Consider the following 72,089-nt stretch of genomic DNA (forward strand, 5'->3'; position numbering starts at 1 on the left):
TTGAGCCTATCTTTTCACCAGTATGCTTTTCACCAGATTTTCTCAAACCTACTAGAGACTTTCTGCAGTGCTCAGGACTCCCAGAAGTAGCTCTGGTAGCTCTGGCTACATTCTGCTATAACAAATCAGTCCTGTGCTAGATCAAGTAAGTGATAAACACTACAGTGATTTAATTTGTGACTGTGTCCCCTCTAAGACTCAAAAATACAATCAGATCTAGAATTGCTTAGCATAACACTTGTTACTTAATATATAAACTCAAGTAAAATGAACCCTTCACAAAATATCAGAGTATGACATTTTTATGCAGAATTGTGACCATCGAGTTAGTCTATTCATTGTTGACCTTGAAAATTGCATTTGTATTTGAGTTGTCTTGTTTCAGAAGTGTCAACAATTTGTCAATTACTTTGAATTTAATTTTATAATATTTAACTCATAGCTAAACAACATACAACTGAGTACTCTTTGATATTTAAAACTCTCTAGAGTTTTGCTTGGAAGAAGCAGTCTAAACTTTGCAGAGAGAATGTTAATTCAAATGTCAACAAATTTTCATTTCATCGTCCAAAACTGCTATGACATTTTCAAAACAATACCACTGTAAACCTGCCTAGGACATGTAAACAAAATAGGCACTTTCTTTGATGAGCCTAATTTAAGCCTAAGATTGTATGAATAACTTTTATTGACTAACCTAGGTATATACTCACACACACACATATATATTCACTAAACTAGTTATACCCATACATTGTCGGGTGTGATTATAATCTGATATGTACAGATTTCTATTTCAGGAAGATTATATTCAGAGGAAGTATAGAGAAGTAATTTGAGGCAATGAGTCAAAAGGTAGGGAAAAAAGTGATAGGTGTTTGACTGTTGGTGGTTAACGTATGTTTATATTTTCACTAACTTGATATTTGGTATTATTTTAAAGATTTAGAACTAACTCATATTCATTCATTCAGAGATACATTGTGAGCAAGTTTGGTTAATCCAAAATTTCAAATGGAAAAATCATGACTTAAAAAGCACATTTCATTAATTCAAGACCTTAGTAATAGTAATATCAATAATGCCTATTAAGCATAAAGGGCATATTCTCTTTCAGATACTAAGCTAGGGATGCAAAAGAAATTAATCTGTATTAAGGCAGCTATGGTGGCCTTCTGAAAATAAGTAATTTCATTTTCTAAACCTCTGGCTTTCCAGTTAATTGTGCCAGAGATCAATACTGCCCACTAGAAAAAGCATTCTTACCACTTTAGAGAAGAACAAACTGAGACACACGTAAGAGAACAAACTGAGACACATATAAGCCATCTGCTACACAGGCCCATAAATTCCTAAAGCCAGTCAGTGACAAGCCAAACCAAACTGATCTTGACTGAACTCAGAGCTGATGCTGCCTTCCAAGCACATTCACACTTGTGGTGACTTTCAAGATCTTATTTCTCAGACTGTGATCAATGGAGTGAGAGGTAGAGTCTTCAAAGTTTCTCCAAGATGAAAGCTATTGTTATTTCTTGTGATATTCTTTTTTTTCTCATTGTTTTTTTTTAATTTTTTTTATTTTCAGCATAACAGTATTCATTATTTTTGCACCACACCCAGTGCTCCATGCAATCCGTGCCCTCTATAATACCCTCCACCTGGTACCCCGACCTCCCACCCCCCGCCCCTTCAAAACCCTCAGATTGTTTTTCAGAGTCCATAGTCTCTCATGGTTCACCTCCCCTTCCAATTTCCCTCAACTCCCTTCTTGTGATATTCTTATTTAGAATGAAATATCTCGCTGTATTGCTATTTTTTCAATCACCTTGAATAATTTACTTAGTGTAGCAATTTCTACTTGAGACTGAGCTTGACACAGGAATCAAGATACTAAGCGTACTCTCATTTCTGTATTAAAGAGTAAAGAAGAAATTAGGAGACAGCACTATAAGTAGGGAAGCAATTTTTCCTAGGGGCACTGTCAGCAGTGACAGTGATAAATTCTGTCCTTTCCCCATTGAAATTTGGACAGTATATAATTACAAGGAGACCAAGGATAAAGGGCATAAGGGGGCTTATTCCTGGACTCATGTAAAATACCCATGTGTGACCTCCACCAAGCCACTGGGAGGAATCAGAGGAAAGAACAAAGACATTGCAATCATTCCAGTCCTGACTGAATCTGTGTATTTTACAAATTCAACTTCATTTGTATGCGCACCATTTCATTCCTACATCGTGAAAAAAGAGTTAATACTACGGAGTTATCTGGCCCAGCTTAGGAGTACACCGTAAACTTTCATTAGTCCCACTCATAGATCCTTTTTTTTTTTTTTTAAAGATTTAATTCATTTATTTGACTGACAGAGATTACAAGCAGGCAGAGAGGCAGGCAGAGAGAGAGAGGAGGAAGCAGACTCCCCACTGAGCAGAAAGCCTGATGTGGGGCTCGATCCCAGGACCCTGGGACCATGACCAGAGCCAAAGGCAGAGGCTTTAACCTACTGAGCCACCCAGGTGCCTCTCATAGATCCTTTTTAAAAATGATCAGAAAAAATGACGCCATCACAAGAGTGAAAAGACAATCCACAAAATGGGAGATAAATCTTACAAATCACATAGCTGACAATGATGGATTTTCATCTAGCATACACAAATATAATACCTAAAGAACTTGTACAACTCAGTAAGCTTTATCTTATTGATTAAATCTCAGTTTTTTAAAAAAATGGGCAGGGACACCTGGGTGGCTCAGTTGGTTAAGCAGCTGCCTTCGGCTCAGGTCATGATCCCAGCGTCCTGGGATCGAGTCCCACATCGGGCTCCTTGCTCCGCAGGGAGCCTGCTTCTCCCTCCGACTCTTCCTTCCACTCTGTCTACCTGTGCTCGCTCTCACTCACTCTCTCTCTGACAAATAAATAAATAAAATCTTTAAAAAAAAAAAATGGGCAAAGAATCTGAACAGACATTTCTCCAGAGAAGGAATGCAAATGGCCAGTAACCATATGAAAAAATGCTCAACATCATTAGTCATCAAGTAAATGCAAATGAAAACCACAATGATATCCTCATTCATACTCTCTAAGATGGTTATAAAAAGGACAGTAACAAGTGTTAGTGAGACTCATGGAGAAACTGGAAGTGTCATACATTGATTTGGAAATTAAATTGGTACAGTCACTCTGGAAAGTGGTCTGGCAGTTGCTCGGTTAAACATGAAATTATCTCTGAGCGAGCAGTTCCACTCTTGGGAATATACCCAAGGTAAATAAAAATATATGTTTGTATTGAGGGTTGGTGGAGGGAGGTGGGTAGGGGATGGGCGAAATGGGTGATGAGTATTAAAGAGGGCACTTGTGATGAGCACTGGGTGTTGTATATAAATGATGAATCACTGAATTCAACTCCAGGAACTAATATTAAACTAATGTTAACTAACTAAAATTAAAAATACAAACATATGTTTGTGAAAAAGCTTTTCCACAAATGTTACGGTAACATTATTCCTAACAGTCAAAAATTGGAAACTATACAAATGCCCATTAACTGATGAATAATTTTTAAAAATGTAGTGTATTCATCCAATGAGATATTATCCAGCAAGAAAAAGGAATGAAGTATGATACATACTGTAACATGGATGATCCTTGCACACATTATTAGGTGAAAGAAACAAGTCACAAGGATTGCATATTATATGATTTATTTCCTATGAAATATCTAGAATAGACAAATCCATAGAAACTGTGTATCTCAATAAAGCTGTTAAAAATTGATCTCAGCTACTTTAGTTCTATACTTTCTGTGTCCTAGGTAAAACAAAGTCTATCTACTTCCTATGTGAGGCAATTGATCAAGGATAAGTATACAAACCAAAGGTAAACAGGTATGGAATGGCCACAGCTGCAAGGGGAGATGCGTCCCGGTTAGCAGTAACAGTAAAGTCAACAATAAGGTAGCATCACACACGTGTGATATTCCCTGAAGATGGGACTCCGCAGTCATAATGAAAGCTATCACTTACTATGCATTTACCAAATGCCAGGTATTTTTCTAAGCACACTGAGTATACTACAGTATACTACCACATTTATCCTTTCAACAATCCCATAAAGTAATACTATTTTCTCCATTTTACAAATACGGAAAACAAGCCTCAAAGAGAGTGTAGGTAACTTCCAAAAATCACATAATTCAACATGGTAGACCAAGGATTCAAACACAGACATATCTAACATCTAAATCTTTGCTCCTTTTTTCTACGATGTTCTCACTGAAGACTGTCAGTTCTCAGACTTTATGAGGAAAACTCTGTTTTCTCCTGTGTACTCTATTTAGAGGTGGCATACTAAGTACATTGCAGTTTTGACAGACCTCTGTCTGGATCCTGGATCCCACAGCATATTCTGGCAACTATTTCATGCTCTCTGATTACTTACTCTTCACAATGTCAGAGAGTTGTATATATTCTCCTTTCTCACTTTTTCACCCCTTTATATTTCCCTAAGAAATTTATAATCTGCCTTACATCCTCAATGCTTCACTGTAATTATCCTTTTTAATATAATTAATCACCTAAGTATTTTTATTTATTATTTTCTGTCCTTATTATTTAATAAAACAGTATTCAAATTATTTGAAAAACAATCCTCCTATCAAGTTATTTTATAGATATGGAAAAAATAATTTTAAAGTTTACATAGAGAGGCAAAAGATCCAGAATTGCCAACACAATATTGAAAAAAGAACAAAGAACAAAATTGGAGGATTAACACTACTTGACTCCAAGACTTTGTATAAAGCTATTGTTTTCAACAGTGTTATACTGGCAAAGGAACAAAAAAATAGATTTATAGTACAGAACAGAGAACTCAGAAATAGGCCCACATAAATATAGTCGACTGATCTTAGAAAAAGTAGTAAGGGCAGTACAATGGAGAAAAGATAGTATTTTCATCAAATGATACTGGAACACTGGACATCTACATGCAAAAAAAAAAAGAAAGAAAAGAAAAAGAAAAAGAATATAGACTCAGACATTGCACCCTTCACAAAAATTAACTCAAAATGGACCACAGACCTAACTGCAAAATACAAAACTAAAACTACAAAACTTCTAAAATATAGGGAGAAAAACCTAGATGTCCTTGGGTATGACAATGATTTTTTTAGATACAATACCAAATGCATGTTCTTTGAAAGAAATAATTGATAAGCTGAATTTCAGAGTCCAGAGTGTTAACCATGATAAGCTGAATTTCATTACAATTAAAATTTCTTCTCTGTGAAAGGTAATGTCAGGAGAATTAGAAGACAAGCAACAGAATAGGAGAAAATATTTGCAAAAGTCACATCTGATAAAGGACTATTATCCAAAACGTACAAGGAACTCTTACAACTCAGCAATAAGAAGACAAACACCCTGATTTATAATGAGCCAAAGACCTTAAGAAACACCTGACCAAAGAAGATAAACATATGGCAATCACGCATATGAAAAGATGTTCTGTAATATATGTAACTTAAAACAATGAGATACCACTACACACCTATGAGAATGGCCCAAATCCAGAACACTGACCCCACCAAATGCTGGCAAAGGTGTAGAGCAAAAGAAACTCATTCAATACTGGCAGGTATACAAAATGGTACAGCCACTGTGAAACACTGTTTCTTATAAAACTAAACCTACTGTTATCATATGAACCAGCAATCCCAGACCTTGGTATTTAACCAAAGGAGTTGAGAACGTGTGTTTACCCAACAATCTGGTTGCAGTGTCTACAGCAGCTTTATTCAGGATTGCCTAAATTCAGAAGGAAACAAGATGTTCTTCAGTAGGTGAGTGGATAAATGGACTATGGTACATCCAGACAATTCAGTATTATTTGGTACTAAAAAGAAATGGGCTATCGGGCCATAAGAAGATACAGAGGAAACTTATTACTAAGTGAAAGTAGCCTATCTAAAAAGGCTACATATTATATGATTCCAACTACATGATGTTCCAAAAAAGGCAAAAAACAACAAAAAACAAACAAACAAACAAAAACAAACCCACAAAAAACTACGGGGACAATAAAAAAAAATTAGTGGTTGCTGGCCCAGGAAGACAGATGACTAGGCAGAGCACAGATGATTTTTATTACCGTGAAGACACTCTGTATAATGTCATAATGATGGATACATGATATTACATATTTGCTCAACCCATAGGATGATCGTTACCAAGAGTGAATATACTTTGGCTGGCTCTACCTCACATACCTGACCCTCAAACATGAGCATTTCTTTGGGATTATATCCTCATTTCATCGTGTGGAATGAACTCCCTCGACAGTTATCCAGCGGTTTGAATTATAGCCCAATGTTAACATACCCCTAAATGATATTGCTAGCCCAAAGTTCTCTTCTGAAAAGTTCCCACCTATAAAACAAACTATTCCTATAAATATATCCTTGGACATCATGCTGGATCTTCAAATGAAAGAAAAACTTCATTGTTTTCCTACCTGAAGTGTGCCTTTTATAATGTTCTTTATTTAGGAAATGGCACCAGGATATATCTACCTGCTCAAGCCAGAGCCTTGGAAGTACAAAGTAAAGATATGTCACATATCAGCCCCTTGCACAAAAACTCAAGTAAATACATTTCTCATATCAACCCTTTGCACAAAACTAATGGCTTCCTAAATCATCCACAATAAAAGTCACAAAAACAAGGCTGTCACCTCTTTCTATTCATTGCTGTATTCCAAGCAACCAGAAAAATGCCGGTTATATAGCTGACTCTCAACAGATGTCTATTGAATTAAGAAAGGAATTTAATCGATCCATTTCAAGTCATTCCCGCAGGTACCACACTATTTCAAGAAACCGTTCTCTTTCTTCTGGAATTCTGGAATAAATCATTAGTCTCATTGTAATTCCAATCACGAACTTTACCCTTCTCTAATCTTTTCTTCAAATTTTAGAAGAACTGATGGTTTTAAAGTGCAAACATGAATATTTATTCATTTTTACTGTTCTTAAATTAAAATTTGAATTGTTAGAATAGCCCACAAACACCCTGCATGATTGGTCTTTGCGGTTAATTCATGCTGTACTACCCTTGCTACATGAACAAGCTATTTTATATATTTTTAAAATACCAAAATGGGCATTTTTTCTCTTTCTACAGTGAATGCTTTTCCTCTCCTCCTTTCTGCAAGACTAGTTTAAACACATCCACTGGAATTTATATTAACTTCAACTTTGTAAGACAAGCCTTCTCGTGTCTTATAAACAAACTGAAATTCCCTTTATTTTATTCTGTAATGACATCCTGAGATTCAAATTCAGTAAGATTTAGGCCATGAGTATCAGTATATCTATTTAGTATAATAGGTTTATTATCAGTAGACTTACTGAAAGTAATCTAGTGACAGAGTAATTGTTATCACTACATTACTTTCAATAAAACAGAAATGCATAGAGCTAGTATATTGTGTTTTCCTAGTGATCAGTATGGTTTCTGGAAATACAGGAAACACCTGATAACCATTCAGTGAGTATGTACCATCTGGAAGAGCCCAGTTTTTATAACTAGATAGACCTAGTCTGAATCCCAACAATGTTCCCAACAAGTGAACAAATGAATCCCAGCAAGTGAACAATGTTCACTTAAAATCTGTGTGAGAAATTTGCTTGACTTAACCTCAATTTTCTCATCTATAATAAGCAAATAATATTTAACTTAAATGCTAAGGATAGTATTTCAGGTAATGTGTGAAAAAGTACCTCCTACAGTGTAAACAACTGGTATGAAGAGTAACAAGATTTCTGGTTTTGCGGTTGATAAAAACCTAGCCCTACCTCCTGCTACATAACTATATAACTTTTGGTCATTTGCCAAATGCCTCCCAAATCCCAATTTCTACATTTATGAATAAGCATAGAATTATCTACCTCAAAGACTTGTCATAAAAATTAATTTTGATAATAAATGTAAAGTGTAATTGAGTAGACCAGATGCTCAATAAATACTATCCTCTATTAACAGGAATAGAAATAGAAGTAGAAATGGAAATAAGTTTTGTGTGGGGGGATATGTAAAACCAAGTGCATTCCTCCCAAATCCAGAAAAATGACCAATTTTAGTTAACTGTAAAAGATATGTATATCTCTGTATATATTTTACATATATATGCATGTATAGACTTAAGAGATTTAAATATTTAAAAAATAAAAGTAACTCTGCTAAGTACTTAAAAAATGAATCAAATTCACCACATGTGATTTAAAAGTACTGCCTCTACAATCTATTAAAATCCCACCCTTCCCAACTGGGAATTTATACCACCATTTTCATCACTTGTATCCTACTTAAATAGATAATCCAAAATTGTGCCCAATAAAACTTTTATTTGTAGTATAAATTGGCTTCAACTGTGCAGACCTCGTCGATTGACTGGCATTTTCCTTAGAGATGCAAACTACTCAACAAAACTCTTAAGTCTAAGAGAATTCCCTTGCACATGATTATTTATACTGAAAAACCACACACATAGTACAAAGGAGATAAATGCACTTGCAATCGAAATATACATCTTTAAATAACACCTTAAAACTTCATTTATAAAGGCTACAGCATATAAATTGAATGTTTATTGTGGGATGGTGTTTTTTTTTCCCTGAGTTTCTGCTATGCTAGAACCTTGTAGTGTTTTTATAAAATATTTTAAGAGCGGTCCATGACTGATTACCATACCCCTGCTTAAAAAGAGAAAATGGCCAGTGAGACCTAAATATAAATCAAAATCCTATTAATGTATAAAAAACTCATGTAAAGAATGCATCCAGACTACCAATAGGATTTTATTAACAAATATGAAATAAGCTACTATGGATGCTAAGGAAATTCTAAATTTAATGACTTAATAAAGATAGGGCAAGTCAGTGTGAGATGCAGAATATAATTTCTGACTAAATGAAGTTCTTTTGTTTGTTTTGATATACAAAAGACCTACCTGCAAAGTTGATAATGTTAGCTGGGGCAGCTCAAGTAGAAGATAGGTTTCTCTACAGGGCACTTTATTGCTCAACAGTTGCTCTCCAAGGTTCTGAGTAAAACTATACTTGAAATAACATAATCCCCATAGATCCATATAAAAGAGATTCCTGCAGTTGTTACAGAGTTTCTTGAGAATTGTGTTTCTGTTCCATTTGATTCTCAGAGAGATTCTGAACATTTGGAGAGCTTGGATGTTTATAAATATGACAAGGAGATTGACAGACTGATGCATTGTATAAACTATGGACAAGTATGATTCTAATACCAATTAATTTCTTCAGCCGCATATCTTGTCACTCACTTCAAGATGTAGGAGGAACTGTTAGAAGTATTTTTTTTTAATAGCAGGTATAGTACTTCACAGTCAAATGTTAACAGTGCCCATGTTCACCACATCATAGTCTTTTGTTCAGTTTTCACTCATTCATTCTTTCATGAAACAAAGAGTCAGGGACTTTTCACTATGTGCCCAAAGCTGTGCAGAGCCTCAAGGACACAGAGGGCGATTTCTAACAAGGAGTTCATAATCACAGTAAGAGAGAAAGAGAAAATAATCTTATGATGGCAGTTTTCACAGGGTGACTTAAAAGCACTAAAAAAGCAGATAAAAATCAAATTGAGTACTCGTAGAGGAGATGGTGACATTTTAACTGTTTTGCAATATTAAATGTCCAACAAAGGAAGGAGAGGAGGACACAGAACAGCATGGTGTGGGTAGACTGTTCCCACATTCTCTTTGTTACCTTCTCTATGGACTTAGTCTTTTAAATCATTCCAGGTAAATATATTTCTCCATGCTTATGTGTCTTCTCACCATCATTTACCTTTCCTGGAATGATGTCCCCCTCACCCCTTCCCAAAAACATATTTTACTGTTCCTCATTATTTCTGGCTTAGAATATTTTAATTTCCACAGGGATATCATTCCTTACTTCACATACTACATCAAGCTTTCCTATTATAGACAGTATGTAATTCTTCTTTACATCATTTATTACATTTGTAATTATTTGCCTTATTTATCTATAATCTTTCTTACTGTATTGAAAATTCCTTGAAGAAACAGAAGATGACTATTTTATTCTCTGCTATATCCCCAGCTCCCAGAAAAATCCCTTGATTCATAATAGGTCCTCATTTAACGATTGCTAAATGAGAAAAAAAAATGAACATTTGTGAGTAAAGGAATTACTGATATAGGCAACATATGCTTAAGGAGATAGAGTATAAATTCTGCCTTCGAGAAATACAAAGTTCATACTATGAATATCTGAGAAGTATCTTGAAAGCTAATTTTATTCATTAAATCTATTAATTAAAAATTTACAAAATATCCAGCATTTATCTTTTGGCATGATCCTTTTGGCAGAAGTATGTAGGATAGAAAGGAAGCAAGCAAGGAAAACTAGAAACCAGGGGCACTTGTTGATACGGACAAAAGAAAGTGTCCATGGCAATCAAAAGTAGAGAATGAATGATTTTGAATAGACTCTAAGGGAGAAGAGAGAAAGGAGGGGAATTAATTTGGGGGCTTCTGTACTGAGGTAGCTATTGGTTCAAATCACAAAAGGAAGAAGACAAGAGGCATACTGGCAGGAAAGATGATAAATTCAGCTTTATTCACTCTGAGTAGAAAGTATCAAGGAACAACTTAGCAGAGATATCTGTGTAAAGCTAGAGTTTGGAAAGTATGTGTATATAATGAGTAGTTAAGGTGAAGGACTGGGATGAATAGTCTAAGGAAGAGGTAAACAGAGAAAACTGTGCCAAAACAGAGCCCTTAAGTACCTCATTTTTAAAAAATATTTTATTTATTTATTAGAGACATACACACACACACACACACACACACACACACAGTGACAGAGAGCACAAGCAGGGAGGAGAGGGAAAACAGGTTCACATAGAACAGGGAGCCCTACATAGGCTCAGTCCCAGGACCCAGAGATCATGACCTGAGCCAAAGACAGACACAGATGCATAATCGACGGAGCCACACTGGTGCCCCTGTGTGCCTCATATTTTAAGAACTGAGCTCAGTATTTGTAATTCATTAAAGCAACAAGTTGTCTATAGATATAGATGTTTAAATATGTCAAAAAAACAAAGGAAGGATAAAATTTTAATAAAGAAAGAAAAGACAAAAGTGTTAGGCACCAGGAGTAATCAAAATTAGGTGATACCAAAACATTAGCATCTTTCAGATGATTCTAGAGTTCTCCTCACTTCTCCTAATTCCTCCTATTGTTCATTCATTCATAAAACATACATTTATTGGGATTGGGCGCCTATTATGAAGAAAACTTTTCTGTGGGTGATAAGAATATATCAATTAAAAAAAAGAAAGTCCTTACCCTCATGGAACTTATTTTCTGGTCAATAGTTGGCCTCATGGTGGGCCATATGTCAACAGGATAAGTGTTCCCACAGCACTTAATGTCTGTTTTCATCTTAACCATTTACCCATGATGTACAACGACAGTAGAGAGCTCTTAAAGACATCTATCACTATTATCGAAAATGGTCTCTCATGCTAGGACTGTGCTGTAAAATGAGTCTGATCTCCTTCTGTCTCTCTTCAGTTATTCTCAAGATGGTTGTGCTGACTGCAACCCCTTGCTTACTAGTATGACAAAAATACTGAGACCAAGCTGTGAAACTTGATGGGACCAACTGCTAAAACCTGATGGTCCTTGTTATCAACCAGTGCCCTATGGACACTGTTCTTCAACCTGCTTTATTTTAGCTAACTATGCAATTATTCGACACATTTGATAGCAATGTCCAAATGATATCTCATCTGCCCTAACCATATAAGAAAAAAAAGAAGAGAAAGGCTTTAAAAGCTACTCCTCAGATTTGCTGGCCAAGCAAACATAGGAAGTTATTACCCAGAAAACGAGATGCTGTAGAAATTTTTTTCATATTTCTACATAATTAGAGTTTTCTAAGAAAACTGGGATCTGGGCTAAAAAACAAGCCTGGATGTTGTTATGACCAAGAGATTGTGAGAATGCTAGATTTACTTTCCATGAGATATATGCTTATCTTTGAAGGGAGATAAGACCTGGAACCATGAAGACATTCTCTGCATTATGAAGTTGGGAGACACTAGTCTAATTTCCCTCCAGAGAAACTTATTTACATTCCCCAGAGAGAAGAGGCAATTCTCCATTATGTCACCAAGGAGCCTTAGCAGTAGAGGGGGGACAGCTGCTTCTCTTTTCTTTCTAATTGCTTGAGTTCATTTTGGGGGCTCCTCAGATGCAATAGACCCCACTATGTGTAGGATCACATCTGGTTCCCATTGCACCACACTAGGGATAAGAATTTGGGCAAAAGGAAGTTGGCACAATTATTATTTGCTCTAATTAAACAGTAACGTTTTCTGTTCCAGAATTCTCATACTGGCACAGGAGAAAATACACATTTCGGGGGGGGGGGTGTGACATTAAAACACATTTAAATTTAGTGGTCTCTTAAATATCACATATTGAGGTAAAAACATCAACCATTTTAAAAAACAAATATATGCTTTTTTCCAAAAATCTCAAGCACAGAAAATATTTTTAGAAGGCTAGGAATAAATTACGGATTAGAAATGATCATATTTTGATAATGGAATAAATCACATCTCTTTATGTTATCTTTAACTATGCTCCAACTCTTCTACCTGATACTTGGACAAAATTTTTTACTGAGTAGTTTTAGCTTGAACTTTTGAGGAGAAGCAGAAAGAATTTCTTTGGAGAGAATCTGTGTCACGGCAGTGGCACAGATTCTTTCTGAAAGATAGGATTTAGTCTTAAGAATAAGTAGATTTTATTTAGGTCTCCATAATCCTATTTCATTCTGCTGATCGAAGAAAAGTTAAATGAAACGGTTTTATTTTCTTATTTCATTTTATGTAAAGCACTATGTGTTTATAAAATATCAAGGTCAAATTGTTACTTTGAAAACTAAAGACTAAGGATCAGCTGACAAATTTTAAATAAGATGGCTAATGGTATTTTATGGCATTCTCAAAATACAGTTTCTCACTTTGTGATAAAAGGGCAAGGCATATCTTTGATCAAGATGCAGAGGCCTCCAGAAGACAAAATTCTTGCTTTGTCTCAGTACATAAATCCTTCAGAATTCTTATGGGGAAGAAATCTGGTCACATGATGGCTGTGCTCTGTGTCACATCAATTGTGAGCCATTCTACACAGTTCTTATACAACCAGAATGTAACCAGTACAGAACCATAAAATGTTTCTAAAATAAAACTTTAAAATAAAACTGCAAATTCCCTTCATTTGGACATTTATTTCTATTTCAAATTTGAGCATAAGCAAAACAATGTTTGTAGTTTCCATAACACAGTAATCGCCCCCAAATTTAGTCTTAGGTGAAGTGAAAGCATTATTGGAGTTAGGATAAAACAAAGAACTGGTTTTTTGTTTTAAAGTGAGATTCAGGGTATTACTATCCTAAAAGCTGATCAATAATATTTCCATGAACTCTTAAATAACTAGGACCTTGTGTGTGTGTGTGTGTGTGTGTGTGTGTGTGTGTGTAAGCTGAGTGCATAAGTATGCATGTAGAAGATGACAGATTGGGTGGGAGGGGGAGCAGATACGTGGCTGATTACCCAAGAAACTACTCATAGCTCAACTTTACAGAATTGGGTCTGGATTTCTTTGAGAAGCTGGTCTAATTCTGGAAGAAATACTCCCCAAATATTCATATAATCAATGTCTGTACATCCGTAACATGTCTGTACATGCCTTACTATCCAGTATACACTGATGACTTATAGTAAATATTTTGCCTTAACAAAAAAACCACTTAGTTCCTTTGTGATAGTTCACATAACAGAGCATAAACTATAGTGTAGCTAATTTGGTGCTGTGGGCCACTCTTCGGTCCATGTTACCCATGGAACAAGAAAACAAGACAATAAAAATAGTTCTGGTTCAGAATCTATGTTATATTATTAACTTATAATAATATAACCACTAAGAGAAAAATGTATGTTTTTATGTAGTGTAACTTCTCTGCCAAGAGCTCATTAAATAAGAAATATGTAATTGTGAAAACTAGAAAATAGCTAAAAGGAATGCAGCAAGAAAGAGGAAATGCAAATCTTCAATCCAATCCCTGGAAGGCAAATCAGCATTCTATTGAGTGTGATTTGCTAGATTGAGGTCTGGAATGCTCTGTCTTCTTCGGGGCCATGACTGACACTGATGTATTTTCAGGGCAGGAGGTAGGTCAGATAACTGAAAACCTCTGCTCCCTGGGCAGTCTTCAGAGCCACAGTGCCAGGCTGTGCTAGGCATTTGCACTGACAGCTCTCCTTAGACTTGCTGTTAAGGCTCCATGGATTAATTTTCATGGAGTTCTGACCTAAGCATCCAGAGATCAAGTGGGATATTTTTAAGATATGTTAGTTTGATTTTCAATATTTTGTTAAATGGGTCTTAAATTTTAATATAAAGCCTATACCGAGAACTGAGATAAAAGTTTTAGCAGAACTACAGTCATACTGTTACTATGTCAGAGTAAACCAAGCCACTATGAATTTTATTTAAGCTTCAAGAAATATTCATATATCTGTTTCCAGGCCAACTAAGTCTGTGATGCAAGGTCTAAAATAGTGATGTCTGCATTAGGTCCCATCTAAGAATCCAACCTATAAAAGTACTTAGCATCAGTTAACACAGAAACACAGATAAAAATAGCTATTTATTTTAAAATAAATACATATGCAGACAAGAGTTTATATCCATAATATATCATTAGGTGAACAATCAAAGTGCAAAATCGCATCTACTGTATGATACTGCCTTTGTAAAATTAAATACTCATACACACAAACAGAGGCTTAGATGGATATATATGACATTACTAGTTGATACCTCTAAAGAAATGATATATTCTTCAATTGGTACTACATTTTAGTTAATATGATGGAAAGAAGTATAAAGTCATATTCAAATGTATTGCTTAAATTTTAGTCGTTAGGTGCTCTTATCAATACATGATCTTTATTTATTTTTGTACAGATACCATACTCTATGTATTAACTAATTAAAAAGATAAAATCCACATTCATCTAAGGACCCAGGGTAGCATTTTTCTAGGACCCCCCCCAAAAAAGTGCTACATTTTGATAGTTTATTTTAACTCTAAGATTACCACTAACTAGTTATTTGAGTGACTCACAAAGAGTGACCAAAGATTACTTACATAATCGTGCAACAGTAGAAAAACTAGGTCTCTTTTCACTCTAGACTCAACAATTCCAAATGTTTAACCTAATATATTCAAATATATGCAAATATATGCAAACAGTAGGAAATATCTTGTAGTGTGGACAATAAGTAGAAACAATAAAAATAATCTCAGATAAACATTGTTCCTCTTTCAGCTGGTAACACACAAATTTAAAAGAATGAGTATCTTGCCAATTGCAACAACATGGATGGACCTAGAGGGTATAATACTAAATGAGATGAGACAGTCAGAGAAAGACAAACACCACGTGGTCTTACTCATATGTGGAATTAGGAACAGAGCAAACAGAAAACAAACAAACAAAACCAGAATCAAACAAAAAACTAGACTCTTAAGTACAGAAAACAAATGGGTGGTTGCCAGATGGGAGGTGGGTGAGGGAATGGATTAAACAGATAATGGGGGTTAAGAGTACACTTATCATCATGAGCACTGAGAAATGTATAGAATTGTTGAATCATTATATTGTACACCTGAAACTAATAGAACACTGTATGTTAATTATACTTGAATTTAAAAAAAAAGGTACAAACTTCAAGTTATAAATAAGCCCCAAGGATGAAAAGTATAATGTAGGGAATATATTCAATAATGCTGTAATAACTTTGTTATTACACTATATCTATATCTATAGTGGTAAAAATTTCATAATGTATAATGTATATATAATTGTCAAATCACTATGTTGTACACCTGAAAATATTATAATACTGTATGGTAGCTTTACTTCAATTAAATAGAGGGAAAAAAAAGCCTTAAGTAAATAAATAAAATATGTACACTATAATTTTTTAATGTACTTTTTTTTCAAGTATTTATTTAAATTCCAGTTACTTACATATAGTGTAATATTAGTTTTAGGAGTAGAATTTGGTGATTTATCATTTACATATAATAGAACATACTTTCCTATACCTAGAACTAAGAACTCAGTCAGTCCAACCAAGTAAAACATATTTTCACATAAGTACACAGAAAAATTTTTTTTCCTTTCTTATCTTTCTAGTAAATATGGAAAACAAAAGCAATAGGTTGTGGAAAGAAATGTTCCAAGGAATTTGCCTAGTGCAAGACTATCTTTAATTTAATAAGTCAAATGTATATTTTGACAAAACACTGCTGAAGGAATCATTTTAAAGAGAAGAAACAAAAATAATTTAATTTCCATTCCCAATGCCTGATTTGACAAGACTATTAGCTAATTTCATTTGCTAAAATATATGCTTGCCTGATAGTGCTAAAATGATGTTGAAGTTTTCATCCTTTTTGGTTGGTGTTTAATTTTATACTCCTATATTATCTGCAGCATGCACATACTTTCAGGGCTGCTTTGCTTTTAGTGCTGAGCTCCATTAACTATAAAGGATGACATAAAATCCATTGTGCCCAACATTTTTGATACAGCTTTAGACCAATGTGAAATTCAAAGAATACAGTCTATGCTTCCTCATCTATAATTAACCTCATACTTATTCTATCTGTGTTTTGATTCATAGTACGGCTTTATCTCTGTGATATACAAAACACTAAAGCATCCGCTGCCCACAGAGCAGGTCCTGAACTGTGGTCCTTTTAGGAGAGCCTTTGAAAAAGGCCCTGAAGCCCTGGTCAAGACTAAAAAAAAAAAAAAAAAAAAAAAGTTTAATTGATGTGTTCAGGTCATTTCCCAGAGAGACATATATACATCCAAAAGACAACAAAGGGAGACTACAGCACTGATTTAAGTGTATGATGTCTGGGGTTGTGTTTCCATTTCAGAGGCCATGAAATAGTTTAGTGAAAGACAAATACTTCTTTTGTGAGGTATAGTGATGTTCAATTCTTTATTATTACTATTAAGATCTGAGTTGTGTTTTTGCTTCTTCTAGCTATTATAACCCGACAGTAGAGACTGTATAAACCAAGGTATAAAATTCAAGGGCTATGTACTTTGCCTTAGAGAAGTGTTCAATTTCCTTGATACCACTAGTAAACTAAATAAAAACATTAGGCCATTTTCAAGTAAATGAATACAAGAAACAATCACAGGGTGTAATCTACTATTGTTGGGGATACACTTCAAACAGAAGACTTAAAAGGAACAAACTAGAAGTAGCTCAATTCATTTACACTTAGTCCTCTGGGACAAAAATGGACCCATTTGCAACCATGCAAAGCAATGGTGTATATGCTGATGGGAAAAAGCACACAGATGCCAAATGGGTGCATTAACCCCCCTTGGCATAGTTAATGCAGACATGCCCTTAGGGATCCTTATAAGACCCATCTGTTCAGTCAAGCATTTGCTTAATTGTGTCAAATGTCTGGCAAACGCAGTGTCAGTTAATAGATAATAGATATGTAAATGCTGCTTGTGTTCTTGTACATATGCCCAGGGGCTTTACAATAAACACATCACATTTTTAAAAATAATTCTCTGTTGGGGAAAAAAAAATGATAATCTTGCTGGCAGCAGCAGTCCTACCCACAACAGTCCAAACTATTATAGTATTCAATAGTTTATAACATGATAATATTGTCATTAAGGGATTTCAGCTACCACTCCATTTTCTGATAATCTTAATTACCATACTTGTTACTTACTTACGGTTTTATGAAGAGAGATGGCACACTCAGGTTCTCTCAACTTACACTTTCCCCAAACAGGTACTAAACTACATGACTCAGTGAGAACAGCACTGCTTCTGGAGTTAGCTTGACCTGAGCACCGGTCCTAAGAGACACGGACAGATACAAGAACTTCAGAACCACCGCCTGGGTGGTTCAGTGGGTTAAGCCGCTGCCTTGAGACACGGACAGATACAAGAACTTCAGAACCACCGCCTGGGTGGTTCAGTGGGTTAAGCCGCTGCCTTCGGCTCAGGTCATGATCTCAGGGTCCTGGGATCGAGTCCCGCATCGGGCTCTCTGCTCAGCAGGGAGCCTGCTTCCTCCTCTCTCTCTGCCTGCCTCTCTGCCTACTTGTGATCTCTCTCTGTCAAATAAATAAATAAAATCTTTAAAAAAAAAAAAAAAGAACTTCAGAAATCTACTTAACCTATTGGGGCCTCAGTTCCTTCTTGTGGAACTGGAAGATAATTCATTTGGTTCCCACAGGGTTGCAGAGAATTTGAAATACAGAAGCACGAAACACATAAGAGACCCTCATTAAATACCCACTCCCCATCCCCATCACATACTCCATCACTCTGTAAGACTTTGGGTTACACTTTCAGAGGAATCAGACTACCTCTCGTTTCAAATTGTCAATGACACCACTAAATGACAAGTGTTGAGAATTAAGTTCTTAATATCCCCTTTCCCCTTTATGATGAAAAACTATTATCAATGACACATTTGACAACGCTGAGGGAAATGGCTGCCAAAATGTTTTAGTAAAAGTTAGATTGACAGTTCAGAAACAGAGCAGTCCTCTCCAGGCTTTATGACAGGAAATCCTTACATCATCTTCTCCACCTTCAAAAGACTCTTGAAAAATCTCTTTCTCTTGTATTTTAGATATAGATAGAAAAATCTTAAGCCCATAAAGAGCATAAAACACTTAAAGTGAGTTCTAACTCTCTGGGTATTGTGAGAAAATGAATCAATTTTGATACTTGACAGCCTATCTACCAGGAATAATTTTTTTTTGCCATTTTTTTATTTCCTTCACAATGACCATATTACTTCTGTTCTCTTTATTTGTGGAACACAAGTGTTGCTTAAGAAGAGCAAATTTGCATGTAAACCTAATTCCATCTGAGGGGGGAAAAAAGAGAGACATTCTAATTTTTTCCCTTTTAAGTTTCAATAGTATTTGATTATATATGCCAAGCTAAAATGGCACAGCCTATGTTTAGCAGCAGAATTAGATACTAAGGGCCCCAAGACTTATCATGTGGTAGAAGAAATCTGGACATGGGAGAGGGAAGGTTCAGGAAACAGATTCCTAATGAGGCTGGACATCTCCCTAGGCATAAGCTACCTATTACTCCAGATCTGCTTTATAAATGACAGTTGTGTTTGTGAAGGTAAACAAATAACTCTGATATTTAGATTCTAAATAGCATGGCTTGGTAGAAGGCAATAATTCTTCAGTAACACTAAAGAGGAGATCACTGTTTTTTTCTCTTCTGCACCGTGAGAAACCACTGTTAAACCAGGAATGTGATCACCCCATATATGGACAGGGCTGACAAGAAACTGGCTGATTGATTTCTGTTTTCAACAGAAATCCTCAGTTTCTGAGCACCAGCAGATACAACATGAAGACTGGCAGCACAGAGCTGGGAATGTTTTCAAGACGGCAACCTGCCAATTATGTGTAACTCCAAGTCTGAGCATGGCCAGCACTGCGCGGTAGCCCACAGAGAGCGAGGAGACCTTAATTCAGGTGGGGATACAGGTGTAGGACTTGCCTAAATCAGAGACCCAGCAGTGAGATAGGGGTCAGCTATTTGGTACTCTCACAGGATGGTATTAATAGCTACAGGGGGAAAATCTGAATATATTGTTTGGGTCAAAATATGCTTCTTCCAGATCTGAAGTGGCATATGTAGTGTATGCACTTATCGCAGGTCCCTGGCATCTGGCAGTGATTATGAATCTCCCTCTCTGAAGAGGGCTTCGTGCCATAATGCTGATGAAAAATAATTGATACCAACATTGTAAGCTCTTTAAAGAGTAAGATTGTCCCAGAAAGACTAACCCTAAGAATAAGAGAAAGATGATTTTCTAATTCTAAGATGGGGTTTGGAGGTCAGATTAATTTTATTATTCCAAAAGATTATTGAACACACACATCTTTTGGGGGAGGGACTTTAAAAACAAAGGGTAAGGGGCACCTGGGTGTGTCAGTGGGTTAAAAGCCTCTGCCTTGACTCAGGTCATGATCTCAGGGTCCTGGGATCAAGCCCTAAGTTGGACTCTGCCCAGCGGGGAGCCTGCTTTCTCCTCTCTCTCTTGCCTGCCTCTCTGCCTACTTGTGATCTCTGTCAAATAAATAAATAAAATCTTAAAAAAAAAAAAAGGGTAACATGGTAAAATGAAGAGAAACAATAATACACCCAAGCAATAGAGAGCTTTCAGCTAAATCCAATCCGGCTCTCCTTTACTCTACATGAAATGATATCACATCTTGTTATGTAATTCCAAACTCTCCCCAGGTATATTTCATCTGCTAATTCCCCTCCAAAAAATACAACATACTTTCGTGTTACATATTTTTTCCTCAGTGGGCTAATTGTGTGAATTGTTGTTATTTAGCATGCTACAAATAAATTTTTAAAATATTATTGAATTTTGGTTAAATCACACACCCAGTTATAAATGATGAGTAGCGGCTTGTATTCATTATTAAATACTGCATATAAAACTACACTGCCTATTGGGCAGTGTTGGAAATCTGGGAAGCTGTTCTACCCATGACACTTGAGATGTACTCCCATCACCCAGGATTATGTCTAACAGTTTAACTGGGGCTCAAGTGTCCAAGATAACCTCATTTTATTTGGGTCACATGAGAAGCTGTTTTGATAACACTCTTACGATTTTTTGGATGCTACTGCTCCAGCTGACAGTGTTTACTTGACACCACCTCACATCTTTTGTAAGTATTAACAGAAGGTCTTATAAACACACCTTTAGTTCATTTGTAGTCCTCGGTTTCATTTTACTTTGATGATATTTTGCTGGCTGGGAGACTAGAAATGAGATTTTATTTTCCAGCACAGGAAGCACTGGTCCGTATTTCACCAACTCTGTTTGGAATGTATAGTTCTATTTTTATACCATCTCTTTCTTCCTATATCTGATCATAGGATCATAGGATACAAAAAGAAACCAGCTGGCATTTCAAGATTCTCCCCGGAAGTCTCCTTAGGCAGATCCAACAGTTCATACTAGTTTCAATCTTCCAAATTACCAGGCAACATTTTGGCTAACTTTTCTGCACTAAATAAAAAACACTGCCTATTCTCTAGCCTCAGATGGTTTTCTCAGGATCTTCTGAGTCTCCAGTAGCAGCTTCTTTGCCACACTTTTAGATTCTTCTTTCAACCAAGTCCCAAAGTCAGTATCACATATTTTAGGTTTAAAAAAAAAAAATTATCACAGTAACATACCACTTTCATTTACCAATTTCTAAAGTACACACACACAAAAAAAGTCCCAAAACTTTGTGCCTCAAAGTAACAATACTGCATTTTTCTCAAGATTTGAGTAGATGTTTCTTCTGCCGCCTTGCCTGGATCACTGATGTGGCTCCAGGCAGCAGCTGTCTGGATGCCTTGATGGAGACCCATGGGCTCATAATGACCTCACTCACGAGTTTGAGCCCTCATCGGGTACGGTTGGAATGGCTATGACAGCTGAGCCTTTCTCTTGTTATGGTCTCTTATTGCAGGCATCTTCACAGTGAAAACAGTTTTTGCTTCTATTTAGCAACTACTCTGAGTTTGGAGTAAAGCATCTCATAGTTGGTCTGAAACCACAATTTGTCAAAGGAGTCAGGAGTCAGAAAAAAGGATCACATGACCAAGTAGAGAGTAAGAATGAGATGTGGCCAGGCTACCTATATGTGTCCCATGTTATGTCTAAGTACCACAGACTTCAGAGACTAATGGCCCCTGCTTCACTTCTGCTTTCCAAGTCACAAGCAAGTTTTCGTTTGGCCAACTCTAACCTAAAAATATTCTGGGAAGGGACCTCTGGGAAACACAAATCCCAGCCTACCCAGGGTGAAATCACACAAACCACCATAGTGCTCTCTTCTAAAGCCACTTGGGTTTTCTAAGCCTCACTTCCCTCACCTACAAAATTAGGATATTCATATTGTAATAATAGGGATCCCATCAGGAAACAGGTGAGACACTTGAAGGTACAGGATTTAATGGAGGCACTAGTTATTAAAGTGGGTTGGGATTAGGGATTTGAAATTGGTTATGAAGTAGACTGTTGGTCTAGGTGTGTGATTCTTGTGTAGGGTACAAATAGAGCTATGAAGAATCTAGAGACCGACAAGAGTGACACACTATTTCCAGCCTGGGCCTGAAGAAGCAAAAAAGGTAATGGTGTTAGAGAAGAATAAAAGTAGTTTGGGGTCATGGAAGAGGGGCTGGCCAGCAGGGCTTTTAAATGTAGAATGCATCAGTATTCCCATATCTGCAGGAAATCAACAAAAAGAAAGACTCCCATTGTCCACTACCAGTCTTCATTGTATGAACCCAAGAAGAAGACAATGTGCAGGAATCTTGGTGATATAGTTCTTACAGGGTCTGCTGCCTGAAGAAGAGCAAAGGGTAAAGAAAGGCGAGGAATGAAAGTGGGCAAGCAAATGGAGTAAATGGGCACAATCCATCCTTTTCAATAGAGTTCAGTAGTAGAACATTCAGTAGATATATAGTAGTCCTAGATTCTTGGTCTTAAGAAACCATAAAAGGGATTGGAGGTAAGAGAGTTAAAACCTTAGTACCAGGGTGCTTGCGTGGCTCAGTGGGTTAATCCACTGCCTTCAGCTCAGGTCATGATCTCAGGGTCCTGGGATCGAGCCCCACATCAGGTTCTCTGCTCAGCGGGGAGCCTGCTTCCCCCTCTCTCTCTCTCTGCCTGCCTCTCTGTCTACTTGTGATCTCTCTCTGTCAAATAAATAAATAAAATATTAAAAACAAGAAACAAAAAACCTTAGTACCATATATATTGGTAGATTTGAAGAGAGGTTTTTGTGCAAAACCAAACTAATCTGAAAGTTCTCTCAAATAATGATCAAAGCCCAAAGGACAACAAATAAAGATACAAAAAAATAGGGATAAAACTATCTATCGATCTATCTATCATCTACCTATCTATCCATCCATTGTCCTTCCATCTGCCTACCTACCTATCTAACCATCTATCTTCTGTGGAAGGGAGAGTACAGAAATACCCTCACCTTTCTTTCACTCTAAGAAGAGTGAAAAAATAGAAATAAACGTCTCCCTGAGAAATTTTATAAAGAAACCCCCATTCAAGAGGTTATAGCTAGAATTCATCTTAGTCATGTGAAATCTTGAGGAAAATATTCTGTAGATTGGTCTTGGGTTGGTGTTGGTCTCTTGAAGCCAAACAAAAGCAAACCCATATTCTTCCTGAATGAACTTATTTAAATTCAAAACTTAAAGAATTCCCCAAAATTAAAGTCTGAGAAGTATGAATTGACAACCTTACATTGATTTTAAGTAGTCAGATAGGGCTGTCATGTGCGAAGTACCACAAAAAGAAGAGAAGTAGATGAGAACTCTATAAAATCAACATTGTTGATGACAGATATTGGAATTACCAGATAGAGGATAGAAAATAAGTATAACACACTTATTAGATTTTAAAATAATACAATAAACTGAAAAAGTTCAAATAAAAAGCTTCTATTTAAATTAAACAGGCCAATTTATTTAAAAAATAACTATATAAATGAAAAAATTGTCATTAAAAATACTGATTCAAGTAATTGTTTAATCAGAAAGCAGGCATAGCTAAGGAGAGTACTGGTGGGCTGGGAAATAAATATAACAAAGAATGGGCTCTGTAAGATAGGAGCTATCCTCCTGTCTTTGAGAGAATACACTCCAAGGCTAGAAAGAAAAGATCTAATGTTATAAACTAATCAAAGTTCCAGAGAAAATAACAAATATTAAGGGCAAGAGGTAATAATAGAAGGTATAGTGGCTAAAGTTTTTCCCAAAAAGTGGTTTAAAATGTTATTCCCAGATTCAGGAAGTCCAGTGAATCCTAAAAATTCCACATGTAGACACAAAACAGTGACATAGCCATAGACAAGGAAGGAAGGAAGGAAAAGGAAGGAAGGAAGGACGGACAAACTTAAGTGTAATAGAGGGAAAAAAAATGACAGACTCACCATTCTCTAAAGAAAGTAAAACCACATTGAGATATCACCTTACACCAGTTAGAATGGCCAGAATTAACAAGACAGGAAACAACATGTGTTGGGGGGGATGTGGAGAAAGGGGAACCCTCTTCCACTGTTGGTGGGAATGCAAGTTGGTGCAGCCTCTTTGGAGAACAGTGTGGAGATTCCTCAAGAAATTAAAAATAGAGCTTTCCTATGACCCTGCAATTGCACTCCTGGGTATTTACCCCAAGATACAGATGTCGTGAAAAGAAGGGCCATCTGTACCCCAATGGTTTTTTTTTTTGTTTTTTTTTTTTAAAGATTTTTATTTATTTATTTGACAGACAGAGATCACAAGTAGGCAGAGAGGCAGGCAGAGAGAGAGGGAAGCAGGCTCCCTGCTGAGCAGAGAGCCCGATGTGGGACTTGATCCCAGGACCCTGAGATCATGACCTGAGCTGAAGGCAGCGGCTTAATCCACTGAGCCACCCAGGCGCCCTGTATCCCAATGTTTATAGCAGCAATGGCCATGGTCACCAAACTGTGGAAAGAACCAAGATGCCCTTCAATGGACGAATGGATAAGGAAAATGTGGTCCATATACACTATGGAGTATTATGCCTCCATCAGAAAGGATGAATACCCAACTTTTGTAGCAACATGGACGGGACTGGAAGAGATTATGCTGAGTGAAATAAGTCAAGCAGAGAGAGTCAATTATCATATGATTTCACTTATTTGTGGAGCATAATAAATAGCATGGAGGACAAGGGGAGTTAGAGAGGAGAAGGGAGTTGGGAGAAATTGGAAGGGGATGTGAACCATGAGAGACTATGGACTCTGAAAAACAATCTGAGGGGTTTGAAGTGGTGGGGGGGTGGGAGGTTGGGGTACCAGGTGGTGGGTATTATAGAGGGCATGGATTGCATGGAGCACTGGGAGTGGTGAAAAAATAATGAATACTGTTATGCTGAAAACAAAAAAGAAAAAGAAAAAGAAAAGAAAGTAATATTTCAATGAGCTAAGAAAATAGACTGCCAACTTCAAATTCTATACTGAGAAAAATTCTTTTAAAATAAGATCTACATAAGGACACTGCCAAAAGAATAACATGAAAGAAATTAGTACCTTAGAGCTATCCTAAAGGAATCCTTTAAAAGAAATACATAAAGAAAATGATTCCAAGTGGAAGGTCTGTCATGAAAGAATGACTTACTTGTGGAGCATTAGGGATAACACGGAGGACAGTGGAAGATGGAAAGAAGTGAGATGGGGGAAAACAGAGGGGGAGACAAACCATGAGAGACTGTGAACTCTGAGAAACAAACTGAGGGTTTTGGAGGGGAGGGGGTAGGGGGTTGGGTGAGCCTGGGGGTGGGTATTATGGAGGGCACATATTGCATGGAGCACTGGGTGTGGTGCATAAACAATGAATTTTGGAGCACTGAAAAAAAAATTTAATTTAATTAAAAAATAAAAAAAAAGTAAGAATGAGCAACCGAGAAAGGAAATGGTAAATATGAATGTTTAAAATACTGGCTGAATCACAGAGTAAAAATAATGTCTAATTTGGAGGATAAAACCAAGTGAAATTTTAAAAATTCTGAAAAATGATATCTATATGATTAAGGAGTGTTAGTAAACAAAATTATACATAAAGGAGTAAGATTGCTGGTTAAATTTGTATGGTGTTACATAAAATATACACATTTAAATCACTTGAGCAACATTAAAATACCAGAAACCGAATGTTTATTTTCATACAAGTAGTTTAAAAAAAAAAAAAAGGTGACATGAAAGAGAAACTCAATCAATGCAAAATCAGAGCACAGACGGAAAAGAATAAGAAAGAAAAGGGGAAAGGTAAGAAAACGGAAGAGATGGAAAGTCAAAAGACTGTGCAACATGGGCTTAGCAAAAATAGATCCAAATGTGTCAGTAATTACGTAGAGTACAAACAGATGCAATTCTTCAGTTAGAACATTATGTTAACAAAACAAACCCAGCTATATTCTGTTTACACCAGGGCATCTAAGATGTAATTTAAACACCATAAGAGACCAGTAAACAAGATAGAACATGAATTTTGATTTGTTTTACCAAGCCAAAAATTTAGGTAAGTGAAAACAATAAAAAGCAAATGGAAACATAAAAATGGGCATAATTTATTAATCCATTCCTATGTCCCAGGAGTTTTATTTTGTTGTGTAATTCAATCTTGATTATACTTCAAGGTAAACTATTACCTCCATATTTACAAATGAGGAAACTTCTGACACAAAGAAATGTAGTCAGTTCCCTAAAGCTAGTAAGTAGTAGAGCAAGAAGATGTAATCTAAGGAGAAAAGATGCATCTGCCAAGAGGCCATCTTCCCTTTTATTGACACATGTAACATCATACAAAGAGATTACACTCTCATCCATAACCAAATATCAGGGGCTATCTGGAATACACATGAGAAGTAGTCCTTTGACAAAGCTTATTAAAGCATCTCTACCATACACAAATCCACAAATCCTAATTAGTGATGCTCAACCTAAAATTACAGGTCCCAATTATTCTCTCGAAACTCATACTTCTAAAACCAGGCCCATGTTTTCTACTTTTATGGAAGTCATGAAATCATGATTTTAAATTCCAATTCAATTGCCTCACTTGTTTAGTTAGAGTATTAGCACCTTAAATGCTTTGCTAAGCAGAATGTGACAAACTGATAATGCAGAAGTGGAAAAAATGACAGAGAAAGATTTTACATTAATAAACAAAAACTGTTGAGAGTGGTGAGACTATACATAATCTAATCTACAATACCTTTCCATCCATTCTTTTTTTTAATATTTATTTATTTGACAGAGATCACAGGTAGGCAGAGAGGCAGACGGGGGTGGGGGGGAAGCAGGCTCTCCGCTGAGCAGAACCCTATGTGGGGTTTGATCCCAGTACCCTGAGATCATGACCCAAGCCGAAGGCAGAGGCTTTAACCCACTGAGCCACCCAGGCACCCCTCCATCCATTCTCAAAGAAGTGAAGTGTTTGGAAGTTCCATAGTTACTTTCCTTCCAATTTTTATCCTTTTTTATCCAATTTTTATCCTGGCTACAGGGGTATTTCCTTTTGATCAAACAAGGGTACATAAGCTATGATTCTTATTGGACTTACTGGCTCAGTATTTATTAGGGTAAAATCGTAGACCCAGGAACAGTATCAGGTATGTGTTAACCCATTATATGTTACTTTCTGAGGCAGCATAGAGGAATGGGGCCAGAGCCTACCAGCCATCAGATTCCTAGAGAGGAATCCTGACCCTTGAATTATGGAGCTGTTTCAGGTTTATGATTGGGGAAATACCAAACTTCATACCTGGTGGTAAGAGGGGCTAGGTAGAATCCAATAGCAGTATGAATTGAGAAATGACTGACTTACCTTGTTTCACTATAACATCACTTTTCTGTTGTCAGAGCATAAGCCTCTCTGTCTTAGGTCAGGTTCCCTAGAAGCAAAGCCTGACACAAGGATTCTTGAGCAAATGATTTAGGGAGAGACTGCTCTCAGCTGAATCTAGTACAGGGATGAGTAATCAGATTTAATCTAGAAAGATTCTGGGCACAGAGGTACAGTTATTTGAAGTCTAATCGCAGCCTGATCTAATGGGGCATTATGAAGCATGAATAACCACTATGAACAACACAGAGTTGTCCCAACTTGAGGCAGTGGAGATGACCTTGTATAATAGGTCTCTATTGGTAACTGGCCATGAGTTGCCTCTGAAAGAGATCTTTACCTTTCCAGCATTTCTAAGTGATTTATTCCCTTTAGTCTAGGAAAATTCTCAGAAGAATAGAGCCATGAACTACCTATTGCCAACACTCAAAACAGAAGAGGACTAGAGGCACTACTTGGCAAGACAGATTTGAGTGAGGCAATGGTAGTGTTGCCTGATAATGGGGTCCAGGAGACAACTCCTCAGAGGTCACCCCATCTCACATCTTCTTTAACATCTTAATCTGTTATGTATGGGGAATACTTGATACCTTATGTACTAAATGGTTTGTGTTTTTAGGTAGAACTGGGGACAACAGTACTTTCATCATGATTGTTTTATAAGATAATAATAATAGTGATTGTTGTTGTTATTATTATTATTATTTGATAGGGTAAGCCTAGTTGGTAATTCTGTTGGTTCACTTGTCCTACATGGGGGTTATTTCCTTTATCAGGAGGTAAAGATGATGGAGGTCACATTGGTTCATTGGGTTTAGTGCCCCTTCCTCATGATTCCCACTTTACTGAATTATATAACATCATAGAAATATCATACCATCTCAATAATACCATACCAACTAAGGTTCAGTTTTACCACTCCTGAGATAGACTTTGACTTCTGCCCCCTGATTTTGTTTCCAGCATCTCACATGGGATGCCAACACAAATGCTCCAGTCATAGTAACTGTTTCAATAACACAAAGACAATGGCCAGACAGAACACATTTTCAGCCTGCTGAAAATCTTTCACTGGAGAATATGAATGGAAATTTAAGAAACAGAAAGTGTGTCTGTCCCCCATTGTCCACATCCTATATGCCCAGTGCACTAGGATTCAGTAAGACTGCATATAGATTCCAAGAGAGAAACCCAGCTCTTGCATAGCAGGGATTTTGAGTTGTATGATTGGAGAAGAGCCAGTTTTGCCTCTAATTTGATCAGCAGGCTGAAGTTCAAGCCTGGGGATTGTAGCTGTTTAACAGAAACTCAGTATCTTAGTTTTACCACTTCAGCATTCACAGTTAGGAAACTACTAGCTGGAACACAGGCTATAGTTTGCAGCTTTTATGATGTGGAAGAAGGGTGACCCAATTCCTCACCTCATTTAACTGCCATTTATACCATTTCACTGTAGCTAATTCCTATAGAATGTCAGAGGAACACTAGAGGAGTAAGAAATCAGTATTGAACAAGTGAAAGTCTCACTTTTATTTTCATACAGTAAATCTGAAATATTTTTTATAACATGATCTGTCTATACCTAAGAAGAAACTCAGAATCATAAGACATGGCTGAAGGAACATTAGCAATCATCTGTCCAATATCCACAGACAGAGTGAAAATAGAATCCTCAGCAGAAACAAAGATACAAGTTTCATCAAATGCTGGGTGTCAGTTCAGGTCATGTGCGAAGATGCCAGGATGAAATTAGACATGCCAGAGCTTTTATGGGTGATGCCTGCCAAGGATAAAGGGAAACAAGAAGGAATGGGCAGGGCAACCTTCAAACTATGATGTAGGTCTGCCACTTATGAAAAGCGGAAGGTAAAGACAGACTGCATAGGAAGAATTCATACGTTTCTTAGTATCTTTCAGCCAGCAAGGTGGGGTATGTTTAAGCAACTACTGTCATTAAGTAGATTTAGCAAGTAAAAACACAGAACATACAGCTAAATTTAAATTTCAGATCAACAACAAATATTTTTTTCTAGTATATGTATTTCCCAAATATTAAATGCATTCTTATAGTAAAGAATTATTAACTGTTGATCTGAAATTCAAATTTAATTGGGTGTTCTTTTATCCAGCAACCCTGATTATAGGAATTCCCTGTCAGGCGGTAATAGACTAGCACTAGTACCCCCACTGTGTTTAGTCATTGTGTGACAACAACCAGAGAAAGGAGGGACTTGTTACAAGCATCATTACGGACTAAAAAAGGTAAGAGCTGGAGCTGTCAGTCATCTGTGATGCTCACAGTAAACTATCTTGATGGAGATCTGAGTTGCATAAATGCACAGCTGCCACAGACTCATTAGATGACAACACACATACACACACACACACACACACACCCCTACACGGAGCCTTACTATGTATTCCGTAAAATCTGGAGATGCCTACTGGGCTGATGCCTGATTCCTGCTTGCCTAGAACACCTAGTTGGCTAGGATGGGCTGCCTAGTGAATGAGTCACAAAAGAACCGAATGTTTAAAATGTCTTTCATTTCCAAAGTTCGTTCTGGCAAAGAATGTGTGTGCGTGCCTTTTCCATAGCAAAGATGAGCCAGAAAGAGATTCATGACAGTGCAGGTTGATCCTAACAAGTCAATCAAAGTTAACTGCCTAGCACAGACCTAGGATAGAGACCGATGATATCATCAGTGAACAGGGGCTGAGAAAGGAATCAACAACGACCCAGAGATGCATCAGTTGAATTAAGGAGGTGCAGATGAGATGTCCCAGGAATGAGGTTATCTCTAAAAACAAATAAAAGCTCTCTATGAGTCAGATTTTTCTGTGGCAAGTAATAGCCCTAAAATCTGAATAGCTTATAATAATAAAACACATTTCTCATTCTTGTTACATGATGGCTGCAGCTTGGATGGACTATGAGAGCTCAGAAGTTCTTCTATCCATGTGTCTTATCATTCAAGAATCTAAATTGGGGGGCACCTGGGTGGCTCAGTGGGTTGAGCCTCTGCCTCAGGTCATGATCTCAGGGTCCTGGGATTGAGCCCTGCATCGGTGGGGAGCTTGCTTCCCCCTCCCCATCTGCCTGTCTCTCTGCCTACTTGTGATCTCTCTTTCTGTCAAATAAATAAAATCTTAAAAAAAAAAAAGAATCTAAATTGGAAGAGAAGCAATACAAAGGGTGTGCTATCCTTGTGACAGTCAAATCTTCAGGCGGTAAGTGAAACATACATGCTGTGTGAAGTTCCTGCTTGGAACTCTTGACATGGTCCAAACTTCCCCTTCCAAAGGTCAAAACCAACAATATAGCCAAGCCCAAAGCCACTGGGATGAAGTGCCTGCTGGGAATTACTATGAAGTCACATGGCAAAGGGCACAGAAGAATAATCCTATCACAAGGAAGGGACATCTATTTGTAATTATTATGACTTGAAATGTGCCCCTGTAAAAAATATGTGGAGTCCTAAGTCCCAGTATCTTATAATGTTCTCTTATTGGGCGAGAGTCTTCACAGAGGCAATCAAATTAAAATGAGGTCATTACTGAATGTCCAAATCCAATATGACTGGTGTTCTTATTTTAAAAAAAAAGGGGGGGGGTTGCCTGGGTGGCTCAGTGGGTTAAAGCCTCTGCCTTCAGCTCAGGTCATGATCCCAGGGTTCTGGGATCGAGCCCCACATCAGGCTCTCTGCTCAGCGGGGAGCCTGCTTCCTCCCAGCTCTCTCTCTGTCTGCCTCTCTGCCTATTTGTGATCTTTGTCAAATAAATAAATAAAATCTTTAAAAAAAAAATGGGGACATAGAGATATAGGTACATAGTGAATGTCTTGTGAAAATAAAGATTCTCTCAGGCAAAGATCTACAAGCCAGAGAATGTCAAAGATTGCCAGCAAATCACCAGAAGCTAGGAATGAGGCAAGGAACAGTCTCCCTCACAGCCGCAGAAGAACTAAGTCTTCTGCCTTCTTATCTCAGACTTCTAGCTTCAAGAACTGTGAGAAAATCATTTCTGTTGTGAAGCTACCCAGTTTGCGACACTTTATTACAACAGTGCTAGTAAACTAATGCAAATCACCAGAAGAAAATGTTAGTTTTAAACATCTGCCAAGTTCAAAGAGTCCTCAAGTCAGATAATTAACTATAGATCACAGCAAAGAAGACTTCACTGGTCCTCTTCTCTTGTACTCCCCTTGACACTCTAATCCATGAGGGACCCCTAACAATGGCACTCCTTGTTTAAACAGAAATGAGGAGAAGCCTCTAATTCATGTCACATTCAGGGTTTGGATTATTGTAAAAAAAGTGGACAATTTGATTACTGAATCGAGATCATGTTTTGTGACTGAGAGCGATCAGAAGTCTTTACAATACCTCATAATAGTCAGAGATGTCACAGGGTCTGCTGAAGTTTGTCATTCTGGGCCAAGGAAAAAATTGGGCCTCGGAGCAAATTTAAAGAAACAATACAAGAAAAAATGTAAAGCAGCTATAATTATATTCAAGAGTTGTGCTTGTTTGAAGAAACACACTTATTTTACAAATGAAGAAACTTGGTTTTAGAGAATGTAAATGAATTGCTTAAGGTCAAACAACTAATTAGTACCAGAGCTGGGACAAGATCCAGAGTTTTCCCATTCCATTTAGTTTCTGCTAAACTCTGCTGACTTATCTTGCAGACTGCAGAATTATTCTTAAACTATCAGAAGTGCCTTCTTTTCATGTAGCCACATTGGAAAATAGTTTGGCAGTTACTCAGAATGTTAAACATAGAGTACCCATATGATCCAGCAATGCCACTCTTAGTTATATATCCAAGAGAAATAAAAACACATGTTCAACAAAAACTTGTATACAACGGTTCATAGAAGCATTATTCATCATAGTTCAAAAAGTGGCAGTGGTCCAAATGTCCACCAACTGATGGATAAACAAAATGTGACTGGTATATCATACAATGGAATATTATTCAGCAATAAAAGGAATGATGGATAGTAACTAGACTTACTGTGATCATTTTGCAATATTTATAAACACCAAATTATTGTTGTATACCAGAAACTAGTATGTTGTATGTCAATTATACTCTATAAAAAATAACAAAGGAAGAAATGAAATGCCGATAAGCACTACAGCATGAAAAATCCTTAAAAACATCATGCTGAGTGAAAAATCAGATCACTAAAGACCACATATTGCACAATTCCATCTACATGAAATGTGGAGAAAAATCAAATCTACAGCTAAGAAAGTAGATTAGAGATGACTTTGAATGGAAGAGATGTGGGTAATAGGGTCTAATTACTAATGGACACAGATTCTTTTCAAGGTAATTAAAACATTCTGGGGTGCCTGGGTGGCTCAGTGCGTTAAGCCACTGCCTTAGGTTGAGGTCATGATCTCGGGGTCCTGGGATCGAGTCCTGCATCGGGCTTTCTGCTCAGCAGGGAGCCTGCTTCCCTCTCACTCTGCCTGCCTCTCTGCCTACTTGTGATCTCTGTCAAATAAATAAATAAAATCTTAAAAAAAAAAATTCTGAACTTAGTGGTGATAGTGACACAATTCTGTAAATATAGTAAAAATGATTGAATTTTATAATTTTAAAAAGTGAATTATAGGACATCTGAAATATATCTCAATAAATATGTCAAGAAAAAGAGAAATGCATTTTTTCCTAAAATGAAACCATGCCATATGTTAACATTTTATTTTTACTAAACAATTTCATTTACTTATTTGTTTGTTTATTACTAATTATTATAACTCCCTCTGGAAGTTCTTTTTTGGTCAGCAACTTAGGCGAAACCTTAGAACATGCTCAGCGGAAAGTATGGCGTCTGGTTCAAATAAAGATCTGCCTTAGTACAAACAAAAAAAGGGCAGATTATTGGTTTATTTAAAAGAAATCCCATTGTGCTTTTCACACTAAGGCCAGCATTTTCACTGCTCTAACAAGTTTTAGTGAACGTGAATTTATCTTCTCTCAAACAACTCAGCAGCTCATATTTTCATGTCTCATCACTTAGACCTCAACAGCCTTACTGTCAGCAAACTTTATTCAAGACTTAATACTTAAAATGTAGTACTTTTCACTTTTGATTAAAAAAAAAAAAACAAAGACCTTTAGAGACCCCAGAGAGTGTGGAATGGTCAGTCTCTCTCTATCCCTTCTTCAAAACACTGTTGAAATCCCATGAGGATACTACATAATATTAAGAATTGAAACTTTCAAGGTGTCATATCAGTTTCTTCACCAATTTATGAAGATTAACTCTTTATGATTTGAATATCTACAAATGACAAAATATGTTATCTACAGACAACAAAATATTGTGAGCATAAACCATGAGATGAATATTTTGGAATATTAAGCATCATGAAATTAAATCTTTAGGGATAAGTCCATAATGAGACTGTAAACACCTGCACAGTCCTTTTAGTGTATCCAACACAAACACAATAGAAGATAAGGTCACCCCAGAGAAGCCTCTAAATGATTTTGCAGAAAATCTTACGGACAAACGTGCATTAAATATATGAAAGATAGTTGGAAAAGTGGACCTGGAATGTATTCTAACTTAATACAGATAGTGTAATAATAATATTACTGACTAAAGATACCTCACATTGTTCTTATGGAGATATTTTTGGCTTCAATGTTTGACTTTAATTCTCCTTTGATATCATGGAATCAATATACTCTGGTGAAACCCTTGCTTCTTTTGGCTCTCTAATATCATACTACCTTTTCTCTAAGACTGCATTTCTTTCACATTTCTTTTGTGTTTACATTCATTTTTTTCTTCCATTTCCTCTCCTGAAACCATGAAAATAAACATTTCCCAATCTTTTCTCTCCTTAAACCATGAAAATTAAAGTTTCCCAATCTTGAAATCTTTGAGAGAGCCCTCTTTCCATCTTCTTCTTTTTCTCTTTTTTTAAGACTTTATTTACTTGAGAGCGAGTGAGAGTAAGAGAGCACAAGCAGTTTTGGAGGTGGTCGGGGGGGTGGGGAGCGGCAGAGGGAGAGGGAGAAGCAGGCCTTCTCACTGAGCAGGGAGACTGATGCAGGACTTTAAATGCCTACTGTTCTGTTATTTTTATCTTTTGCTTTTCTAGTGGTAGGTCATAAACACCTTGGGTTTCTGACTTTTTTTTTTTTTTTTTTTTGACAGAGAGAGAGAGAGATCACAAGTAGGCAGAGAGGCAGGCAGAGAGAGAGAGAGGGGGAAACAGGCTCCCCGCTGAGCAGAGAGCCTGATGTGGGGACCCTGAGACCAGGACCTGAGCTGAAGGTAGAGGCTTAACCCACTGAGTTACCCAGGCACCCCTCTGACTTATTTTTACAAGCTTATCAATATATTTTAAGAATTCTTTTTTATTTTCCCAAGAGTTTATTTCTTTAGTGAGAGAAATGTTAAGTCCCTCATACTACCTTAAAAAGAAAATATCAGTGCAAATTTTCGATACAATGTTTTAATGAATATCTGTTTAAATTTAATTAAATTTATTTTAATATTCAAAATCCTATTTATCACAGCTATTCACAGAAGTCTTTACATTTGTGGGCAATGTCAGGCAGCAAATATAACATACAGATTACATGCTTTTACTTCAACTATAATAAAAAGAAATCAAATAGGTAAGTCATCCAGAAAACATGTTTAATTTTCCAAAACCTAAAAATAAGGTAGAAAGTTTGACATTGCAATTTCTGTGTGGTCATTTTTCCTTTTATCCACAACTTTTAATCAGTTTTTGTGAAATGTCATTTACTCACTCAAATTGAGTATTTAACTAGGTCACACCCTATGTTCATTCACTGCAGCAGAATAATAGAATGAGAAATTCTTCCAGGAAATAATATATAAGAAATTTCTTGTTTCGAATGAATGTGATTCGTTAAAATCAGAAAATAAAAAGAATTGTTAAGTTATACCTATCACAAATCTTTTCTCTAGGAAAGTAACAAGATTTTGTAAACTTTTTCTTATTATGAATATATTCAGGTATTTTGAGCCCTTCTACTAAATTTTCAAGCAATTTTAGGTTATCATGCATTCTCCCAGAACATCCAAAGATGCATATGCCGTATGCTGTAGTTGTTCAACAGTCTTCCACGATATATTCATTAGTCTAGCTCAACTTCACTTTTAACAGTATGTTACTAGTTTGAACAAACAAACAAACAAACAAACAAAAGACACTGTTGTTGTTGTTTTTTTTCCTGACATACGTTAGACATAATGGAATTTTACCTCCTTTCTTTTTGTATGAATATCTCTCAAAAATAAATCCTGGAGAACTCTGTATCTTATTATTTCAGGAGTTAAAGGCTATATTTGTCTGATCAAAGGGTCAGAACTATTCTAACAAATTTGCTCATACTGCTTACATACATTTCAACCATTTGTTTTTGTCTATTTTATTTTGTTGTCTTCAAGTACCCTAATAATCCAGCTTCAGAATCCATTCCCCTATTTCAAAACAAAGACAATCCATGTCAAGGATTTATAAATGGCAGTTCCACTAAATTATAAGTCTTTGGTCTCCTCAAAGCTAGTGTTCGAATCTCACAGAATATTTAATATTTTATAGAACTCTCTGCTCTTGACCACTAATATATGATGACAGCCTATTTATATCTGTTTTCTATAGTCCTGTGTTATTTGTTTCACTTGATTTTCAATTGACTTACTGTACTTTTGGATTCAAGATACAGGTATGAGCAATACTGAGAGAACCGGAGTTTTAGTTCCAGGGGTCTAGGAAAGATCCATTATACAAAAATATCCCCCACAGATTAACTAGGATTCTGTGACACTGTTGCTTGTAATTTGTGTCATTGGTTAATATTTATTATGTTGATATTAATACCTACTGTGAGCCATATAGTTGACACTAAAAAGCATTTTTTCCTTAGTGGAAAAGATAAAGATAATAAAAAGAGATATTGAAACATAGGAATAAGGAGAAATGTGCTACAGAAAAGTAGAAAGGTATGTTTCAGAATTAATTTTTATATTTCAAGCAAGGTACTAGCAAGATGAAATGGCACATTCCTTTCCTTAGAGAATGTAAAGATTCTAGTTCTTTGAAGAAAGCATGAAGAAGAGAATATTTACAAGTCCATATGCAGGATTAAGGAAATCAGTGAAAGAAAGCAGTTACTATTCCCAGATCTGAAGGGACAGGGAAAAGGTTTATTGAACACCATAGACTGGATGGTTTAAACAAAATGAATTTGTTTTCTCACAGTGGCTGAAAGCCAGAAGTCTGAGATCAAGTTTAAGCAGAGTTAATTCCAGAGTTAGTTCTGTGAAAGAGAGATCTGTTCTGGGCTTCTTTTCTCAGGAGCTGATGGCTGTCATCTCGGGTCTTCTGGTTGCCTGTCCTCTGCACATGTACAAGACCCTGAAAGGGTAGTAGCTATAGGAGAGTAGCCACTTGAGAGAACACTTGGGGAGAGGGCAAAGCCAGATACTGGCACACACCTGCCCCGCAAGAATAGAATGAGGGGAACAGGTACCCTTCCTCTTTCCCACCCGGTGCTCAGATCCCCTCTCAATGACTACAGGCAGAGACCCTTGGGATACACAGGATAGAGAGCCTGGTTGATTTGGTCCTCAGAGTTCACACTTGCAAGGGACAGCAAAAACAGGAGAAGAGCGGATTTGGGATGACCAAAGGAGAATGCTCAGCACATCCAACTTCAAGAGAGGATTCTCAGGTTGGAATGAGGGAAAGAAAAGAAGAAGAGTTGTGGAGGATGTCTTTTCAAATTATAAATTATCCTTTCAAACCACGTTCTGAAACACCTTTCTAAAAATTAGAAAAGTGAAATGGGAAAATCATAATAAAAGTGGGTCACAATTAATCATGAGACTCCTTCTCTTATTTATGTTGGCCTAGAAAAGAGTTGTTATCCATCATGTTAGGCAGGTTTTATTCTGAATGACATCTCTTTTTATGCAAAAAATATTTAGCATCTGTATGACATTATCAAAGAAAATATCCATGGACCTTCACCTTCTCCCTTTCACAAGACTTTGATTCTTAAAATTGTAATTTTGGAGAATTACAAGTTACGTTGGAAAATTACAGACATCTATTCCTACCTACATACTAGAAATAGGACAATGGAAGCTCAGAGAGATTGAATGTAATTATCTTAGTAATAAAAATATTAACTGTTGAGGAGGATGAGAACTCAAGACTTCTTACTCCTTGTCTAATAGTTTGTATTTTGTTTGTTTTTAAATTTTTTAATCCTTTCTTAGCCATTGCTAATTTTACTACCTAAAGACCAAAACCATTAAAAGTTGCCTTGATTAGGTAGGTATTCCTGATACGGCCTTCCTGAACACTCCAAATTTCTCTCAGTTATATAAAAGAATTGCAATTATTTTCAAAACTAAACTGCAGGCCGCCAAATGAGAGGATTGTACCTGCCTTATTCATCACAACATTCCCTGTGCCAACCAAGCAAAATGACCTACATGTCTTATGAATAAATAATTTTTGAGTGTAAGTACTACTTAAAACCTCAGTTATTACCCCGATTTTGTAATTTCAGATAAGTAATATGATCAACCAGAATAAAAACGGGAAAAAAAAAAGAAATATCTTTTAAATAAAAATCCAAGGGGTATCTGGGTGGCTGTGTTGGTTAAGTGTCTGCCTTTGGCTCCGGTCATAATCTTGAGGTCCTGGGATCAAGCCCCAGATTGGACACCCTGCTTAGTGAGGAGTCTGCTTCTCCCTCTTCCTCTGCTCCTTCCCCTCGGCTTGTGCGCACTCTCTCTCTAACAAAGAAGTTAAATCTTTAAAAATAAATAAATAAATATAAATCCAGAATAAGAAATCATATGAAAAATTACACATATATTGTAAAATAGGTTTCATAATTGTAGCTTCCTTTATGAATATTCCGACGGCACTTTCATATAGGTGTTAAAATATTCCTTTCCCCAAATTATACATGTTAAATTGTGATGGTAGGGTCTGCCCCTTCTTAACTATATTTGGAAGTGTGGCCACAGGGTAATGAATTATATAGTCTCTCCAATAACTTAAGCCTTACAGAATGTTCTTTAATAAAGCCTTTTACAACTTCTTAAGTGAACCAATTTAAACAAATGAAGAATTTTCAATAGGTTAATTTACTTGGCTATGTTAAATCTTGAAGAAAGGTCTAGGCTAGGACCTTGCTTTCAGTTTATTACCAAGCTTATAAATGTAATTTCCATAAAAACAAATTGCTACATGTTTTAGCTTGTGTGAGTGATCCAATTTTCCAAAATGATTTTGTTGTGGCAGTTGGGAACTGTACAGCCTACTTCATTTCAATTATTAGAATCATTTTGACTATTATTCTACCCACAAGGACCATGGCAAATGCTTTCTGTGTATACACGAAGTTTGATTTCAGCTAGCAGCTGTTCATTATAAAGGAAATGCTTTCAATGCCCTTTATTCCATAACACTTAAAACTATTTGGCAACGAAGAAGGCTGCTTTCCCTAGTCTTCAGCAAATTTTTTTTTTCATTTTGAGTGGTTTCTCAGCTATTTTATATATCTATTTAATTGCCTCAATATGTTCCTTTAGTAGAAAATAGCAAAATTCAGTTACCTATAATAAAATTGCTTTCCTTGACCCAACCTCTGGGTAATAATAAAATAGACAGAAGCTCCTAAAATAGATTCAATTACCCCAAGCAGACCTCTTCTTATGAACCCTTCACCCACCAGTGATCCTGCTCCTTTCTAAAGGAAAGTTTGGACTACTGCTCCTGGAACAAACATTTTTTATTTGAAATCTTTAACTCGTACCCTCTGGGATATATTAACATTTTTTATAATCATAGTTTTTGACAGGAACATTTCTAGGAATACCCATTAGGTCTAAAAATATGAGTATCAGTAGGAAATCCTTTGTCTTCAGCTTCTCTTCCACTTACCCATGGATGCTCAGTCTCTGATCTCATTAATGCTTGTGCTAAACAGGAGTTTTTTCCCTGCCTAAAATTATGAGACTAGAAGAGAGATGGGCTACCAAACCTATACTTAAGGTAAAAGACATGTCCCCAAATACTGCAACTGGAATATGCAAAAATATTTTCTACTGAAACAGTTATCTAAACGATCATTGGGTTTTACGGTTCTATGACTGTGTTTGCCCAGCTATATTATCAGCTCTTGTGGACTGACCAGAAATCTTAATTAGGAGTTGTAATATTTTTCCCCTGGGAAAGGTTGTTCCAAGTTTCTAATAACTCCCACAAAAGTATGTTTGGAATCTCAGTGCTTGTTAGTTGAAAACATACTGTCTTTAGGCCTATAAAATTACTTATTTGGTGAAATATAAATAAATACTTTAAATAAAGACATCTAAAAAATCTTTTATACATACTTTATAGTGGAGTAGAAAACTAAGAAGCAGTATTATTCTGTACATATACAGGATCTCACAAAAATTGGAGGGGAACAAGGCCTTAAAAGAATCCCTGCTTAATCACTTATAGATTTTATGTCTTAATCAAGAATCTTTCAGTCTCAATTTTCTTTTAAGAAAAATATTATATAATTGTTATGAAAATTAAATGATATAGTATATGAAAAATATTTTGCATAATTTTAGTTGCAAAGTGACTCTCATTAGATACTGAATTTCCTCCTTTCATTGTTGTTACAACAGGTACTGTAGAGGGCAGAATAAAGAGCATCGTCAAATATCCCTAATCTTAAGTTAACAGTCATTTTATTTTAAGCAACAGTAGGTACAACTGTAGTCCAAGGAAAAAAGTATGAATGACTTTGTGGAAAATTGTTTGGTTTTTAAAATAATTTTTGACTCATGGAAATCAAAATATAATTTCTGCTTTATATTTATTATGAAGTGCTTAAGATGTACTTTGGGTCTTGGAATCAAATTCCAAGGCCCCAGTAGCACTTGTGATAGTCTCCCTGCTTTCTGGTATGTATACATACATACTATATGGTATATACATGTGGTATATACATATATATATATACCACCGCTTCTTTATCTATTTACCTATGACTCTTGGGCTTCTTCCACATCTTGACTATTGTAGATAATGCTACTATAAACACAGGTGTGCATATGTCCCTTCAAATTACTGTTTTTTAATTCTTTAGTAAATACCCAGTAGTGCAATTGCTGGACCATAAGGCAGTTCTATTTTTAACTTTTTTGATGAACCTCTAAATTGTTTCCCATAGTGGCTACAACCAGTTTGCATTTCTAATATCTGTGCACAAGTGTTCCTTTTTCTCTATATTTTTGTGTATGCCTGTTGTTTCTTGTGTTGTTAATTTCAGCCATTTTGACAGGTGTGAGGTAGCATCTCATTGTAATTTTGATTTGTATTTCCCTGAAGGCAATTGATGATGAACATGTTTTCATTTAACTGTCAACCATCTGGATGTCTCCTATTCATGTCTTCTGCCCATTTTTTTAGTTGCTTTATTTGGTTTTTTTTTGGGGGGGGGTGTTGAGTTATGTCAGTTCTTTATATATTTTGGATACTAATCCTTTATCAGATATGTCATTTGCAAATACCTTCTTCCATTCTGAAAGTTGTCTTTTAGTTCTGTTCATTGCTTCTTTCACTGTATGGAAGCTTTCTATTTTGATGTAATCCCAATAGTTTATTATTTTTGTTTCCTTTGCCTCAGAAGACATAGGTAGAAAAAAGTTCCTACCTCAAAGAGGTTACTGCCTGTGTTCTCTTCTAGGATACTTATGGTTGCAGGTCTTTAATCCATTTTGAATTTGTGTATGGTATAAGAAAGTGGTCCAGTTTCTTTCTTTTACATGTTGCTATCCAGTGTTCAACCAACACTACTTGTTGAAGTTACTCTTCTCTTTAGATATTTTTTCCTCCTTTGTCAAAGATTAATTGACCATATAGTTATGGGTTTATTTCTGAGTTTTCTATTCTGTTCCATTGATCTGTGTCTATTGTTTTCCTTTTCATTTGTTTCCATGTATTTATTATTTCCTTATTTCCTAGTTGACTCATTCATTGTTTCATAGCATGTTATTAAACCTCCAAATATTTTTGGTCTTCTCAGATATTCATTAGTGGTTTTGATATATGGTTACCACTATTTTTGTACATAATCTCTGCTGTATTTGTATTTCTATACAACCTCTTCTGCATATAGCAGTCTAAATTAAGTTGATGGTCATTTAAGTTTGAAACCATTTTTTTTCTCTCCTCTCCATGTTTTGGATATATGTTATTATATTTTCTATCCTTCTTAAGTGACTTCCTTGACTGATTTTATAGGAATATTCACTTTTAGTGCTTTTGTCTTCTCTACCTTCATATTGTCACTTTTGGTCTCTCCAGTCCACTCAAGGAGTCCCCTCTAATATTTCTTGCAGGCTGATTTTATGGTCATAAAGAACTCCTTCAGTTTCTGTTTCTTTGGAAAACTCTTTATCTCTCCTTCTTCTGAATGATTTGTCTTGCTGGGTAGAGTATTCTTGGCTGTAGACTTTTCTAATTCAGAAAATTTAGATATATCATGTCACTCTCTGCTGGCTTGCAAAGTTTCTGTTGAAAAATCTCCTGCTAGCCTTATAGGTGTTTCCCTCTAAGTTACTGACTTCTTTTTCCTTGACTTTTTCTTTTCTTTATCACTAGATTTTGCCAATTTAATTATAATATATCTTGGTGCAGGTCTCCTTTAGTTTACTTGGATGGAGGTTCTCTCTGCCTCCTAGATCTGGATATCAGTTTCCCTCTCCAGATTACAAAGTTTTCAGCTATTACCTCTTCAAATAAATTTTTTGCCCCTTTTTCTCTTCTTCTGAGACTCCTATAATACGAATGTTACTATGTTTGATGGGGTCATTGAGTTCCTTAACTCTAGTCTCATGTTGCATAATTCTTTTTTTTTTATCTCTTTTGTTCTACTTGATTACTTTCCATTACTTTTCCATGTCACTGAGTTGTCCCTCTGCTTCTTTCATCTTGCTGTTCATTCCATCAAGTGTCGTCCTCGTACTTTTATTGGGCCCTTTATCTCTGCTATGTTATTCCATATCATTGTGTTAAGGGTCTCTCTCATGCTTTCCGATCTTTTCTCAAGTCTGGTGAGTATCCTTATGATAACTGCTTTAAATTCTCTATCAGAAGTGTCACATATCTGTTTTGCTTAGATCTCTGGCTATGGTCTTGTCCTATTCTTTCATATGGAATGCATTTTTCAGTCTTCTTTTTTATTTATTTATTTATTTATTTATTATTATTTTTTAATATAATTTTTTATTTTTTATAAACATATATTTTTATCCCCAGGGGTACAGGTCTGTGAATCACCAGGTTTACACACTTCACAGCACTCACCAAAGCACATACCCTCCCCAATGTCCATAATACCACCCCCTTCTCCCAAACCCCCTCCCCCCAGCAACCCTCAGTTTATTTTGTGAGATTAAGAGTCACTTATGGTTTGTCTCCCTCCCAATCCCATCTTCTTTCATTTATTCTTCTCGTACCCACTTAAGCCCCCATGTTGCATCACCACTTCCTCATATCAGGGAGATCATATGATAGTTGTCTTTCTCCGCCTGACTTATTTCGCTAAGCATGATACGCTCTAGTTCCATCCATGTTGTCGCAAATGGCAAGATTTCATTTCTTTTGATGGCTGCATAGTATTCCATTGTGTATATATACCACTTCTTCTTGATCCATTCATCTGTTGATGGACATCTAGGTTCTTTCCATAGTTTGGCGATTGTGGACATTGCTGCTATAAACATTCGAGTACACGTGCCCCTTTGGATCACTACGTTTGTATCTTTAGGGTAAATACCCAATAGTGCAATTGCTGGGTCATAGGGCAGTTCTATTTTCAACATTTTGAGGAACCTCCATGCTGTTTTCCAGAGAGGTTGCACCAGCTTGCATTCCCACCAACAGTGTAGGAGGGTTCCCCTTTCTCCGCATCCTCGCCAGCATCTGTCATTACCTGACTTGTTGATTTTAGCCATTCTGACTGGTGTGAGGTGATATCTCATTGTGGTTTTGATTTGTATTTCCCTGATGCCGAGTGATATGGAGCACTTTTTCATGTGTCTGTTGGCCATCTGGATGTCTTCTTTGCAGAAATGTCTGTTCATGTCCTCTGCCCATTTCTTGATTGGATTATGTGTTCTTTGGGTGTTGAGTTTGCTAAGTTCTTTATAGATTCTGGACACTAGTCCTTTATCTGATATGTTGTTTGCAAATATCTTCTCCCATTCTGTCAGTTGTCTTTTGATTTTGTTAACTGTTTCCTTTGCTGTGCAAAAGCTTTTAATCTTGATGAAATCCCAATAGTTCATTTTTTCCCTTGCTTCCCTTGCCTTTGGCGTTGTTCCTAGGAAGATGTTGCTGCGGCTGAGGTCGAAGAGGTTGCTGCCTGTGTTCTCCTCAAGGATTTTGATGGATTCCTTTCGCACATTGAGGTCCTTCATCCATTTTGAGTCTATTTTCGTGTGTGGTGTAAGGAAATGGTCCAATTTCATTTTTCTGCATGTGGCTGTCCAATTTTCCCAGCACCATTTATTGAAGAGGCTGTCTTTTTTCCATTGGACATTCTTTCCTGCTTTGTCGAAGATTAGTTGACCATAGAGTTGAGAGTCTATTTCTGGGCTCTCTATTCTGTTCCATTGATCTATGGGTCTGTTTTTGTGCCAGTACCATGCTGTCTTGATGATGACAGCTTTGTAATAGAGCTTGAATTCCGGGATTGTGATGCCACCAACGTTGGCTTTCTTTTTCAATATCCCTTTAGCTATTCGAGGCTATTCAACATAGTACTAGAGGTCCTAGCCTCAGCATTCAAATCGGCAAAGAAGAAGTCAAATTATCACTCTTCGCAGATGATATGATACTATATGTGGAAAACCCAAAAGACTCCACTCCAAAACTGCTAGAACTTATACAGGAATTCAGTAAAGTGTCAGGATATAAAATCAATGCACAGAAATCAGTTGCATTTCTCTACACCAACAGCAAGACAGAAGAAAGGGAAATTAAGGAGTCAATCCCATTTACAATTGCACCCAAAACCATAAGATACCTAGGAATAAACCTAACCAAAGAGACACAGAATCTATACTCAGAAAACTATAAAGTACTCATGAAAGAAATTGAGGAAGACACAAAGAAATGGAAAAATGTTCCATGCTCCTGGATTGGAAGAATAAATATTGTGAAAATGTTTATGCTACCTAAAGCAATCTACACATTTAATGCAATTCCTATCAAAGTACCATCCATCTTTTTCAAAGAAATGGAACAAATAATTCTAAAATTTATATTTTCCAGTCTTCTAATTTTGTCTGCCTATTTCTGTTAAGAAAGTCAGCTATGTCTTCTGCTCTTGAAAGTAGTGACTTTATAAAAAAGAGGTCCTGGGTGCCCTGCAGTCCAGTGCCCCTGTTCACCAGAACCTGGCACTTCAGAAGAACACCCTATGTGTGTTGCTTACACCCATGCTGTTGTATCTTAGTCCTTTTCATTATAGTTGTCTGCACTGACTCTGCTTGTTGGGGGCAGTATTTGCTATCTGTGGTGTTAGTGGGAGCCATGCAGGCCAGCTTTAAGAGGGGGTGTGCCCTCCAGGAAACTTGGGAATAGGGAGGAGCAACAACGTTAGCAAAATTTGCATTGGGCCACTAGTCCTATGCTGGATCTCCTAAAATGCCACAGGAGCTGGGGACATGTGACTGGGCAAAGAGTATGGCAGGAGCTGTGCTCCCAGCAGCTGGGCAAGGCATGCAGCAGTGGTGGCTCAACATGGCATGGCTGCTGGGTCCTGAGTGGCCTCAGCACTTGTACCTATAGGCTGGGGGAAGCTAGCAGGCTTGGACTGTGTGAGTCTTCAGGCTTACTTGTGGATGTAGTGCACTGCTGGTAGGTTAGGTAGCAAGTGTCTATACAATGCCACCTTCTGTAGGGGGCTCTGGGTATGCAGGGAGGCAGGAGAGGTAAATGGTACCTGCCAGCTCCCTCATTTTTGAAGTCTCCCAGTATTTTCCAAAACCTATATGAACAGATCTGTCTTTGTTTGCCCTGGTGTTGTGTAAACTGCTATATTTATGTTGCTTCTCTGTGCAGGCTTCTTTAAAGTGCTTGCCCTCCCAGCTTTCCTAGAGCCCAGTGACCTGTCTTAAAACTCCAGAATCCACATCCCAGTAGTTTTAAAAACTGGGAAGTCAGACCCTCTGGTTTTTAAAGCCAAATATTATGGGGATTGGTCTTACCCATGTGAGGACCCCTATCTCTTCCCTCTCTATGCACCGCTCCTTCCATTCTGCAGGCAGCCTCCTTTTGCCTTTCTGATCTTCCTACCCTTTCAGATGCAGCTTCTTCTCTATATGTACCTGTGGAGTTGATTGTGTTGGTCTTTGGATCGTTTTCCAGTTTATCGACTTGGATGTGGATGATACCTAGTTGTAAATGTGGGACAGGGTGAGCTTGGGGTCCACCTATTCTGACTCTTTCCAAGCTCTCCAGAATCAAAATTTTGAAACAACTGTTCTTTATTACTGAGTATTATTTTGGTCATTTCCAAGATGTTACTTATTCAACTGTTGTTTTGAATAAATTAGTATATATTACTTCATAGACTAACAAGCATAGCTTTAATACAAATTCCTGTTAGATTTAAAATGTAATTACTCAGTTCAAAAATATATGTATTTCTAAGTTTGTTTGTTTATTTGCTTTTAGAAAGTGTCAAATTGCCCTGCATGGAGATCTACTAATTTCGCATTCCATCAACACTCTCTGAAGGTTCCTCTCTCCTCACAACCCACCAACAGAGGTATCATCAAATACCTTTTGGTTGTATATTAACCTGATAAGTGAGACATGACTGTTGGTTATATTTTTGTGTTGTTAATCCTGCTAATAAATAGAAGAAAGACTTTCATGATTTCCACTAGAAACAGTGACTTTATATTCTTTTTTTTTATTTTTTTAATTTTTTTTTAATTTTTTTATTTTTTATACGGACTCTCCTATATACAATTGAGAGGAATATTTTTAATAGCTTTGAGGAGAAAAAAACAGAAATCAACCCTTTTTGACTATTCTCTATCAGGCAACAGGCTAATTGCCTTAGAGATATCACCAAATTTGATTCTTATAACAACCCTATATAGAAGATTTCAGACCACACAGATCATGAATGGTGCAGCTGGATTTGAACTTGAACTGATCCAACTGCAAAGTGTATTTTTTACATCAAAATGTAATTGTAAGAAGTGATGGGAGGACAATTATTCTATACTATGTATTTTATTACCAACATTTGGAAATGCATATTTTATTTGATAGTGTTTATAAATTATGTGTTTCCCTCCCAGAATAACTTTTAGTGCAGAAATGCTTCCATATGCTAGAAGTTTGTGGGGTTCTTTTGATGAAGGAGAGCATGTCATTCTGTAGCTGGCTTGCTTGTAATCACTCAGCAACAGCATGTATAAATTTAGAAATGGTATTCCCACAGAATTAACTCAGTACAACTTTCCATTCCTGCAGCCCTCACATGACTGATAAAATTATGTGTGCAAAGCAGTACTGTCCGAAAAGAACAAAGTTTTAGAACTTCTTTCATTATTTTTAGAGGTAATAGAAATTTGGAAATTAAATAAGTAATATTTACATTTCTAAATTCAAATACACTTAAATTTTAAACTTTTAATAAATAAGGTATTTGCCTTTTTGGTGACTGTAACTCAACTTTTTCACCTGATAGCTCTGTGACCTTGGAAAGTTTTAACTAAAATTTCTTATAATGAACATTTTTCATCTATATAATGGCATATCAGTATATAAATCCAAGGCTGTTTGGAAAATCCAACATCATAATCTATGTAAACTACCGAACAGAGTGATATGTTTTCAACAAGTATAATTCTGATTAGCCGTGGAAGTAAAATCTCTATTCCTTGGACTTCATTTAATGCAAAGTGCTTTGAATTGGTAGCCAAAGAACTGAGGTTTACATCAATCATAACTCAGCCTGCCCCAAATCAATATTAAACTTTGATAAGCCACTTTAATCAGAATTCAAATTTCCCATGTGTAAAATGAAACATAATAGTTTGCAAAGATCTCAAAGGTTGTAAGACCAGTTAAAGACAGTTTATAGATTCCTTCTAACTCTTGAGAATCTAGACAAGTTTTATATTCTTTTCTACCTTGAGTCTTTTGTGTAAGGAACAGCAATATGTTCCATGCCTCTCATTTCTTTAGTGTTAAATAACTTCTGTTTCTGATATCCATCCACTCCCAAATTATCTGTAGGTTAGATATACAGCGCAAAATTTCTAGAGCAAAAGACAAGATGAAAACACCCTGATTCCTTCATCATTTCTTCTGGATATATAAATGCCTGCTAGACAAATAAATCTATCCTCTTCTTACAAGATGTCTTTTATTTTTCAGATCCTAAGTACTTAATACATTGGACAGTTTTACATAAAAATTTGCCCTGGTTGTTTATAAATGATTTAGAAAAAAGTTATAGTTATGAACATTTTAAGTATTTGGTGCAAAATTCAAAAAACCATTATCTATTCATATTTTCAAGTCACATCTTTCAATAAAATCATTTGATAAAACAGTCCCCCAAATCATTTCTACCTTTTCTACCCTTTTCATGATTCTGTTTCTGCAAAAGTTTGCAGAAACATTTAGAGTCACAGAAAATTAACTTACCAACATATTTTGCTAGCAAGTTGTCGCTGCTGATGATAATGGCAATAATGTGACTCTTATTGAAATTTTTCAAGATAAACAAACAATATTCTCCATTGTCACATATTGAATACTTACTATGTAGGAGGCGATAAGCTAGATTCTGAGGGCATTGTTTATAGTTCTGAATACTTTACATTCTAGTGATACATATACATTTATAAATAACTACAAGACATATGAGACAACTGCGAAGATAGACATAAAAGTCAGAATCAACAGGTGTATAATATATAAAAAATAAATGTCTTATCATTATCAGATAAGACTTTTTGGTAAGGACAGATTGATCCTGGAAGTACATATTAATCTGATCAAAGAGAAGTTTTTATATCATATGATAATTATTTCCCACATTTAGTTCAAGCTTTGTATTTCCTATGTCATCTGTATTCCTCTATAAATGTATTACTACATAATTTCATTTCTGTATTCTTTAAAGCATTTCTATTAAATTCATGAACAAAATAAAGATGTTAAGTGCCACTACTGTGGAAAATACTGCTCTATGCAATAATGGAATTTTTAGTAATTCAAGATATCTGTAATTATTTGCCTTTTTTAAAAAAAGATTTTATTTATTTACTTGACAGAGAGAAAGAGATCACAAGGAGGCAGAGAGGCAGGCAAGAGAGAGAGGGGGAAGCAGGCTTCCTGCTGAGCAGAGAGCCCGACACAGGGGCTTGATCCCAGGACTCTGGGATCATGACCTGAGCCAAAGGCAGAGGCTTTAACCCACCCAGGTGCCCCTAATTATTTGCCTTTAATTGGCTTTTCTCCCCTCAAAATAAAGAGAAATAGGAAAAGAATCAGTTAACAGAAGAAAATTCCCTGTATTAGAAATCTGAATATATCAAAAAATTTTCCTTATGCAAGCATTAATTAATTGAAAGAAATGTGATGGAAAATCCCATCCATAAAATTTTAAAACTTTTTTTAATTATATATTTTTAATTTTTATAAGAAACACACACACAGCTACACTTGACTCTATCACATTACACCTATGTTTTTGCAAGCAAGTTGAAGATATTAAATGTAACTGACACAAGTGGCTCGATTGATTTGAGGGGGACAGTGGGAAATCACAGGGAAACTAGATGTCACCAGAGGCTATACCATCCTTGTGCAAAGATCACAATAACACTGTGGGAACTGAAGGACAAATTGCTTCCATGGCCTAAATCCACTTCTCCCTTGACCCCACGTTGTTTATTACCTTGAAATGAAAATAAATAACAATCCTATATGGCCAGAGTTAAAAATGTTCAGACTGCTTTTGTGAATTATAGCATTTGCAGCTTTCCAGGCAGTTCTGGAACAAGGAACCAGAAGATAAGAAATCTGGATTTAAGGGACATAAGGCCTGAAGTTATAGGGTGGAAATACCAGAAACAGTAATGCGTGCCATGGTAGTACGCGTTCAACAACAGCCAGACTTGCTGTTGGAAACTTTCTAGATAAATGGTATTTCTAGATAAATATAAGTGGCTGCCAAAATTGCAGATGTGCAAGGATGGTATGACTGAAGCTGAGAACTTAGGTAAGTCAACTTACCTAGCTCCTCCCAGAAAGAAAAAGTAAATGTGTTTGTGTGTGTAGAAATTAGGAAAAGGAGGTAAATCTTACAGAAATTTATTACAGGAAAGATTTCGTTCCAATCCATGTTTTTTCAATGTGTGCCAGTGCCTACCACTATTAACTCATTTGTTTGTTTCTTAATAGACCTTGTTTCTGTTATGAGGAGTAGCAGATGTTGTCTAATAGGAACCTGAGTAAGTGGTTTAAGAAAAGTAGGGGTTTATTTTAATTTTTATGTCCAGGAAGTTGAGATAGAAGCAATTTAGAGTTGCCATACCAGCTAAAGGGTCTTTTCTGTTCCATCATCTCTGACATTGGAGTCCACACTTAACTCATGGTCAGAGGTGGCTATGAACTTCTATGTAATGCATCAATATTCCAAGCAAAAAAAGATAATAAAAGGGAATAAAAGAAAAAGAATATAATACTGAGGTGAACCAACTCATTTAAGGATGCTCTAAGGAAAACCTTCACTTTGCTACTGATCATTCCTCACTGCAAAGGAGGCTGTGAAATTCTGGTTTTTACTAAGGATCATTAACTACTTAGAGTAAAGTCTGTTTTAAAGAAAATGAAAAATGACACTGGGTAGGCAAGTAGCAGTCTATACAAAACCTCTCTTATGAAAAGGAACTGAGACTTGGACTCCTACAATTTGTGCAAATAAATCTGATTTTTAAAAACTGCATTCAGGAATTTGGTATTAGAAGTAAGTTTCCTTCTTGAATCCGACTCTCCCCAAATGAAATTTTGAAAATATGTTTAATCAATGAAACTTTCATATTTAAAAATCTACACAAAGTAATTTTTTGAAAAAAATTTGCAAAATAAGTGGATATTAAAATGCTAATGCATTCATTTACTATGTTGCTCATGGTTTTAAGGGTGATCCACAATTAGCTTAATTTTAATGATATTTTAAGGCAATGTAAATAAATAGTTAAGATAACCGTTACTGATTTTACTTATGTGAAGAATGACTTTCTGAATTATTGAAATAGAGAAATGATCTACTATCTGAAAGTTTCACAGAAATCCTCCATACAAAAAAAAAAAAAAAGAGAGAGAGAGAGAGTGAAGAAAACCATAAGAGACTCCTACCTATAGAAGACAAGCTGAGGGCTGCTGGAGGGGAGAAATGTGTGGGATGGATTAAACAGGTGATGGCCATTAAGAAGGATGCTTGTTGTGATGAGCACTGGGTGCTATATCTAGTGATGAATTACTAGATGCTACTCCTGAAACCAATATTACACTATATGTTAACTAACTAGAATTTAAATAAAAGTTTGAAAAAAAAATGAAACTAAACAAAGGAAAAAGAGAGACACACACACACCAAAAAACAGACTCTTAACTATATATATAAAAAAAAAAAAAACAAACAGATGGTTACCAGAGGGATGATGGGCAGAGATAGGTAAAATAGGTGAACAGAATTAAGAGTACACTTAAGAGTGATATATGGAGCTGCTGAGTCACTATACTGTATTCTTGAAAATATTACTGTATATTGACTATACTGGAATTATAATTAAAAAAATATTCTAGGGATAATTTACATACAACAAAGTATAAAAAACAAGCATATAAAAAATCGTCTATAAAACTAGAGAAGGGGTACCTGTTTTAAAGATAGAGCAAGGCTTTTCTTTTTCTCCTAAAAAATAAGTTTATTAGTAAACTACATAGCTATAGTTCTATTATTAGCAAAGATCTTTAAACAATTTTAGTTCCTCCAAGAAAATAAGGAATTAAAAGCAATATGTCCACAGAATCTCAAAATCTTATTTTTCCTCCTTCCACTGCCATTATCCATTAATTGTATGGGTATACGTCTACAACAGTGGAAATTTTACCTGTGAATTATACTGGTGTTCCCATAGAGGCAAAATGAAATTTTTTTTTTTTACATTTGCTTTTTGATAGTCAGTAGGAAGTTCATTTGGATCTAAATATTATGGAATTAGAGTTAATTGGAGGATTCCTTCTTTTACTTCTTAAAAGAAGAAGTAAATTAAATTAATTTCTGGCTATAATTGAAATTAAACACACTGGTCTGTATGACTGAAGATGATATGTTGCCATACTAGACATGGAAAATTAAAATAATACATTAAAGCAAGAAATTAATAATACAACTTAATTAATGTATTAAAATAATACACTAAAGCAATGAGCTCAGAAAAGATTAGAAAATCCACCTGAACTCAGAGCATAAATATTTTCCCAGTTTGTGGTTAGTGCTTTGACTTTTCTCATTATGTTTTGCCATATGGAAACTTTCATTTACTGTTATGGAATTATCAATTAGTCACTCTAATGGTTAAACTTTCAAAGACTAACAAAACCAAGTATTGACAAAGATATGCAACAACTAGTCATTTGAGAATTCCTGGGGTGGGGGGAATATAAAGTGATACAACCATTTTTTGAGATCATTTGGCAGTTTACTCTAAAGTTAAAAATATATATACCTATACTCAGCAATTGCTCCTATGTATTTTCCCCAAAGAAATTAAAACATATACCCATAAAAGACTTTTATTAGCATGCTCAGAACAGCTTTATCCCTAATAGTCAAAAACTGGTAAGAACTTATCTTCTGATAGCAGGATAATGAATAAACAATCTTTGGTATATTCATAAAATGGGATACTACTTCTCAGAATGAATCTCAAATACTACATTGAGCAAATTAAGTCAGATGCAAAAGAGCACACACCATAAGCTATCCTTTAACACCATAAGCTATCTTTTAGATGACTTTCTAGAAAAACCAAAACTAATGTATTATGGTAGAAAACAGGGAAAGGGTCATTAATTTAAAAGATCATGATAAAACTATACACTGGTGAACATGTTCTATATCCTGATTGGGCTGTGGACCATATATATATTATGTACATATATAATACCCTTCTGTATGTTTGACAAATATAAAACCAGACATTTGGGGGGCAACTGGGTGGCTCAGTCGGTTAAGGATCTGCCTACCTTCAGCTCAGGTCATGATCCCAGAGTCCCAGGATGCCTCCCACCCACATCAGGCTCCCTGATCAGCAGGGAGTCTGTTTTTCCCTCTACCCCTCACCCCACTCACACTCTCTCGCTCTCAAATAAATGAAACCTTAAAAAAAAAAAAGAACATACATTTTTAAATGTAAATTATAATAAAAATATGGGTGGTATAGCAAAAAATAACACGAAATGAAATCAAAATGTACAAAATAATTATATGGATAAATTAGATGATATATGGTATTTTGTCTAGAGAAGATGCATTTAAGGTTCAAAGTGTTTTAAATATATGGTCTACTTTCACCTATTATAATACAATTTAGTTCTCTCTGGAATTGGATCCTCCAAACCAGAGTTCAAGTTGTTATTTTTTTTTTAATATGATTTCTCTGTTACATGAACTGTTCAAACAGATAAGATTGAATTCTTCACCATATCTGGGTTATAGTAAAGTCTACTCAGTAAAGATAAATGACTAAGATCACAAGCTTAAATTTGAATACTTCAAAGACCACAGAGAATATTAAGTTTCTTCACTGTACAATGTGACCATGTCCATCTCTACCCTTCTCTTTATGCTACTATCATATACCTATTTCATGGTAGAAAAACATCTATACTAGACATGAAATGGAATTGAAATGTACTCCAAGTTGACTAGTCAATGTGACTACTTATTAACAGAAAACAAAATTATCTGACAAGAACAGATTTGAGCTATTACAAATCTCTAACCCTACTGGAGATACATACTCTGATCTCACATTTTCTTAACTATTTCTTTCCACTTCCCCAACATCTGCTTCATGTATAGTTCCCTTCACTTTCCACAAACACTCCCAGTTCTATTCCATCTGAATAAATCTGATCACATGCTACCTTCTATAATACACTTGTACTTTCTCTAAACTCCCATAGCATTTTAAAGTTTATATCATATTAACTTTTAACTATGCAATATTCACTTATGGTGTCTCATATCTTATCTTGCTAATTTTAAGCTTTTTCAGATCTTTGTTAGATGTATTTATACACCTCGGTAAGTTTTATTGTCTAAGTATTTAATAACACAAATAACTATATAACAGATAGTTATAAAAATAACAAATAACACAAATAACAATATGCTTTTATTCTTACTCGTCAGAAGTGAAACCATGTTAGAGTTTATAGTATAGTGGATACAACACTGTGACAGGAACGGATGCACATGTTATAGACCTCTCTCTGTCACAGACAACAAATGTGGGCTTAGTAAAATAATTTAAAACTCTATTTTCTGTTTTACCAAGATGGCAGCAATGATATGAAATATGCTTAGCTCACAAAAAACTGCTTGTTAAGAATTACATAAAATATGTCTTTGAAGAATTCAAATGTTATGAAGAAAAGTGATCTTAAATAATAATTGATTGGGAAAGAATCATTTTAAAAAAGAGAATATAGAGAGAGAAAAAAGAGAAGACATAAAAAGAGGAGAAAAAAGCAGAGAGGAAAGAAAAGACCGAGAAGAAAGTAAAACTATTTTCTCATGAAGTTACTATGTAACATTACAAAAAAAAAAAAAAAAAAAAGCTGTAATTTCAATGGAATTCAATAGACTTAGTAATGTTTAGTCATTCAAGATGCCAAAGCATCTTAGGATGAGTATGTCCACATTTTTTTTTGTTTTGTTTTGTTTTGTTTTTTTGATTTAGCCAACTATGGGATATATTTTCTCATGATACTAATTTTAAAAGCTAACAAACCTGGAGAATGTATACTTTAGTTTTGAAAGACAAATTCAGTGTGATAGGAAGAACCATCTCCCAACATTCTCACCCTCGATCATTAACACTAGTTTGTTTAGAATTTTTGTAGATGACATTAAGGTGATGGCCTTCATGGCTGGGAGAGTATCGTGGTTTATTCAGGTGAGCCCAATCTAATCAGAAGGAGTCCTTAAAGCAGAGAACTTTCTCCAGAGGGTGTCTGAGAGATGTGGTGGAAGACACAGAGAAGATACAGGACTCCAGGAGGAAGGGGACACTCGGAGTGTAAGAGGGCCTAGACACACAGTTGCTGGCTCTCGGATGTAGGGGCCAATGTGCCCAACTGGAAGCCTCTTGGAGATCACAGAAAGCACGGGGTGAAATGCAAACAGCCACAAAAAAGCAAAGACTGGTCCTTATCTGACATCCAGCAAGGACACTGAGACCTCCATCTCAGAAGAGCAAAGAAGTAAATCCTGTCGATAACCTAAATGAGTCTGACAGCAAATTCCTTCCTAGAGCCTCTTACAGGAAGGCAGTCTTGTGGACATCTTGAGTTTAGCCCCAGGAGACCATATACAGAATGATGAGATGATAAATGGGTGCTGTTTTAACCCACTAGACTTGTGATAATTTGATAACACAGCAACAGAAAACTAATATGCTGATAAAACCAGCTTTCTGGGCTACAAGGAGAAGAAAAATAACTCTTAGACTCTCTAATATAAGTTTTTCTAGAATTCCTAAAACACATGTTCTAAATTATATAACAGAGTTCATCCATCAGTTCAAAAAAAGAAAACTTGATAGGGCACCTGGGTGGCTCAGTGGGTTAAAGCCTCTGCCTTCAGCTCAGGTCATGATCCCAGGGTCTGGGGATCGAGCCCCACATCAGCCTCTCTGCTTAGCGGGGAGCCTGCTTCCTCTTCTCTCTCTGCCTGCCTCTCTGCCTACTTGTGATCTCTGTCTGTCAAATAAATAAATAAAATCCTTAAAAAAAAAAAAAAAAAACAACCTTGATTTTATTCCAAAATAATATCCACACGATTTCTGTTCTACTCATTTATATGGGTGTAAACATCGTTTTCTTCATTTTCTATAAAGATAAGCAATTGTTTGATACTCCAGTAACTACATTGGATCAAACATAAGTATTTTACAAGATATCATATCTTATAAAATGTAAAAAGATACTGTGAGGGAGCTCACTGCATTTGCATCTTAGAAAGCTACATGAGCCAACGACCAGACACTTTAAAATAGTCTCCTTGTTGGGTCAAAAAAGCATGAGGTTATTCTTGCATATCATAGAAAGTTCATTATATAGATGGAGATAAATTCTTCAATGTGAAAAACATGCCACTTGCCATGTGGCAGTTGAATTCATGGTCCAATTGTAAAATGTATTGTGTGTGACCATGTGAATGTTTCTTCCCAGGTACTTATGTAAGACTGAAATATTTCTTTTCAGCATTCCATTCCCTTCTGGTCTCTAAATGTATTTTTATTTACAAAATTTTTCTTGCCTTTGCATCCTTGAAAACAAAACAAAAAATTAAGACAATGCCTGGTGTCCAAAGCCTTTGGATCAGCCTCCTAAATACAAAAGCATGACAAAATAGATTTACACCCATTTAGGTTTCAAGAGAGTTGAAGAGATGTAGGTCATGCACATTTTGATAAAATGATCTGATAAAACAATAATATTTACAGAATAGTCATATAGAGTAATTTTTAAATGTTATGTTTTATTTTCTAACAAGGACAGTCAATTAAAAATTGAAACATTTTATACATCTAATGATTTCTAAATACATCCACTGCAGACAGCCCGTGTTATTTCAAGTCCCTCCTACCAAGACTTGCCAAATACTAGCTTCAGAAGAAAAATCACTCACTGTAAAAGTAATTAACCATGTGATTCCTATGGAAAAAACCATCTCTTTGTTATAAGAAAAACATTCAATTTTCATTTACTTAGGATTATAACAAATATTGAGTTCCTTTATCTGGAGCATTTTTCTTGTGTAGGGGTTGCAGCAAAGGACAAATCAGATGAACTACACGGAGAGTGATTATACAAATAAAATAAAAGTGAGTGAGTGAGGTGTTGGTGATAGGTATTACTATTTTAGTTAGAGTGTTCAGAGAAGAAGGGTGTAGGCATAAGAATAAACTGAGAGAATGAGTCATGAAGATTTCTGTGGGTAAGAGTTTTAGCCACCAGTGACCCTGATATGGAAGTAAAATTGGCTTGTTGACATATGACAAAGTAAACAATGCAAGCTAGTGAAGAAGTTGAGCATCATAATAGAGGACATAACCAGAATAAGATTATATAAGAACTTCTAACATCACAAGGATTTAGAACTCTATTATATTTTTTATTATAAAAAAAAACCATGGCAAGTGATAAACCACTTGCATTTAAAAAACATTTCTTTGACCACCCAATGGTAAAAAAATTGGTGTGAGAATGGGAACAGTGAGTCTAGTAGAGTGAACTTTGTAATAGTCCAAACAATTAATGATGATGGCATGGAAAAGCACAAGACCTATGGAAGTGATGAAAAACAAAAAGACTGGGGGAATGTTTTAAGGAAAGAATAGAAGTTTCTGGTGGATTAGATTAAAGGAATAAGATAAAGAAGAGATTCAAGATGGTCACTGAGGTGTTTTCCCAAGGGACCAGGTGAAGCTGGTATACTTGATTAAGATGGGGAGTAGTGAGGGACAATATTTCAAACAAACTATCCTTGAACCTGTTGTGGTTGAGATGCTTACTGGACAACGAAAGAAGATATCAAGCTCAAAATTGAATATATCAATGTGGACCTTAGGAAAAAAGCTCTGTCTTGAGATGTAAATTTAGGAGGAGTCATTAACCTTCAAATTATATTCAAAGTATGAGGCTAGATGACTTACAGAATAGATTTGGACAGAAATGACATGAAGTCCAAGTTCTAAGTCATAAGACATGATAATATTTAAAGCATAAGAAGAGATGATGACATCATTAAAAGTCCAGAAAGAAACCACTGGTGAGGTAGAAGAGGGGTGTGTGATCTCTCAGAACAAAGTGAAGAAAGGTTTCAAGAATGACAGAGTGATCAACTGGATATTTTTGAGGTGGAGTAGGTTGTGGACTATAAGACAGAATTTTAGATTTGACCATACATAAAGTCCTAATTTAAGTAGATGTAAGAAAAGTGGAGAAGGGATACAAATACAGAGTGGAAGGAGTGAGGATAACTTTAGTAATGAGGTAGTTGAAGACAGACTATGGTGTTGTGCATGTCAAAGGAGCAGGAGCTTGCTTAGAAAGGGGGTGGTAACAATGGCCCTAGGCTGGCAATGAGCCACCAAGGGGAATCTCTACAAATCTTAGTCTAAGTAATTCATGGGAAGGGAAGTTATTACTCAAAGAAGAACCTAAGAATACAAGAAAATCTGAGTTTCTAGAGAGCACTTTAAAAGTTTGAGAGGCTGGGAAAACGTGTGAAATCAGGTCAGTTTATGGCATGTATATAAGCATAAAAATCCAGGATAAAAGTCCTTTGACTTTTTGTGATGATTAAGGGAAACAAGGCATTATTTTGAGGCATTATCATCCTAGAAATGATTATTGTTTTAATGGAGAATGAACTCCAATTCCAATTCCACTTGGGACTGGTTTCTTGGGCAATTTGGAGTGTTATGGTTGGAATTAGTAAGTGAGGAAAGATGGGCATAAGTTTTCTCCAGGAGTATGGCTAGCTCTGATGAAAGTAATAGTGAAGCCAGCTGAGGGTCTTTGACACAACTTTGTAGAAAGAGAATAATTACATGAAGTTTGTGTAGGTGAGTGTGTACATATGCACTTCTCTCTTGATTCAACAAACATATTTTGTACACTTTCCATATGCTAGGCTCTGTGTTAGATCCTGGAGATATAACAATGAGCAAAGCTGACATACTTCCTTTAATCGTAGAGCTATTTGCCTTCATTATGGCCTAGATAGATTTCAAGATCGATCTATAGGTTAAAATCCCTAAATAATAAGGTCTCTTAGAAATGCCACATTATTCACTTTATTCTCATTTAAATTAATCTGAAAAAATAATAATGCCCTACGTAACATCTGACAAATTTTTATCTATGGACACCAGTCTCCTACTTTAAAAGTGACTTGGGGCATCTGGGTGGCTCATTTGGTTAAGTGTCTGCCTTCGGCTCAGATAATTATCTTGGGGCCCTGAGATCCAGTCCCAGGTCGGGTTCCCTGTTCAGTGGGGAGTCTGTTTTTCCTTATTCCTCTGCTGCTCCCCATTTGTGCTCTCTTGCATCCTTTCTAAAGTAAATAAATAAAATATTTAAAAATAAATTAAAAAAAAATAAAATAAAAGCAACTTGGTGGGGCACCTTGGTGGCCCAGTCAGTTGAGCTTCTGACTCTTAATTTCAGCTCAGGTCATGATCATAGCGTCATAAGATCGAAGCCCAGGTCAGCTCTGTGCTCAGCATGGAGTTAGCTTGAGATTCTCTCCCTCTCCCTCTGTCCCTACCCCGATTTGCATGTGCACTCTCTCTAAATTAAATTAAATTAAATTAAATTAAATTAAATATAAAAGTGACTTGATAGTTTAGTTTTCCACTAAATTTATGCACTTAACATTAATAGAGTCAATATCATAAAGTCTGATGTTAAGTTTCATGGTTATGATTCTCTTAGTACTATGTTTCTTAATTATCTATAAAATCTTTCCATATCAGAAAATCTGCTGGATGGTAAAAAAGAATGAAATTCTATTTAGAGATTTTGATTTATAAATAAAAATACACTTACTCATTTTGACTTCCCTATAGCTCTTGGGAGAAAGCTTAATTCGACAGTTTAAAATATTCCCTCCAGGCATCTAATCCTTAACAAATTTACTTAAGAGATTTCCTATTTGACATAATAACCTTGCAAAGACACAGGATTGCTTAATTTAGGCAGGTTTAATTGCCTTTATGACCACAGTTTCAAAAAAAAAAAAAAAGCATTCCAAAAATATTAAATATCTTACACCCTGGCTCTTTAGAAAAATAACAAAACGTTTCTATTAATTCTGAGATTACACCAGGCTTGAAAGGGTGGTACAGAATGAAGACTACTATTCACAATCCTTAATCATAAGAATTGATTCACATCCACAACAATATCAAAGGGAATATTTGTTTTTAAATAACTAAAATTTAGTTTTCTCTACAGACCTTCAAACATTTTCTATTATGAATCTATGAAATCATTAAGAAAAAGTAAAACATGTAACAATAAACAGAATAAAGCAGACCATTCATAATTTTGAATCTGTCATGAAATTTTTATAAATCAAAAAGAAAAACTAAAGGCATTTCAACACTTAAGATCTTTTTCCTAAAATGGCAAGGAACTGGCATCTTCAACATGTCAGACTTACATGGAAAGGATGCAGGAGACATTTGTAGTAAATTGGATGTGATCCGGCCCACAATGACCTTAATTGAAATTGAAAAATTCACAGGAGACTGATTACAGAAGTGGGAAGTTAAAGATATGGAAATTACACTTGATAGACATGACACAATTTTAGCTAAGAAGGAGAGCACTAAAGGCTATAAAAATGGAAAGTGATGGCCTGGAAAATAAGCAAGGAGCATGCAGCATCCAGGGTTTTTTGTTTTTTGTTTTTTGTTTTCCTAGAAATAGGACTTTTTTTTATTATTATATGAAAAAATAGTTACTATTGCCCTGATTTAACTCACTGAAAACCAATGTTGTATACTAACACAAACTGTAGAACTTTCAAAACACTTATAAAAGTGTTTTGCCAATTAAAATTCATGTGAATAAGTTTTAAGAACTTTCTCTACTTTGAAAAATTATATTGTTGAATACTAATGAAGGAGGAAAAGAAAAAAATTTAGTTCACAAGTTAGTGCCATTTGCATATCTTAGATGTTATACATTCTCAAAATATTTATGATTTGGAGGTGAGCTCCATTTCAGACTGTTAACTCCTTGAAGGTGATTGCAGAATCATATATAACTCTTTAACATCCACTCCATAAACATCATTGGCAATTCTTTCAAGTTTTATACCTTCTCCACTTGGCCTTTAAATGTATAACTGCTGACAGCTCAGAATTTCACTCAGAGCTCTTTTAAATTGATTCTCTTTTCCAAGATCGTATCATCTTTTTTGCATGGACTTTAATGCTCTAACTTCTCTGCTAAGTTCAGGACTCTGTACAACAGTCCATAATAGCCTGCACTCTCTCCATGTGGAAGTCAGATAGATATCTCACAGCTGATACTTTCAAAAGAGAATTATATTTTTCCTCATCCTCCAAACACGCTAGCCCCCCAAAATCCTCTTTTCAGTATAAGTTATCATTATCCAAATACCTGCGATATAAGACTATAATTCTATGATACTTTGATATACTGATACTTTTTTCTCTCATATTCCATGTTCTGCTCATTAGCACACCATACCAGTTCTACCTACAAAACATTCTATAAAATTCAGATTCTCCCCATCTCATTTTAGTTCAATTGTCCTTGTGGTACAATGTGGATCACTGACATGTGAATGGAAACACAAATCAATTTATCACTAGGAAAATCAAAGTTTCTAACTAAAGGCCTAAAAACTGAACCTGTGATCAGTTTATTTCAAGCAGCATTTATTCAGCAATTAAGGGCCAGGGTTGTAAAAATAAAATAAATATGATGGGATTTAATTTTTTTATCAAGATTTATTGACTACATGAGAGCACTTTTGAAAACACAGTGCTTACAAATAAAACTCTTAAATCTTCGTAGTAACCTTTAAGGAACGTGCTGTCACTACTCAAATTGTGTCGCAGATGGGGGAACTGAGTCTCAAACGGATTGAAAAAATTACCCAAGGACACCCAGATGATAAATAGCAGAGCCAAGACTTGAACCTGAGCCTTATGGCTTCACCACACTGGGCAGTTCATCGTCCATACTGTGCACTTATCCCCCCTGTAATGAACACATAAACCAGTGGGGAAACTATAAGAACAAACAATTTTAGTATATAATGTGTGAAAATAAAGTTGTGGCTGAAGTAAAGTTTTTTAAAGACTGGGTAATATCATCTAATTTAAGACATGTTAAAAGACATTCATTGAAAAAGAAATGCCATGGAAAAGCAGCTGAGAGATGGGGAATAATAGCATTTTTATTAGCATCAAATTTGACCTGGTGGAGGGCACGAGACCCACTTATTCATTTGAAACGTTTCTTCAGTGCTTACGCAGGGCAAGCCCTGTTCCAAGCAGGACAGATACAAGACACGCTAACAGGGAGTTAGATTCTAGATGAAGGAAAAAGAAAACAATCAACTGGCAAATACATTCAGATGGTAAAGAACGCTGAGAAGAAATCAAGATGGGCTGGAGAGAGAGAAGCACGTGGGAAGGACACGATGGTAAGAAGAGAACTGCAAAGGCCACAAGGCAGGGATGGGACCAGCTGGCTCTGCGATGGTGGTGAATGTCACTGTGCTTGAACACAGAAATGTGTAAGATAAAATCTGAGAGTAGGCAGGGTCCATATAATACAGTCTTAAAGGCCATGGTGAGAACTTTTCAGTTGCTTCTAGATGTAGTAAACTGCAGGATTCAAAGAGAATTACACATTTTTGCAAAACCTGTTTCAGTTCCATGTCTGCTATGGGTTCTCTGTGGTCCCGCACTACACATCTTTGCTCTGAGATCCAGACTGAAGGAACAAGCTCTGTCCAGGGCATCGTCTTTCCGGCTGCCAAGGAAAAACAGCAAAGGTACCCTTACATGGCGTCTTTTAAAGCTTCCTCTCAGAGGTGACCCACACCACCCTTATTCACATCTGAAGAGCCAAAGCAAGTGCCTGGCAATGTCTAAAGAGGAGGCAAGGAAGTACCTATAATCCTGTAGAGGTAGGCACTATGAATGATTAATAATTTACTACATTCACAGCTGCTGTGAAAAATATTGGGGGCTAAAAATAAAGATTTTGAGTGGAAAGTAGTGGGAGCTCAGTTACAAGCAGGACTGGCACAAGATGACTGTGACCTGACTAGGAGTGATGGTGGAGGACATGGAGATTAGTGGACGGATTTGGGATATGCTGTGATGGTCAAGTGGATAGGGTTTAATGGTGGACTGAATGAGGGCGGGATGCTGAGAGAGAGAGATAAATGAAGGTTGATTCCTGTGCTCTAAACAGGGGAAGCTGCAGAGGTTCTTGGCTTTTGATACTTAGCACCATCAAAGCATGCTGAAAACTTTTCATCCAAATATGACTACTTCTGATATTTTGTCAACAATGCCATAACTTAATGCCTTCCTCATTTCCAGCAATAACAAGTTGCACAATATCAAAGTAAGTCAGGCCTTTCATAATAATTAGGAAAAATAAATATTTTAAGAGAAAAGAGCAGGCATAGCTTCCCATGATTTATTTCTGCTTAATTAATAAGGAAATAAAGGACTGTAACAGTACCAAAAGCACATTAAAGGGCTACTTTTACTGTGTAAGCGTATAATATAAGCTTATGTTGAAAGGCGAGGGGACACAAGAAAGCAAGTACAGCAGAGACAGAAGAAAAAATACAGTGTTAAACAGAAGAAGAGAAGGAGTTCATGGAAAACAATTACTTGTAATGTGAAACCAATTCATTTACTTGATTTCTCAACACAGAATATAGACATAGTATTTTCTTTACCAAAAATCACAACACCTCATGCAACCCTATACACCTGTTAAAACTGGTATCCTTTTTGCCACAAAAGGAAATAATATTTAAATCATCATTGTCCAGAATAAACATCTTAGATAAAATCACTTTCTACTGCAACAAGAAACTTATCTCTTCTCTGAAAAGAATGACCTTTTCAAGTAAAAAGTAACAGACAAAAAATGAATCAACTACCCAATCATCCCATTGGAGAAACTGATTAACCTAAGAAAGAAGAAAAGACTCTGGTAATTTGCAAAGACTTAATATAGACATGCTTAAGCTATTGCCCTAGCACACATCCCATACCCAACTTACATCAATCAACTTAGAATATGTCACAGTTACCTCCTTTACCCTCTTTGAATTTATTCCCCTCACTCATGACCCCATACTCCTGCAAAGAATATTTTGTCTGGCAGGGTGGTAGGCGCAGGCATGTGACTTTTACTAAGCTTATTACAAAGTAAAGTGAATAGTTGTCCCACAAATTTGGCAACTTTAACTATGAGAAATTTTAAGGGGTGTGGTATATTTCATGATTCATTTGTTTTGCCCTTAGGGAACTCACCAATTCTCTTATGAACTCATTTTGTGTCAGAAATAGAGATAAGATTAAAATAGACTTGATTTAAATATGATGCATTTTAAATAAAAATTTAATACTAAAATTAGTAGGGCTTTTCTTTTGATGAGTTCATAATAAAAATCTAGGAGTAACAGTGTAAGAATAGTCCATCAAATTAACACTAAATCTCACACAACTGACAGAATAATCCATACAAGTGATGATTTGGGGACTAGTTGTAAATGTGATAAAATAAACAGAAGATTATCCTTCCAGGTTCTAGTAAGAGTTCTAATTTCAGGATGCAAGCTAAAAGATTTTAAAATAAAAATAAATCATGTTATGTGCAGAATAAAAAGAAAACAAGATAAATTAATATGTACCACTACTGGAAGACACACAGTGAGGGAAAAAAAATTTTAATGTAAATCTTTTGCAACATTAGACTTAAGTTAATGGACATGTAAAAAAGGGCCCATCTAAGTAAAAAATCAATATGCTGAATTAAGCTGTTCCTTCCAGCCTGTTATAACTATAAAAGTCAAGTATCTCCCTCAGTTTAAACTCCTCAATTTAACATCAGCTGAAGAGAAGTTTATATATGGAAAACAGAATCAACTGAGAAAAAAAAAATGCTCTAGAATGAAATAAATAGTAAATGTTAGTAGGCACAGTTACAGATAAAAAGACATAAAAGCAGATACAGAGATACAGAGATAGATATATGTTTAGTGAACAAATACTGAGTTTAAACAAACAGTTTAATAGTAACTTCTTTTTTAAAAATGACGATGTGGGCACCTGGGTGGCTCAGCCAGTTAAGTGTCTGCTTTCAGCATAGATCACAATTCTGGGGTCCTGGGATGCAGTCCCATATTGGGCTCCTTGCTCAGTGTGGAACCTGCTTCTTCCTCTCGCTCTGCTCCTCCCTGCCCTGCTCAGTTGTACTCTCTCTCTCAAATGAATAAATAAAACATTTAAAATAAAAATTAAAATTAAAAAAAGGCAATGGAGTCATGATTAGCAAAGTCTACTCAGCTTGCTGTTTACCAAGTCATTTAATATTTTTTTTCCTTCAAGATTCTCTATTTTTCATTCTTTAAATTAGTATCTCCAAAAGGCAGATACTACTAAAACTTAAATCTGTCCATTTTACTGTTTATCAGCACTTCTGGTGTTGGATGAGTAGGAGGAGATATATAAACTAGTGACTACAGGGCGTTTCTCCATCACCTTCAGAGATTTTCTCTCTCCCTCTCTATCTGGCCCTCTCCCCGCTCACATGCGTGCAGTCTTTCTCTTTAAAAAAAAAAAAAAATCCATCTAAGTCTTGAAGATGCAATCTTTCCAATTCATAGGCTCTTCATTCCTATCCTATAACTGAGTCGTGCTTACTCTAACTCAAGAATATCCTCCTGTCCCCCATCTCCCTTTCTCTGCTTCTGCACTAACTCCTTTAAATTGTACATTCCATGTGATAAATATATTCCCTTGTTATCAATGCAGTTCATTTTAATGTTGAACTTCATCTATGGAATTAATTTTTATCATGTTCTACAATAAAGTAGGACATATTTACTGCCTAACACATGAGAAATCTGAGCCTCGAGACATCTGTGGACTCTACAGCCACATGAACAAGGGAGTCTGTGACAAATCCAAGCGAAGTTGGCTATAGCTCCTACTTTTTGTGTAAACTGTTCAATTATTTATCTGAAGTTTTCAGATTAGTGGCTATTTCAAGAAGTTCATATACTATTTCCTCTGAAATAGCAATCATAAAATATAAATACAAAAACTTGAGGAAAAAACTTAAGGCTACTTTTTCAGTCATTTCTTTCACTGGCAATCTTTTAAACTGATAATGCACACCAGCTCACCCCATTCCTCCCAGCCCCTGTTCCTTCATCCTCTGTAACTGGACTCTCGGTGGTTGACTGGTTGACTCTAACAGTGGTGATGAAGGCTCCAGTGAGTTCTTTCTTTAACGCATTTAGCGTTTTTTGAAAATTTCTCCTCATTTTGTTTCTATGAGACTGGACGGCTGCACTATACTAATCTTCCTTCCATATCATCACATACCTCCTCTCCCCCTCCATTTGTCCCTTGTACAGCTTCAAAAGGAACATACTTTGAGGATGTCTTCAGCACTCTATATCTTAAACTATATATCTTTTTCAGAGATCATAAAAGCTTGGCAGCGTCTCTTCATCTCTATTCATGAGATATATTAATGCCTACAAACATACACACCCATAGACTGATGCCTCCTCTCACATGTGTGAATGTGCGTATATGTGTACATATATGTGCTCACATATGCACGTGGATATGCCATTCATGTCGTTCCTGTGTAGGCAGGGTGTGTGTGGAACCATAATGTACAATCTCTCCTGAGCCCAATTATCTTAATGATCTTCTCTATCTATCTACCTCAATGCTCTATCACGTCAATATTCTGTATTAAAAATGAAATTCATTATAATTTTTCTCTTATGGAACTGCCTTATCTCTGTCATCTTTTGCTTGCATTTAGCTCATCACTCATCTTTTTCTTCTACAATTCAACCAATGACTTTGTAACATCACTTCTTGTTTTTTTTAATTATATCTTAATCTAGATTTTTATAAACCTATTACAGCTATATTTATAATTTTTAACAATACCTGTCTATAGTCTTCTGAATGGGTATTTATCCCTGTTCCTCATAAAATAAAGTATTTAGGGCACTCTGAAATAAGTATTAAAAATAAAACAAATATTAAGTAAACAAATGGAATTTATAAGTGTTATTCATCTAGCTACTCAAAATTCAAGCATCTGTATATTCTTCAACTTTTTCATAGAAGCTGAAGTAGCGGGACAATTTTTGTTTGTTTGTCCGTTTTTTCTCCTATTGGGGGTTCTGTCATCTGCTTTCTAAGGCAGTGCCTGAGTTGTGGACATAAAATGAGGTTTTTCAAAATCTTAACAAGCACTTCTGCAATACCTAAAATGTAGATGTGACTGTATCTTAGATACTTGGATATTTTGAAATTATCTGCTCAGATATTATAAACTTGATAGAGGAAAAAAAGGAACAAAAAATAAGAAGAAGAATAAATGAAACAAGATGGGATTGGGAGGGAGACAAACCATAAGTGACTCTTAATCTCACAAAACAAACTGAGGGTTGCCGGGGGGAGGGGGTTTGGGAAAAGGGGTGGGATTATGGACATTGGGGAGGGTATGTGATTTGGTGAGTGCTGTGAAGTGTGTAAACCTGGTGATTCACAGACCTGTACCCCTGGGGATAAAAATATATGTTTATAAAAAATAAAAATAAATAAATAAAAAAAGACATTATATTAGCATGGAAAATGCTTCTCTAAGGATCTGCCTTTTTCCCTCCTTCGCTTCTCTAATTTATCAAAAGCCACTCATCTTGACTGGAAGATTCTTTATATTGATTTCTGGGTTATGATTATATTATCAATGACTAACATATTCACCTTGCTGATTTGGGAATGGCCCATCTACAAATATATCACAACATCCATTTGACTGATATTCAGAATCAAGCGAAAGTGGAAACAGACACAAATTGCTCATCTCAAAGCTCTAATTTCTTGTGTTAGACAAAATCAAACTTAAAATTCTGTACACTGCAGAAAAGCAAAATGATATTATGATAAGTTAGAAACTATGGTAAATATGATCAACTACTGTTAAGTCTCACATTTCATTTAGACTGACACACAATTAAGACTGCTGTACTGACTAAAAATGAACATACTGAAAATAGAAGCAAAATGCAGATATCTCCTTAAAGATGGTACTCATTATAACTGGATAGTAAAAGTAAAATCAGAATTGGATGGCAAAATTCAGTCAGTATGAACTGACCTGCCTTAGGGGAGGTAAATCTCTCGTCTTTTCTTTTCATTTTTTTAATTGTGTTTCCTCTGTATTAACCTGAATTTTAAAAGTCACCATAAGAAGTATCCAACTTTAATTATTATGATTATTGGATGCTCTTCCACCCTCTAAGTCTCTTTTTTCCTCTCATCTTGTGTTTTTTATTTTCCTTTCATCACATATATCATGAGAGTACAAAATGTACAATCTATAATAAAGCTGTCAGTGTTCAAGCAACACGGGGAAGATTCCAGAAGAAACCGTAAAATGTACAATTCCTTCTTTCATATAGGTTAAAAAAGCTGAGGTAAATTCATCTTTAAAGATGCACTGTGTTTCCTTGGGATCATCACTCGACCTCAACTCCATGGATAAAAAGAAGCTATTTCAGCAATTACTGAATAAAATATCAAAAATTATACATCCAAAATTATCTGTATAGTAGCAAAAATACTGATTGAGTGTGGCAAATGATATAAATGTTTATCTAAAACAACTACCTGTTCCATAGCTATATACCTCAAGGAATACTAATTTAAATGTTTTAAAGAAGATATTGTTATAAACTTGAAATTGAGTTTAGATGAATATATAAGACTTATTTTACATGTACAGTAAATATTTCACATTTTCTTGTACCTTTATATGATTTTGTAGGACTTGCAGTGTTATTACAAAATGGGTAAACATTAATTGAGAAAAAATAATTATAATTGAATGTAGATTGCAAGAAATGAAGGCTAAAAGGTAATGATGTTCCGTATATAAACATACCAACAGAAGATGTTTACTTAATTTTATCTAGGCAATACTGCTCAAAATTAAAATTCTAATGAATGTAATTACTAGTGCACAAGCAAAAGAATATTAAATACAGATATAATTTTTCATTAAAGATTTTAAATCCATTCCTTTTTTATCGTGACGCATAGTCAAGAAAAACATCAACTCATATATTATTGTTATTAAAATAATTACTATCTCTTTATGTAGTTAACAATTTAATCTATATGTATGAAATATTACAGAATAATTAAAGAAGCAAGTTATAAATGTTCAAATGTGCTAAATACCAGCTATACTGAAGAAATTTAATAACAATTCATTGTCTACTTACTATTCTATTATAAATGGAAAACGAAGTTGCTTATAAAACATTGAGATCCAATTTTCATATACTACAAAGCCATGAATTTCCATATTTAAAATAAAATCTATTAATAAAACAGGATCTCAGCAGTTATTCATATCAAAAGCAAAATATATTTCAGATTATTTGTACTTGTCATTCTTGACCCATTTTAGAAATCATACATAGGGCATAAAAACTTTTAAAAAGGATTGTCTAAAAATAAAAGAATATAAACCTGAACTGTATGAAAAACAAATATTTTCATATGATATATGGAAACAACAGAACAAAACAGAGTTTAATTATTCATTGATATTCAGAGGCATTTAGTCATAGAATAGAATATAATTTCTTATGGAGTTGAAACAACTTATAGAATGGAAACTCTTACACTGCACACGGAGATAGGGCTTTACGACTTGTATCTATCATACAGTCTCTAGTTGTATTTCAATGTCTACAGACAGCACTATTGCCTCAAGACTTTCTGAAATCCATCTGCAAACTCTTCTCATGTAGCTTTATTTATTTATTTTAAGATTTTATTTATTTGACAGAGAAAGAAAGACAGCAAGAGCAGGAACACAAGCACCAGGAATGGGAAAGGGAGAAGCAGGCTTCCCGCCTGGCAGGAAGTCTGATGTGAGGCTTGTTGCCAGGACTCTGCGATCGTGACCTGGGCTGAAGGCACATGCTTAACAACTGAGCCCCTCAGGTGCCCTCATGTATCTTTATTCTTTTAAAATATCTTATTTCCTAACTTACTGCTATTCAATCTTTAGAAACTTTTAATAATGTAGATTCCCAGCCCTTAACTGTAAAGTCAAAACACCTGTAAACAATGATATGGCAAAGGAATCCATTTCCCTTTTACAGGAATCTGAATGTCCTAAAACTCCATGCACTAGAGGTCAGGAGGGAAACTGAAAACCAAGTAAGAAAGCAATTAAATTTTAGTCAGTTGTTTAGGTATATCATCAACATGACCTGTATTACCTTGCTCTAACATGTAATCAATTAATAGCAAACTTTGTTTTGTAATATTGAAAACAGTTTTATAAATATTTTATGAAAGGAAAAAATTTATTAATAGTAATACTAGTTACTAATTAATAATATTGGTACTAATATTATTAAGTCAGATACAAGATTCACTTTCCAAATTATGCTTAAATAACATCTTTTAAAATTATAATGAGGTATGAGGCAGTGCTTCATGATATTAAAACTTCATCTTTTATTAATGGTGGTAGCAAACATTCACCCAATACTTATATATACAGCATTGTCCAGAAGTCCTACAAATAATAACTCTTTTAACCCTTGTAAGACTTATTGATATCATTATTTTACAAATAAGGAAGGCACATAAAAGAAAGTATTCTGTCCAACATCACATAACTAGAATTTGACAAAGATTCTAACTCGAGTAGTCTCCAGAACCATACTCTTAAGATAATTATACTACCATGTTTTTATACATGATATTATTTTCTTGGTGTTTTAGAGTGTTTAACTTCAGATCAAGTGGATTAGTGTATATAAAAATATCTGCTATCTAGCAGGCAGTAAGTCAAAAAAACGTTTTTTTTTTTTTTCCTCCTTTCTGTCCTGGGCTGCACATTCACCTTCTCGGTAGGATGCAAGTTTCTGTTTTCATCTTCAATGTTCTCTCTCATCACAAACCATGTATGGTAGCTTTTCCATAGGTGGCTTCAATCCAACTCTTATCCCTAAATAAGTATAACAGTGAAGCGCATTCACTTCCTGCTGGTAACTTGGCTCTAAATCAGTTTCCTTTCATACAAAGACGAATCACAGGCAAAGATTTCTAACAAGCCGTCTTCATCGCCAATTAATCAAACTGAGGCATAATTTTTCCCTCCACTTTATAAGTAGCAGATGTAAATTTAAAGAAAAAGCAAATCCCTTTTTACCACTTTTCAAAAATTAAAAATAGTATGGGCAAGCGAGATAGTGGAAAACTTGATAAAAACCCCAAGATTAAAACTAGATGTCTCATTTTCAACAGAACAAGATAGCTGGCTCTTTGTGATATTTTAAAATTTACAAGACAGTGATGGAGAATGAATGACAAAATGGGTAGTAGGATACTGGGGATTATACACTGAAGTTACCCAGTCCTCAGGATGTAGAAGTGTTCCAGGGATGGATACTTTGGCTGGATAAAATATGATATTTCATGGAACATTTTCACTAGCACATGCTAAGTAAGTTACCAGTAATATTTTTCACATTTGGATATTAAAGAGGGAAATGATTGCATGGAGCACTGGGTGTTACATGCAAACAATGAATCATGGAACACACATCAAAAACTAATGATGGGGGCGCCTGGGTGGCTCAGTTGGTTAAGCGGCTGCCTTCAGCTCAGGTCATGATCCCATGGTCCTGGGATCGAGCCCCTTGTCAGGCTCTCTGCTCGGTGGGGAGCCTGCCTCCTCCTCTCTCTCACTCTCTGCCTCCTCTCTGCCTACCTGTGATCTCTGTCTGTCAAATAAATAAATAAAATCTTAAAAAAAAAAAAAGCTAATGATGTACTGTATGATGACTAACATAACATTATAAAAAATTATTTGTACTAAGGCAATTGTCTTTATTAAATATAAAATTTGAGATCGATTATGAAGATTTACGAAGCATCTTTTCTAGTATTTAAAATATGAGGGATTTGCTAATTTACTTCTCCTCCTCCTCTGCAATAGCCATTCTCTTTTCAGGGGGAATCAATTAGCATATCCATATTTCTTTTCGACAGACTCCGACTGTCCACGCTTGGAGATCCTTTCTGATAGCAAGTGATCTCTCTGGATCCTTCAGCATCTTGGTCCCTTGATAGCCACCGCTTTTTATTTTTAAACCTTCCGTTTCAGCAATTACACAGCACTAAAGTTAATGGCTTGCAAAACTCTTGAATA

This window comes from Mustela putorius, unplaced genomic scaffold (assembly GCF_011764305.1).
Source record: "Mustela putorius furo isolate JIRA1106 unplaced genomic scaffold, ASM1176430v1.1 tig00000508_pilon_pilon_pilon, whole genome shotgun sequence".
Classification (NCBI taxonomy): domain Eukaryota; kingdom Metazoa; phylum Chordata; class Mammalia; order Carnivora; family Mustelidae; genus Mustela; species Mustela putorius.